The sequence below is a fragment of the Homo sapiens genome, chromosome Y, assembly GCF_000001405.40.
Source record: "Homo sapiens chromosome Y, GRCh38.p14 Primary Assembly".
Classification (NCBI taxonomy): Eukaryota; Metazoa; Chordata; class Mammalia; order Primates; family Hominidae; genus Homo; species Homo sapiens.
This window is the reverse complement of record NC_000024.10, coordinates 17,356,610-17,428,698: the sequence shown is the minus strand read 5'-3', so window position 1 is coordinate 17,428,698 and position 72,089 is coordinate 17,356,610.

The window sequence follows — 72,089 nt, the reverse complement described above, 5'->3', positions numbered from 1 at the left end:
TAAACTACAGAGCTTCTGCACAGCAAAAGAAACTACCATCAGAGTGAACAGGCAACCTACAGAATGGTAGAAAATTTTTGCTATCTACTCATCTGACAAAGGGCTAATATCCAGAATCTACAATGAACTCAAACAAATTTACAAGAAAAAAACAAACAACCCCATCAAAAAGTGGGCAAAGGATATGAACATATACTTCTCAAAAGAAGACGTTTATGCAGCCAAAAAACACATGAAAAAATGCTCATCATCACTGGCCATCACAGAAATGCAAATCAAAACCACAATGAGACACCATCTCACACCAGTTAGAATGGCGATCATTAAAAAGTCAGGAGACAACACGTGCTGGAGAGGATGTGGAGAAATAGGAACACTTTTACACTGTTGGTGGGACTGTAAACTAGTTCAACCATTGTGGAAGTCAGTGTGGTGATTCCTCAGGGATCTAGAACTGGAAATATCATTTGACCCAGCCATCCCATTACTGGGTATACACCCAAAGGATTATAAATCATGCTGCTATAAAGACACATGCACTCATATGTTTATAGCGGCACTATTCACAATAGCAAAGTCTTGGAATCAACCCAAATGTCCAACAATGATAGACTGGATTAAGAAAATGTGGCACATATACACCATGGAATACTATGCAGCCATAAGAAATGATGAGTTCATGTCCTTTGTGGGGACATGGGTGAAGCTGGAAACCATGTTTCTCAGCAAACTATCACAAGGACAAAAAACCAAACTGTATGTTCTCACTCATAGGTGGGACTTGAACAATGAGAACACATGGACACAGAAACGGGAACATGACATACCAGGGACTGTTGTGGAATGAGGGGAGGAGGAAGGGATAGCATTAGGAGATATACCTAATGCTAAATGAGGAGTTATTGGGTGCAGCACACCAACAGGGCACATGTATACATATGTAACTAAACTGCACTTTGTGCACATGTACCCTAAAACTTAAGGTATAATAATAATAAAATAAAAAAAAACTATGCAACTTCCTTTACAATGCATATTAACATGCACCGTGCTTAGATAAAGTATCATGCTCAATGAACGCATAAAAATAGTGAAAGCCCATGCAAAATGCATCATGGGAGACCATAGATCCCACATTTCTAAGAATACATAGAGTATTCGTTCTTGAATTTACCTGCACATTGGCACCACTTTGGAATATTTCAAATTTTGCATTTTCACGAGCGTATTTCTAAACACCTAAGTAAGTCTCTGATATATGGACTCTTTTTGGAGGCATTTCTTTTTCCAAACCTTCCAAGTTATTCCAAGGTGCAGCCAAGCTGAGAAGCATAATTGAGCCTTTCTCTACTGCATGGCTTAGCTGAGATGATGTCGATATATGAGCTACAGATTAAGTGGCCAGATGTTGAAGCAGGTCTGTTGTATTAAGGAGAGCTTTGGAAATCTTACTGGGTTAGAAGCCAGGCAACAGCATTTCCGGTATTGCTTCTGTGAATTATACCTGCTGATGTAGGACCAATACACATCTTCATCAGATCCTATTTCCCTTTCTTTAAGGATACATTGGGCTGTGAATCTATCTAAGGGATTTAACAGCTCAGAGTTCTGCTTATCTCTCTTTGTTCAAAAATAATTATGGCACAAATCAGAGCAGAGATGAAACATTGCAGGACTTAGTTTAAGTTAAGAAGTGTATTTCAGAGCATCTATATCACTGGCAATAGTGTAACATGAGTACATATGTAACAGGTCATTAATAATTTCTGTATTGTAAAGAGTTCCCCCACTAAATTGTAGTCATTGAACCAACTTGATTTTTGAAAAGTATAGAAAGAGTCCATTGATCATGAAAACCTCCCTTGACTTTATTGTGACTAAAAACTTTTCAGATAGAATAGAACAAAGTTTTACAGCTAAAATAATCATGAAGTCACCTGATCTATTTGCTGAACCTGTAACTGATCAAGGTGTTCAACCTTTCCTGCTGCCTAGACACAGCTGATTCATTAAGACGGGAGAATTGCAATACAGAAAGAGAACCTCATGCAGAGCCAGCTGTGCGAAAGACTGGAGTTTTATTATTACTCAAATCAATCTCCCTGAGTATACAGGGATCAGAGTTTTTAAGGACAACTTGGTGGGGTTGGAGGAAGCCATTGAACCAGGAGTTCTGATTGGTCAGAGATGAAATCACACGGAGTCAAAGCTGTCTTCCTGCCTTGTTAGTTCCTAGGTGGGGGCCACAAGATCAGATGAGCCAGTTTATTGATCTGGGTGGGGCCAGCTGTTCATCAAGTGTAAGATCTGCAAAATATCTCAAACACAGATCTTAGGAGCAGTTTAGGGAGGGTCAGAGTTTTGTAGCCTCCAGCTACATGACTCTGAAGCCATAATTTCTAATTTTGCGGCTAATGTTAGTTCTGCAAAGCTAATTTAGTCTGCAGGCAAGAAGAAATTCTGCTTTGGGAAGGGGCTGTTAGAGTGTTTGTTTAAACCATAAACTAAGTTTCTCCCAAAGTTAGTTTAGCCTATGCCCAGGAATGAAAAAGGACAACTTCGAAGTTAGAAGCAAGATGAGTTCAGTTAAGTCAGATCTCTTTCACTATCTCAGTCATAATTTTGCAAAGGCCTTTTCTTTTTTCTTTCTTCTTTCTTTCTTTTTTTTTTTTTTTTTGAGATGGTCTCTTGTTCTGTCACCAGGCTGAAGTACAGTGTCACAATCTCAGCTCACTGCCACCTCCGCCTCCTGGGTTCAAGCAATTCCCTTGCCTCAGACTTCCCAGTAGCTGAGACTACAGGTGTGCACCACCACTTCTGGCTAATTTTTTTGTATTTTAGTAGAGATGGGGTTTCACCATGTTTGCCAGGATGGTCTCAATCTCCTGACCTTGTGATTTGCCCACCTCGGCCTTCCAAAATGCTGGGATTACAGGTGTGAGCCACCACGTACAGCTTGCAAACGTGGCTTCAATCCCTCCCTTTGAGTTTTGTAACACCTTAATTTTTAGGTGTAGGCTATGGAGATGGGAAAAAGTCATCGATAGCTTTGGTTCTTCCTGCTGACAGGCGACTTAGTGGGAAGAGTAGTGAACCCCAAGTTGAGAAGAGTAGAACCACTTTGCTACTGTCTGAGTGTACTCATGCAGGCCTGACAGGGCTTCCAAGACTTGCATGGCAGAATCATTAGTACTTTTATCTATAGTTTTACTGCAGGGTTTAAGTGAACAGTCTAGTATATTATAAATAATGAGTCCTACGATGAGGACTACAATTCCCAATTTCAAAAGCAAAGAGTTGAAAGCATTAGTTTGGTGACTTCCAAACAATATATAATTTAGAATTTAGTCTTAACTTCAGAAAAAAACTTCAAGAACAGCTAACAAACGCTTACTATAGTTTTTCTTTTAAAGTGTAATTTTTCTTTTTCCAGTCCCATTTTTTATTAAAAACAAATCATGATAGAACTGTTTTCTTTATAAAATAAACTTCAATTTTATTGTACTTGGCTAATTATTTGCATAAAGTTCATCAAGGATAATTATTTTTTACTTAGGCATTTTAAATTAGCTTTGATATAATTCTATTTCATGAAGAATCTCAGATAAGACCTTTTAAAAGCTGAGCCTAGCAATGGATTTGTACCCTCAAGTACCTATGAGTTAGATAAATTTCTTTCCTCTTGAGGTCCCAAGATAACTTGGGGTTCCTGGGCCTATTAGTAAGTGACAATTTTTACTTACCACAGGTCAGGAATGCTGTACAGGGACTCTTTGTGGACAAGGTATGAAGCCAGATTCCCCAGTGACTTTTGTTGGCTTTATAAGTCAACTTTAATTAGTTAAAGAAAGCATACCATTTCATTGAAAGCCTTGGTAAAATAATTAGTTTTTCCCTGTCGTGTCCTGTTACAAAAGAAAACATTCTAATTGTACTTACACAAATAACTAAACTGCTATAAATTGTGAATATTTACTAACAGTTTCCAAATTACAGAGAAATCAGATAGGAACAAATATGCTTCAAATTTTGTTTACAAGAGTATATTTTACTCACTTGTTAAAAGTTACAAATAGCTGTAAATAAATAAGTTCTTTTGACTGAAAACAAAATGTTTAGCAATTTTTAACACATTTGATTTTCATGAGAATCCTAGAAGTTTTGTTTTCTTTTCTCTACTCCAATAGAACAATTTTTAAAGTTATTTTGAGAGGAGGTTACAGCTGGGCTTCCTGGGTCAAGTAGGGTCTGAGAAAGCTGTGAAACTCACTGATTTCCTGCATCAGGACTTACTTTGGTCCTGGATGAATAATATTGAAGATATATGCTTAAAATATTCCTAACATCAGAATTTGTGCATGTGTTTTCTTCCCCAAGAAAGCTATAAACAGTGAAACTTTTGCTGTAAGCTTCACTGTGTCCCCGGAATGTTAAAAGCCTGTTTTTCTGTGACCAGTGGACCTTCACTGTGCTCCCAATTCCAATTCTTTGTAAACACAATTTGCAAAATCCTGTGAGTTCCTGTCTTCTTCGCCATGCCTCTGCAAGGTCATAAAGCAGATACAACTTAAGTTATGCTTCTGATTTTCCTCAAGACCTCAGACGTGTTGTTTTTGTTTCCTGCTCTGGTAACATCTTCCCGCTGCATGTATTTCCCACCTTAAAGAGTTTAAAAAGTGATGAAAAAAATCTAACACTGGCTACCCACTTGGGACCCCTTCCATGCTGTGGAAGCTTTGTACTGTCACTCTGATCAATAAAGCCTACAGCTTTTTTCTCTCAGTCTGATCCGTGTCCCTCTGTCACTGTGGGCTGCCACCACACTAAATCTTTGGCATGGCTAAGGCAAGAACCTTTGGCATTACATTTTGGCAAGCCAGCCAGGAGGATCTCCAGGAAAGGCATCCAGATCATCACGTAGTGAGTATGGTTAGACCTCTTTCGCTTGCTATGCTGTCCTGTCCTTCCTTAGAATTTGGAGGCTCAACCAGGCACCTGTCAGCCACTAAAAGCTATTAGCACAGCCGCTGGACTAAAGACACAGGTGTCAGGCTGTCTGGAAAAGGGTTCTCTGACAACCCCCAACCCTCCGAGGCTGGGAACGTTAGTTAGTCTGGACCCAGTACATACTCTTTAACTTTCCGTGGTGGTCTCAAAGTACACCTGGGAGTTATCAGCAGACGTTCTAGTCTCCCAGATCTCCTGGCAGAGGCTCCCCCTGCAAGGGTTACTGAGCATGAAACCACCACGTTTTCTGACCCCAGCTTCCTAGGTACTAATGTCCACTGGCTAGACTTCTTTCCTCATTTCACAAGCAAGGTTATTCCTGCTATGCAGGATCAAGATTCCCTATTTAGAAGTCTTAAATTCTTGGGATGGTGTCCAGAAGATCCCTGTTCATGGTGCCCTCCAGGGTTAAGACAGGTGTTGCCATTCAATGGCTATTTTGAAGGGCCAGTTCCCCACCATAGTGTATGGTCCCCCACATCAGGACAATTTAAAAACAGGTCTATAATTTTCATGTGGATAATAAAAGCCTTAGGGCATTTCCTCCATTGCTCCCCAGATAGACTTTCCCCTTCCTTGGGGCCTCTGGAGTACAATCTGTGGTGCATGGGCACAGCTCTTAGAGCCATTGAATTGCTATTTGAACCATTCAATAGTTGGTATTGGAAGAAAGAAAATAAAGTCAGTTAGGACACAAGATACTTGTACCACCTTAAGAGAGGGGCTTACTCCTTTGATGGCAAGTGGGGACAGAAGGCTAGAGTACAGCAGCTGTTTTCTCAGCCCTGGCCTAGAGGACATGCATCACCCTCTTAAAGTTTACTAAGCCTCTTGTTGCTAATTCAGAGATTCCTCCTTGAAGGACAGTTTTATGGCCAGGCCCATGTAAATTGGGCCTCAGTATGCAGTCATCAGTGGTGCCCCTGACCCAGGCCTTACAACCCTGGAACAGGGAGCATGTGTTGGAAGAAAGACCACAATAAATTCAACAGTCCCTGTGCCCCATTTAGTGGTCAATGGGTGCACGGCAGGGGCAAATGAAGTTTCTATCTTGCTGGTAAGCATGGTTAAATCTGGTAGATGGAGGGCTCAGGAAAAGCCACTATGAGCTTTGAGCACAACTGGACCCGACCCTTGGGGGACACCCTAAGAGAAGATGAGTCCGAGGACTAACAAGGGGTATGGGCATCTCTGTGTTTAAAATTCCAGATGGGCACCACAACTTCAAAACCAGACTCTGCCTTAAGATATATCCTGAATAACTGGGACGAATTCAACCATGAAACCTTAAAAAAGAAGCAGCTGATTTTCTTCTGTACAACTGCCTGGCCATGGAATTTCTTAAAAAATGGAAAAATGTGGCCCCTGAGGGAAGTATTAATTATAACACTCTTCTACAGCTAGATCTTTTCTATAAACAGGAAGATAAATAGAGTAAAGTCCCTTATGTACAGGCTTTCTTTGCCCTTCATGACAATACTGCCCTGTGCCAAGCCTGCAAGCTTTGCCAAAATGACAGAGGCCCACAGTTACTACCTCCATACTCAGGGCCTCTTCCCTCAGACCCATTCTCCTCCCCTATTGACTCTCTTCCATCCATCCCCATTGAAGTGTTAAAGGCACACCAGAAAGAGAACGTAAACTCCGTAAGCCAGACATCCAACCTATGTCCCTTAAAAACAGTAGGAGGAGAATTTGGGCCCATTCACATGCATGCCCCCTTCTCACTCTCAGATTTAAAACAAGTAAAGCCAGATTTAGGGAAATTCTCGGATGATCCTGATAACGGTATAGATGTCCTGCAAGGATTCTGGCAGTCCTTTGATCTAACATAGAAAGATATCATGTTGCTTCTTGATCAGACCTTAAGTCCTACTGAAAAGAAATCAGCTTTAGCAGCAGCCCAGCAATTTGGGGATCTGTGGTACCTTAGCCAGGTAAATGATTGAATGACCCTGGAGAAGAGGGAAAAATTCTCCACAGGGCAACAGGCAGTTCCCACTGTAGAACCTCTCTGGGATACTGACTGATCATGGAGATTGGAGCCACAAGCATTTGCTAACTTGCATTTTAGAAGGGTTGAGGAAGACTGGGAAAAAGCCTATGAACTAGTCAATGCTATCCACAATTACATAGGGAAAAGAAAAACAAAAAACCTCTGCTTTTCTAGAAAGGCCAAGGTAGTCCCTCAGAAAGCACATCTCCCTAACTCCAAATTCCTTAGGAGGCCAACTTATTTTAAAGGATAAATTTATCACCAATCAGTGGCTGACATTAGGTGAAAACTCCAAAAGTCTGCTTTAGGCCCAGAACAAAATTTGGAGACATTACTACACCTGGCAACCTCAGTGTTCTATAACAGGGACCAAGAGGAACAGGCAGAAAGGGAAAAGTGAGATAAGAGAAAGGCTGCAGGCTTAGTCATGGCCCTCAGACAACAGACCTTGGTGACTCAGAGGGAACCAAGAGAGGAACAGGCCAGTTGCATAGTAGGGCTTGTTATCAGTGCAGTTTGCAAGGACACTTTTAAGAAAGATTGTCCAGGCCAGGTGAGGTGGGTCATGCCTGTAATCCCAGCACTTTGGGAGGCTGAGGCAAGTGGATCACGAGGTCAGGAGATCAAGACCATCCTGTCTAACACAGTGAAACCTCATCTCTACTAAAAATACAAAAAATTAGTATGGTGTGATCACAGGCATCTGTAGTCCCAGCTCCTTGGGAGGCTGAGGCAGGAGAATGGCATGAACCCGGGAGGCAGAGCTTGCAGTAAGCTGAGATCACACCACTGCACTACTCCAGCCTGGGTGACAAAGCGAGACTCCATCTCAAAATATCAAAAAAAAAAAGAAAAGAAAAGAAAAAGAAAGATTGTCGAAGATAAAATAAAATAAAATAAAACTGTTGCCTCACCCATGTCTAATATGCCAAGGCAGTCACTGGAAGGCACACTGCCCTAGAGGATGAAGGCCCTCTGGGCCAGAAGCACCCAAGCAGATGTTTCAGCAACAGGACTGAGGGTGCCCAGGACAAGTGCCAGCTCATGCCATCACCCTCACAGAGCCCTGGGTAAGTTTGACCATTGAGGTCCAGGAAGTGGACTTCCTCCTGGACACTGGCGTGGCCTTCTCAGTTTTAATCTCCTGCCTTGAATGACTGTCCTTAAAGTCATTTGCTATCTAAGGAATCTTAGGACAGCCTGTAACCAGGTATTTCGCTCACCTCCTCAGCTGCAGCTGGGAGATTTTGCTCTTTTCACATGCCTTTCTTGTTAAGCCCAAAAGTCCCACACTCTTATTAGGGAGGGACATATTAGCCAAAGCCAGGACCATTATCTACATTAATATGGGGAACAAATTACCTATTCATTGTTTCCTACCTGAAGAAGGAATCAACTTTGAGGTCTGGGCCTTAGAAGGACAATTTGGAAGAGCAAAGAATGCCCATCCAGTCCAAATCAGGCTAAAAGATCCCACCATTTTTCCTTATCAAAGTCAATATCCCTTAAGGCCTGAAGCTCTCAAAGGATTACAGGATATCGTTAGACAATTAAAAGCTCAAGGTTTAGTTTTCTTACTGAAGAAATCCTTTGAGAGTTTCAGGCCTTTGAGGATATTGCCTTTGATAAGGAAAAGTGGTGGGATCTTTCAAGAAAGTGTAGCATTCCTTGCAACATCACAATACTAGGAATACAAAAACCAAATGGTCAGTGGAGACTAGTACAAGACCTCAGGTTACACCTGTCTAACTTCAGGCATTTTTTTCATCTATAATAGCACAGCTATTAATGCCTAAATGGCATTCCAAAAGAACTACTCTTTCTCTCCTTTCTAGCACCTCCCATGTCCATATATACCGAACAGGAGTTACAAAGTCTCCTTATACCCCAATCTCACCACACGCAAGTCCTTATTGTCCCTTTTATTGCAGGAACTAGAATACTGGGTAGGATTGGGACTGGAATTGGAGGCATAACCTCTTCCATCCAATTCTATTATAAATTATCATGAGAATTAAATGACGATATGGAACGAGTGGCCGACTCCCTAGTGACCCTACAAAGCCAGCTTAATTCTCTAGCTGTGGTAGCTCTTCAAAACTGGAGAGCCCTAGACTTATTAACAGCTGAAAGGGGAGGAGCCTGCCTCTTCTTACGAGAAGAATGTTGCTATTTCATTAACCAGTCAGAAATCATTACTGAAAAGGTCAAAGAAATAAGAGAACGAACAGAAAGTAGAAAAAAGGAGCTTCAACACTCAGGGCCCTGGAATATGTTTAACCAATGGACACCTTGGCTGTAAGCTGTAAGCTTCCCTGTGTCCTCACCCCCTGTCTCCCGTCCCCATCCCCTGAACCTAAAAACAATGTTAAAAGCATTTAACATTTCTGTGACCAGCAGACCTTATCTATGCTCCCAATTCTAATTCCTTGTAAACACAATTTGTAAAATCCTGTGAGATCCCATCTCCTTTGCCATGCTGCTGCAAGGTCATAAGGTAGATAAAACTTAAGTTACAATTCTGGTTTCCATCAAGATCTAAGATACATTAATTGTCTTTGTTTCTTGCTCTGGTGACATCTTCCTTCTGCATGTATTTCCCGCCCTAAAGAGTTTAAAAGGTGATCAAAAATTCTAATACTGGCTACCTTCTTGGGACCCCTTCTACATGGTGGAAGCCTTGTATTGTCACTCTGCTCAATAAAGCCTACAGCTTTTTTTCTCTCAGTCCAATCCATGTCTCTCTTTGGCATGGCTAAGGCAAGAACCTTTGGCATTACAATATGAGACCTGTACTTATGGTCTTATATCTGTTTATAAACTGCCTTTTGAAAAAGGACAACCCAAGGCAAAATGTCTGTGGATGACAAAAGCTTATAGCCACTGTTAAAGCTACAAGTGATTAGGAATTTTGGTTACTTCTGTGGCAGGCATACACCAATCTTACATAACAATTTTAGTTATTAATAATGTGGCCAGATGTGGTGGCTCACACCTATAATACCAGCATTTTGGGAGGCTGAGACAGGCAGATCACCTGAGGTTAGGAGTTTGATACCAGCCTGGCCAACATGGTAAAACCCCATCTCTACTAAAAATACAAAAAATTAGCTGGCTGTGGTGGCGTGCACCTGTAGTCCCAACTACTTGGGAGGCTGAAGCATTAGAATCCCTTGAACTTAGGAGATGGAGGTTGCAGTGAGATGAGATTGCACCACTGCACTCCAGCCTGGGTGACAGAGAGACTTTGTCAAAAAAAAAAAGTATATTAAATTATATCAACATTATAGAAGCTTCCCATAATTTTGGAACATACACTACTAACATATTTATACAAACACAATCCAAAGTAAATAAAATACTATTTACTTTTTTATTTGAAACTGTTTTCTTTATTTTAATCTCACAATCTCCAGTACTATTAATTAGTATCCAGCATTTAAGAGCACCTGTGAAATTTTATAAAATATAAAAGCTGATTATAAAATCATCTTTGAAGGAGGATCAGAATGACAGTTGTCTGTGGGTGACAAAATCATTTTAGGGCAGCCACAGTTAAAGACATGATTGACAAAGAAATTTGTTACCTCTGTGGCACACAGTCTGTTAATGTAGTAATTATAATTATTACTGGTAACATATGCTAAATTATATTAGAATTATGGGAGTTGTACATAGTTTTTGAACACATACCAATAAAACATTTATATGAATTTAGACTAAAGAAACCCATACACCATTTTATATTTGACAATGCTCCTTGTATCATATTTGTACCAAACAAGTCAAAAGTTATTTTTGGACTTTAGAGGACCTAATATCTAAAATATTAGGTAATAAAGAGACATTTTATAATTTGATTTTGGAAAGTTTGTTAAATATTAAGGTTTAAAATGCTAGATATCACAAAATAGAATACCAGGTCACCATAAGTTTTTCATTTGGCCAAAATGATAAACTCGAAAAAAATTTTTAAATGAAAAATCTTTACTCTGATAGTGGAGATCTAGCTTTCCAAAAAGACCCCATGAAGATAGCATGAGGCCAACTGAATCTGTCTTTTCTCTCTCCTTCTCCTTTTTTTTTTCTTTTGCAATTTACCAAAGGGAAAAAAATATATTATTTTTTAACATTATTTAAAATCATCTTTAAAAAAGAAAAATGGCCAGGAGCAGTGGCTCTCACCTGTGATCCCAGCACTTTGGGAGGCCGAGGCAGGCGGATCACGAGGTCAGGAGATCGAGACCATCCTGGGTAACTGGGTGAAACTCCGTCTCTATTAAAAATACAAAAAATTAGCCAGGCGTGATGGTGGGAGCCTGTAGTCCCAGCTGCTCGGGAGGCTGAGGCAGGAGAGTGGCATGAACCTGGAAGGCAGAGCTTGCAGTGAGCCGAGATCACGCCACCGCACTCCAGCCTGGGTGACAGAGCGAGACTCCATCTCGAAAAAAAAAAAAAAGAAAACCAAATTTTATGTTTGCATTAGTGCATCTTTAATGTTAAAGCTAGTTTATTAAATAAAATTTTATGTCTGTATCCAGTTTTATTCAGTTTGACTATAAAGTAAGATTTTCATAAACTTATTAGAACCCTTTACAAATTTCCATTAAATAGCAGATAAAAATAAAAAAATAAATAAATAAAACCCTGTTATTCAGATACATGGCCCCAGATTCTAGCCCCAAATTAGTATGATTTTAAAGCTTTTACTTAAGGAAAAAAGCTAAATGATTTCTTTTAAATCTTAGCAGCCAAATTCTTTATACCCACAGAAATATTACAAGATTAACCCTTTATAAACCCTTTTCACTTTGCTTAAAGTTTTAATTGTGTTCCGTTACTCTTTTAGGTTAAGACAATTTTTAAAACGCTTTGAACTAGACAAAATTACATTACCTTTAACAAAAGCCATATTCCTATGCCTTCATATATATATACATTTTTTTAATGAAAAACACATTTCCTATACACCTTGTATGTAAAATGTTTTTCCAATGGTCTCAACTACATGTTACAATGTTAACTTTCAGCACTTTTTTTTTTTTTTTTTTGAAATGGAGTTTCACTGTTGTTTCCCAGGCTGGAGTGCAATGCACGATCTTGGCTCGCCACAATCTCTGCCCTCTGGGTTCAAGTGATTCTCCTGTCTCAGCCTTTGAAGTAGCTGATATTACAGGCACACAACACCACATCCAGCTAATTTTTGTATTTTTAATAGAGAAAGGGTTTTATATGTTGGTCAGCTTGGTCTTGAACTCCCAATCTTAGGTGATCTGTCTGCCTTGACCTCCCAAAATGCTGGGATTACAGGTGTGAGTCACTGCTGTGGGCCAGCAACTTTTATTTTTAGTGAAAAACCTGATAAGTAAGTGATTTTAATTATGTACTAGGGTTGGACCCTAGGATATTAGCCACAAATGAAGATGAGGTCTGACTTCTTTTAGCACATCTAGTGGGTGGGTATGGCTCTTCCTATGTCCCCTGGCCTTATTTATAATCCAATGCTATGAAGTAGGTAAATCAAACAATTTTCAAAAGTCAAAGAAACAGTTTTACCTTAAAGCATTTAGCAAACCTGATATCTGACCTTAATTTAGATGAAATGTCTACATTTTCAAGACTTTTTTTTACCAATAATCTTTAAAACTGTGTTTATTTCCAAAAGATTTCTAAAGTCATGTGAACCAAAAGGCATTACAGTTTCTATTTTTTGAGAAAATATTTCATTTAAGTGCTTATTTTTCAAAGCCAATTAATCATCAGTGTTCCTTTATATATAAACATACAACACAAATATACACACAGATAGAAGATTCAGCACTTGTAAACTTTTTGTCATTTTCTTAACTGGATTACTGGCTTCAGGATGGAGCCCTTGGAAGAACAGGGTCAGAAAAGCATGCATTTCTAGAACTAAATATGCAGCAAATAAGTAGTTGAATGTAAAGACAGATACCCAGACTTAAGGGTTCCATTTTGTACTGGATCTCTAGAAAGAGGGAAATACTACAGGAGAAGACAGTGCAGTGCTTCTATCCTTTATTTCATTGCAAGGCAACCCAAAGCCAATCAGCCCATTTTTTTTTAATGAGCTCTTCTCTCATAAGAGTCTTATCTCCCAGTGGGGAGATGGGGGTGTTTCCTTATCTTTCAGGTTGCCAAGAGCAAGATTCTCTGATCCGAGTGTGCACACAGTCAAGTATCCCTCTATAGCTACTATTAGCTATCTCTTAAAATATATTTTCTACCTAGTTATTATAATGTGAAGTAATTTCTGATACCCACAAAACTTAAAACTGTCAGATAACACAATGCAAAACAGAACAGAGCCCTTGATTTTGAGAGGGATTTATCTGCTTTTAATTCCTGGGGTTTCATGAGGAAAACAGAGGTTTTTATCTCCCAAAATTGGGTCTATGGCACCTCCCCTGTTTCTCCAAGGAGTTCCAGGCTACCAGAAGTTATCTTAGGGCCTCTTAGGTGAGCATTAAGAGTGGCAAGACAAAACAATGGAGAAAACTAATTCAGTCAACTAAGATGAAAAAACGTTTTTCCAGAAAAACAACTTCCAAGAAGAGAAAAACATAAAGGTCTTTTAAATATATCTATAGCTTGTTTATCCACTTTAATTAAGATAACTTTTAACCATAGCACTCTTTAAAAATAAGTTCTTTTAAATTTCTTAATACCTGATTTAGCTATGCCAAGTGGCCAATATTTCTAGCTTCTGAATTTCATGAAAGGTAACCTCCTAGGTGCTGCAAATACATGGTAAGCAGTTTCTTTTCTTTTCTTTTATTTTTTAAGGCAAGATTTAGAATCTCCATAAGGTAGTTCAGAGAAAGGAAAATTCAAGAGAGGAAATCAGAAACTAGGGAAAAAACCTCAATAAATGGCAAAGCTGCACAAATAACAACCAGAAAGGAATTATTCCAGAAGCCAACAATTGAACCCAAGCCACCACTGCCAAAATATAAAGCCTTAACTACTGAGCTATATAGCATTGAACAGTTTCTATTGCTTTTCCCAGAAGGAGCCTAGAGAAGCCAATTTTAAGCTTGTAAGGCTTTTAACTGCTTAAGAAAAATTTTTAGGACTAACTATGGCATGAACCCCTAAATTTTTGTCCTCTGGTGGGTGGAAACCAAAAGAAAGTATCTCCACATGGTCACAAGTTTAAGCTGTAAGGACACAAAACAAGACAGAGAAATTCATACAGTATTGGTATCAGAGACTTATGGCAAAGTTCGTTACTGACCAGCCTGCCAAGCTGGCTTGAAAAGCAGGCTTATAGGGGTTCTAAACTCACATTCTATCCTATGATACCTGTCTCTCCATTACAGAGCACAGAAAGACAAATTCTTAGCACAAAGAACACCAGATTTGGTACAGCATAAGGCTAGTCTTACAAATCCCTTTTTCTATTGATTAAACCCTAGTAGAGGAGACCAATAGTTTACTGTTTTACCCAGACAGAGAAAGAGAGACTAGAAACTTGGCTGGTAAGAATTTCTTACCCTTTTCACTGCCATACCAGGTCCCTGGGTTCCCTTTCCCTGCAGCTTCCAGAATAATAGAGTGGCTTCTGGTTGAAGCCACTTTACAAGAAAAAATCATCCTTTACTGTTTTATGGAACTATACACAAGATTTTTAATTTACAAGATGCTGCCCAACAGGCTGCATGGGGAACCAAATTAACATTTTCCATCTCAGCAAAATACATACGACAAAACAGACATTAGTCACTTCATTCAGCACTCAATATAAACCTGGCAAAGCTTAAACTTTTACTTGTTCATCCTTGTTGTCTTTGATTTACTCCAGGTGGGGATGGACCACTGAGTGGTAATTCACAATGGGGTCTCTTGGCAAGAGGAAGAGCAGATAGTCAACCCAAGAGACCCACCCATTGAGACTTCTTTAGGGTTGATCAAATGTGAGAAGACAAATAAGGAGGATTCTCTGAGTTAGGCCAGCTGGACTTTCATCCACATTGCCTCTGAGATCTCTTCCACATATACAAACACACACAGAGATGATATGGACAAAAAGCTTTCCAAACCAGATTCCTATTGAAGAACTCCAAGAGTACCCCTTCCAAACTGTTCTCCTATTCTCCATCTGAGAAACCTCCTCAAAATCTTCCTGACTGAGGAGAAATCTCCCAGACAAGTACTCTTCCTACTAGCTAGAAACAGCCAACAGAGATACACTAAGAGCCAAACAGACACCCCACAATGAGGCTATAGTCACAGATACCCTATGGTGGAGCTACAAATAGACCCTCAACAATGGGGCTACATACACCCCACCAAAGGTCTACAGAACCAGTCAGGAGAAGGAAGGAGGCATTGGCAGTGCCTAGGAAGCTCATCAATCCAGACACCCCACAATGGGGCTACAGAGAGACACCCTATAATAGGGCTACAGTTAAGGGATGTCTCCTCAGGATTATTTCTTTATTGCAATTAAATTGATGCAAATTGGGTCAGCAGCACCTGCCAGTACAGAGAGTACCATGGTCAGCCCCCAATCCAAGAGCACTAGGTGGCACTTGGGCTGGCTTCTGGATCCATTGCTGGAGGGGGGATATGGAACCACAGGCAGGTCACCACAAGGGCAAACCCAGATGAGCCACCAAATTTGTAACCACCAAGGGGTTCATCTTACCTGCTGCCTAGAGAGATGATTCATTAAGACAAGGGAATTGCAATAAAGAAGAGTAATTCACTCAGAGATAGCTGTGCAAGAGACCAGAGTTTTATTATTACTCAAATCAGTCTCCCTGGGCATTCAGGAAGCAGAGTTTTTAAGGACAACTTGATGGGTAGGGGGAAGCCAGTGACCCAGAAGGGCTCATTGGTCAGAGATAAAATCATAGTGAGTCAAGCTCTCTTCCTGCATTCAATCAGTGCCTGTATGGGGTCCACAAGATCCGATGAGCCAGTTTATTGATCTGGGTGGGGCCAACTGATCCATCAAGTGCAAAATATCACAAGCACTAATCTTAGGAGCAGTTTAGGGAGGGTCAGAATTTTGTAGCCTCCAGTTGCATGACTCCTAAGCCATAATTTCTAATCTTGTGGCTAATATTAGTCCTACAAAGGCAATCTAGTCTATAGGCAAGAAGGAGGTCTGCTTTGTGAAAGCGATGTTACCGTCTTTGTTTAAACTATAAACTAAGTTTCTCCCAAAGTTAGTTTAGCAAGGTGTGAACAAGGACAGCTTAGGGGTTAGAAGCAAGATGGAGTCCGTTGTTAGATCTCTTTGATTGTCTCAGTCATAATTTTGCAAAGGCAGTTTCAATCTTACAGATAGGAAAACAAGTGGAGGAAAACAAATTAAATGACATATCCAACAGCTGCTTACCAGTACAGGAGTTTACAAAAATCAACTTTTAGGCTGTCTTCTGAGGTTGTAAAATAGACAATGGTGAAAGCATCAATAAACCTGGAGGGTTTATATGCAGTGAAATCAGCTAGGCACAGAAAGACAGATACTGCATGATCTCAGTTCCATGTGGCATCTATGAAAGAAAAGCTCATAGAAGTGTAGCTGCATGAGGGGTTCCTCCTGCCCACCGAATCAAGAAAGACCAAGGCACTGTAGTAGAGAAAAAGTTTAACAGACAGGAAGATGGCCATGCCACGTGTGAGATGGAATTCATATTCAAATCGTCTTTTTCAAAGCTTGTAGGTTTTTCAAGGATAGTTTGGAGGAAGAGGTAGAAGTGGCCAGGTAACCGGTGCTTGCTGCTGATTGGTTATGGCAGAGATGAATTCGTAGGGGGTTGAAGCTGTCCTCCTGTGGGCTGGATTGCTTCTGGGTATGGCCACAGGGGCTGGGTTGTAGGTCCATGTGAAGTCATGGGTGTTAGACATGCAAAAAGACTGGCAAGATATCTCAGAAGGCTAATCTTCAAGGGTGGTGCAGGAGTAATTGGGGAAGTTGCACATTTTATAATCTCTGGAATAATAGCTGGCAATCCTTCATGTCTGCGCATTAGCAGGAATCAGGCTCCTCTTCTCCCTGCAGTCTGAATGCTTCCCATTAGCTTTTCAAATGTGGCTGCATTTAGGGGCAAGCCCTATTATTATTTAACTTGTAGCCTAAATGTCTTTCCAAGTTAGCTTGCCCCAGTAGCCCAAAAATAATTAAGGGAAAGGCAAGATAGGCTAGCGTAGCTTACTGTTAGAATTTTCTCACTGATATAACCTACAAAGATGGTTTCAGAAGCAGAGAGTAGCATGATGGGTGCCAGGGACAGAGGAGTGAAGAAAGACAATGAAGAGATGTTGATTGAAGAGGAAAGTTCCAGTTAGATAGGAAGAATGATTTATTGAAATCTATTGCACAGCATGGTGACTGTACTTATTAATAATGTAATGTATATTTCAAAATTACTGGGGAAGCCCATTTTAAATATTTGACCAACACACACAAAAACACAAATAAAAAAGTGAAGTGATAAGCTAATTAGTTTGATTTAATCATTTCATCATGTGTGCATCTATGAAAACATCACATTGTACTCTAGAAATAGATGCAATTATTGTGTCATTTTAACATAAATAAGATAAAATAATAATTTCATTTAAAAATAAATAATAACAATAATTTCACAGAAGATGTAAGATTTGAAGTTTTTCAGCCTCATTGTGTTACCAGAAAAAGGTCCTGATTCAGACTCCAAGAGAGAGTTCTTGGACCTTGAAATGAATTGAAAATGAAATGAAAGAATTCAAGATGAATCCATAGAGCAAAATGAAAGCAAGTTTATTAGGAAAGTCAAAGAATAAAACAATGGCTACTCCACATGGAGAGCAGCCCCGAGGACTGCTGGTTGCCCATTTTTATGGTTATTTCTTGATGCTATGTTAAAAAAGGAGTGGATTATTCATGCCTCCTCTTTTTAGACCATACAGGATAACTTCCTGACATTGACATGTCATTTGTAAACTGTCATGGTGCTGGTGGGGGTGTAGCAGTGAGGATAACCAAAGTTCACTCTCATTGCCATCTTGGTTTTGGTGGGATTTGGCCAGCTTCTTTACTGCAACCTGTTTTATCAGCAAGGCCATTATGACCCTGTATCTTGTGCCAACCTCCTATCTCATCCTGTGACTTAGAATGCCTTAACTGTCTGGGAATGCAGCCCAGTAGTTCTCAGCCTTATTTTAGTCAGCCCCTATTCAAGATGGAGTTGCTCTGGTTCAAATACTTCTGACAATTCTATCTCCTGTGGATTTTGAGATTGTGGAGAATTTGCTTATCCTTCTTGATGCTGTATGTTTTTTATATATAAAGTTATATCATTTTAAATACATTTGCAGGCAGATTAAAAAAATAAGGTATATGCAATCCCAGCACTTTGGGAGGCTGAGGCAGATGGATCATGAGGTCAGGAGATTGAGACCATCCTGGCTAACACAGTGAATGCCCGTCTCTACTAAAAATACAAAAAAATTGTCAAAGAGTGATGGCAGGCACCCATAGTCTCAACTACTTGGGAGGGTGAGGCAGGAAAATGGTGTGAACCCAGGAGGCAGAGCTTGCAGTAAGCCGAGATTTTGCCACTGCACTCCAGCCTGGGTGACAGTGCGAGACTCCCTCTCAAAAAAATAAATAAAATAAAATAAAATAAAGTATAATTAAAAGGTTGTTTTTATAAAAAATCTGTACATTGACATGTGAAGTTCTATGCCCACTGAAGTATTTTATCAAGTAAATCAGAGAATCTGAAGATCTATGTATACACAACCCAAAGTACTTACTCAGAATATATGTTTGCAACATACTATAATGGCCATATATAAACACAAAGTGGTTAAGTCCCCTAAAAAGTATATTACCTAGATTAAATCTATAAATGTATTATAAGAATAACAGACTTAAAACCAGTTTATCCAGTCCTATTGATTTGTACTGGCACAAACAGAAAAACATTCTTTTCAGATTAACATTAGACTTAAAAAAAGTTTTAAAAGTTAAAAAAAGTTAAAATTTGAATCTCTCTCTAAGATTTTGCATACTTGCAATGAGGTTTTAATTTTGTTTTTTTCCTATGTGATTAGTCTTCATGGCAAAATCCTAAAATTATCTTATAGGTCCCCAAATATGTTCAACCTCCTTCAAATAACCTACTGTTTCAGCTTTTTACCAATGATCAGGTTTTCTCAAGCCTCTCACAATATTTTTGCACGCTATAATATTGTTGTGTAAATCACAGCAAAGTAGACCCCACAGACAGTGGGGGCCCCAGAAGATTATAATAACAGTATTTTTAATGTACTGTGTTTTTATTTAAATATATTCAAGTATGGAAATATCTACTGTTGTATTAAGTTGCCTACAGTGTTCCATACAGTTATTTGCTGTACTGGTGTGTAGCCCAAGTGTGCAATAACCTAGACCATCTAGGTGTGTGTAAGTGTACCATTTAATGTTCACACAATGATGAAATTGCCTCGTGATAAATTTCTTAGAATTTAACCATGCAGTTAAATGATGCATAACTGTATTTTAGATGTTTCTACTTATAAGCCAATATTGGAGGAGAAAATATTGAAGGATATTCTGATTTTTGAGGATGCTTGCAGGTGAAAGGATACTGGTTCTCATTTGCCTCCAAGTTGCATAACTCTATGAATAAGACCCATAAGTTGACATTGCTAGTCTTCTTGCAAGGTTTTCTTTTTTCTTTCATTCTTTTTTTTTTTTTTTTTTTTTAATTGAGACTGAGTCTTGCTCTGTTTCCCAGGCTGGAGTACAGTGGTTCTATCTCGGCTCACTGCAACTTCTGCCTCCCAAGTTCAAGCAATTCTCCTGCGTCAACCTCCTGAAAAGCTGAGATTATAGACACCTTCCACCACTCTCAGCTAATGTTATATTTTTAGTAGATATAGAATTTCCCCATGTTGGCCAGGCTAATCTTGAACTCCTGACCTCAGGTGATCCACCAATCTTGGCCTCTCAAAGTGCTGGGATTACAGGCATGACCCACCATGCCTGGCCTCTTACAAGGTTATCAAAAACTCACCATCCTAGTTTCAAACTAACTGAGGTGCAAGCCTTTTCAAAGCTGTGTCTTCTTCAACATTGACTATGATGAAAACTGCCACCCTATTCATTAATTTATTATTATCATGTCTCCTTTTTAGTTTTTTTGCCTCTTTTAGGAGTCTGTCTCTTCTTTGTGATCAGCTCTTTGAGGGTAGGAATCTACCTCACATATTTTGATTTCCCCATGGCCTTTCACTTAATAGAAGTTCAATAAATTGCTTCATAAATAAATTAGCAGAGGACGGAAAGAATAAGGGGAGAGGAAAATACCTGGGGGAAAAAGTGAAACAAATTTATTGAAAGTTCTTTTGCTTTCTGTGCAACTATTTGACAATTATTCATACACTTAATCTCTACTGATTTCATAGATACTCTCATTAATGAAAAATGCAATTTGATCAATGCTTACCTAGGGAAACTAAAAAGGACTGCACTTTTCTTACCTAACTCTGGCTATAAATAGATTATTACTATTTTGCCATAGGAATTGGGCTATTTCTACTATTGGGGGAAAAATTCAATGCAATTCCTTTCACATGCAGAGTCATGATAAATTATCCCTTTAAGGCAATCATTTATTTTCTCTTGAACACCCTAAAATGTGTGAGTATTAAAAATGAGACTTTGGAAAAATCTAAAATGCAAGTTCCACATTTCCAGCTATTCACAGTTGAATTAATAAGCTTGGTCCAGTGAACTACAGTGGAGTGGATTGAAATCATTTACATTAATTTTTATCTGTGGTAGAGAGTAAAGCACCTCAATGCACATCACTGAAAAGCAGCCACATCAGAATCACTGTTCACATAAAAAAATAAAAACCAAGACAAAAGTCATAATGGTAGTGTGCGTATTCTGAGTAAGCAAATCAGGAATTGATCTCACAATGCTGTGAGCATCTTAATTTTTTTTTTTTTTGGCATAGTTGTAGGTATACAGGGCAATGAACAATAAAAGGTTATTTCCTGATCAGTCGACCTCTGAGATTTACTCAGAGGGCAGTCTCTGTTTTTATTTTCAAACTTAATGTTTCAATGTCCTCTAGCCAAAGACCACCAAGAAGACACATGTAGTTGAAAAAGTTGGGTTTATTAGTTGGTTCAGCAAGAGAGAGCCTTCAACCTGGGTGTAGTTAGGCTAAATAAAGTCATCTTCAAAGATGTCATCCAATCCAAATCCCCAGAAGCTAGGGATATGTGACTGCATGGGGAAAGACACTTTGCAGATAAGATGTAGAAAGGATATTGAGATGGGAGATGACTCTGGATTATCCAGCTGTGCCCAAAGTAATCACAAGAATCCTTAAGGAAGGGAGATAAAGAGAGGTTTGGACATACATGGACAAGAGAATGCAATGTCAAAATGGAGGAGAGAGAGTTGAAGATGTTGGCCTTGAAGACTGGAATGATGAAGCCACAAACCAAGAGGTGCCTGCAGACCACAAAATTTTAAAGAGGCAGTAATGATCCTCCCCAGAGCCTTCAGAGGGAGCAGTGTCCTGCAAACTCTAATTTTAGACTTCTATCCTCCAGCAGTGTGAAAATACATTTTGGTTAACTCTGTAGCATTGCAGTAGTTTACTGTAGACTGTAGCAGCCACAAAGAGTTCAAACATGCTGGGAAGTTTTTGTGGCCACACTTGTGGTAGGCTGGAAATGCTGTTATAATTAATTTACATTTATATTTATGTTAATGTTTATATTTATATGTACACACAAATATGTATAGCACATGTACATTTATAAATATATAAACATTTTATATAAATTTTATGTAATGTAAATATGTTATTTTAAATATATTCAATATGTTTATATAAATATCTATATAAATATTGATTTATTATATAAGTATGTATTTTTATATATCTTTTATTGCAATGAAAGATAAAGTTTATCTTTCATTGCAGTAAAACACATATAACATAAAATTTACCATTTTAATCATTTTAAAGTATATAGTTCAGTGGCATTAAGGGTAATCACAAAATTGTGCAAACACCACTTCTATCTAGTCCCAGAACACTTTTATCACCCAAAAAGAAGACCTTGTATTCATTAGCAGCCAACTCACAGTCCTTCTTTCTAGTCTCTGGCAACCTCCAATTTGCTTTCTGTTCAAATAAAAAAGTAAAAACCAAGACGCAAACCAAATCCCAACTGTGAGTTCTGAGTTAGCTAATCAGGAATTTATCTTACCGGGCTTGAGCTTCTTAAGTAGTTTTTTTTTTTTTTTTACATAGTTGTAGGCATACAGGGCAATAAAAAATAAGAAAATCAGTCATAGAGCTGAGCATGGTGTCTCATGCCTGTGATCCCTGCAATTTGGGATGCTGAGGTGGACAGAGCTCTTGAGGTCAGGATTTCAAGACCAGCCCAACCAACGTGGTAAAACCTCATCTTTACTAGAAATAAAATACAAAAAAATTAGGGGGGCCTGGTGATGTACTCCTGTAATCCCAGTTATTTGGGAGGCTGAGGCAGGAGAATCACTTGAAACCCAGGATGGGGAGGTTAGAGTGAGCTGAGATTGTACCACTGAACTCCAGCCTGGGCAACAGAACCAGGCTTCATCTCAAAAAACAAACAAACAAACAAACAAACAAAAAATCAAGGTTTAGTGTGGTCTGGGACCCTAGCTTTTTTGTAATGCTTTGTTTGGCATGAGGCCCAGTCATTAGGGCCCTTTGTGACTGGGCTGAAGAAACACAAAATGGTTAACTTGTTTTGGTGATTGTGGTAGGGTCCAGCCCCACAGGGTCGGGGGGTTTTCTCCTAGTGTGTGGAGACAAGAGATTGTAGAAATAAAGACACAAGACAAAGAGATAAAAGAAAAGACAGCTGGGCCTGGGGGACCGCTACAACCAAGACGCAGAGACCAGTAGTGGCCCCGAATGCCAGGCTGCGCTGATATTTATTGGATACAAGAGAAAGGGGCAGGATAAGGAGTGTGAGCCATCTCCAATGATAGGTAAGGCCACATGGATCACTTGTCCACTAGACAGGGGGCCCTTCCCTGCCTGGCAGCCAAGGCAGAGAGACAAAGGAGAAAGAGAGAAACAGCTTAAGTTATTATTTCTGCTTATCAGAGACTTTTAGTACTTTCATTAATTTGCTACGGCTAACTAAATGGCAGAGCCAGGTGTACAAGATGGAACATGAAGGTGGACTAGGAGCTTGACCATTGAAGCACAGCATCACAGAGAGATGGTTAGGCCTCCAAATAACTGCGGGTGGTCCTGACTAATGTCAGACCTTCCACAAGAGGTAGAGGAGTAGAGTCTTCTCTAAACTCCCCAGGGTGAAAGGGAGACTCCTTTTCCCGGTATGCTAAGTAGCAGGTATTTTTCCTTGACACTAAGGCTACCGCTAGACCATGGTCCACTTGGCAATGGCGTCTTCCCAGAGGCTGGCATTACCGCTAGACCAAGGAGCCCTCTGGTGGCCCTGTCTGGGCATAACAGAAGGCTTGCATTCTTGTCCTCTGGTCACTTCTCACTATATCTCCTCAGCTTCTATCTCTATATGGCCTGATTTTTCCTAGGTTATGATTATAGAGCAAGGATTATTGTAATATTGGAATAAAGAGTAATTGCTACAAGCTAATGATTAATGATATTCATATATAATCATATCTAAGATCTATATCTGATATAACTATTCTTATTTTGTATTTTATTATACTGGAGCAGCTCATGTCCTCAGTCTCTTGCCTTGGCACCTGGATGGCTTGGCACCCACAGATTGTCTGGTTTTTTTTCAATGACTAATGTATAAGAACAGATTGAAATAGAGAATTCTCCTCAACAATCTTGGATGAATGCCTCAAGAGGCTCATGCAACCTGTTCTGGGACTTGGTGACCATTGTTTATGTCCATGTTCAATTGAGTTCAAATTTAATATTTAACTCTTCCTCCACATTTGGCCTCAATTTGACACATAGTTTTAAGACAAAATGTGTATAGATACATGGGGAAGGCATAGTTGATATAGATTACAGATACAGGGTAAGCACAGGAGAATTAAAAGCACAATTAATAAAAATCACACCCACCATGGCCAACACCAATGCCAATTGGACAGACAATTTATAATGCAGTCCTGATGGTTAGATGCTAACTGTTTTACCTGTTTCTGCATGTCTTAGGCAAGGAGAGTAATTTTGGGAGAATTGTCAGAGATATGCACACAACACTCAGTATGCAGTAAGGCATAGACCCCTCCTTGGGCTTTCGTAAGCATGTTTAATGTTGATTTTGCAACACAACAACATGCAGCTGAGCAAATTCATCTGATAGAAACATAAGTCCAGTGCTACTATTGTTAAGAGAGTTTTCTACATGCAAGCAACTCAACACATAGCGAGAATTGAGTGCAGTTGGCCTCTTTTGTGGCAGTGGCCACCTATTTATTGAATTCATTTTTGGCCTCAGACATGACAATCTAGGTACTGATTACTAGCAGACAGGTTATTCTCTGTAATAACAAAAACAGAGGAGAACTTTTTTTTTCTTTAGAAAATTGTACCACCCCTTCATTTTCTTCCCCATAGCTATATGATTGCCCACCCTAGGGGCAGGATCTGATAGATGTTTTACCCATAGTTTGGCTCCAAGTCTTAAGTTGCCCACTCCAGTGGAACGGAATTCTCCAGTTCTATATACTGTTTTTAATCAGGGCAGAAATTTCCTTGGGGCTTAATTGTTGACAGGGTACTATCAGTAGCTGGGCAATCTGCATCTGTGGCTTTATGGCAAAAGAATCTGGGTTGGTATTTTATGAAATGATTTTTAACTCTCCCCAGTAATCACTATCAATATACTACCATAGACTATAATGCCTCTCATTGCACGGCTTGAACATGTTTTAATCCATTCATCTGCATTTGTTTTCAGTTATGTGGAAATTTTGGCCATTGATCTGCTTGCTGATTAATAGACTATCAACAAAAAGCAGAGATGCATGAGCATCAACATGGAAAACAGTGATAATGATAGTGTGCACAAGGATCCAGATATCTTCCCAGTATTGTTTATTCCCAAACCTCTTTATTCCCAGTAAACCATTTCTTTCTTTGCCACTGGGGCATCCAGGTAGTAAGACTATTTACTACTGACCAAGAGTTGATACACAAGTGACAGATTCCTCTGACCTCCTCCTGAATAGCCCAGAAGTTGGCTACTAGTTCAGCTATCTGGCTGCTCCCACCCTTTCCTTCATCAGAAATGCTTATGTTTTTTAACAGGATTATAAGCCCTGGCCTTCTAGCATCGGGTCCCACCAATGTATTTGGCAGATCCATCAGTGAACCAAGAATATTTCTGATCCTCTGGGCTTAGTTCTTCAAAGGATTTGCCCCATTGCATGCAGAAAATTTCCTTCCCCATCTGCAGAACTTGCTCAGTGTTCCTGAGTTGGCAAGTTTTGCACATCCTCATGTAAAAAATGATACCCTCTTTGGTCTTGGCTTAGCCCTATTTTGTATATACCATTTCCATTTTATGATGCTACTTCCTTGAGTGTGCCCTATCTGATGAGTTTTGGGGAGCTTATGATCTGCATTGTAATAGGAATGTCGGGTCTCATAAAAACATCATGAATAAAACAAAGGTGTTTTCTTTCCTGTAAAGCCCAGTAGTAGGCCAACAGCTGCTTTTCCAAGGGAATATAATCTTTCCCAGCCTCTGGCAATTTCTGGGTCCAAAACCCCAAAGGCACTCTTTCTCTATCTTGTTTTTTGCCAAGGGCTCCAATTTGTATGCTGCTCCAGGATGGTTACCTGCAATTCTATTGCCTCATCCCATATAGGCCAAATGCCTAGGGCTAATTACATTGCTTGTTCAGCTTGCTCAAAGGCTTTGGTCTCTTTCTTTCTCCAGGGAAAGTTATAGTGTTTTCTAACAACTGCGTGCAGAGGCTGTAAAATATCACCCAAATGGAAAATATGATGTCTCCAGAAGCTAAACCAGCCAACAAATTTCTGGGCCTCCTTTTTGTTGGTAGCAGTTTCAAATTATAGTATTTTAGCAGGTCCTTGAATTTTATTATGGCTGATTCCAATCCTTGAAATAGGAGCTAGGTTTTTACCTGCTTCAAGCCCTGGATAACTAGGCCTTCAGTTTTACCCTGACCAGTCCACTTGGACAGCTGCATTTTTCAGCAATAGGCTGATAGCTTTGAGCCTGATCAGTTAATATATAGGCCTGGCATTGGGCCAGGGCCAGACTGGAAATCATATTGGCATTTTCCTTTTCCAGTTTACATTTCTGTTGTAGCAACAGGTCCTGTCTTGACACATTAACTTATAAGCAGTCAGCAAACACCATCCGGGCAGGAAATTCCCTCAGTGTCCATTTTACCAACTGGGATTCCCTGCAGCACTTCACTCACAGCCAATAGTTAAAAGTGCACTAATTTATATTCCCAATTTTCACAAAGGCCAGCTGCCCTGGACCATTCAATTGCCAAGGGGCAGAACTGGGGGAGTTCCCATCCTGGGATATGGGAAGTCCCCGAGCTTCCAGCCCTGTTTTTGAAGCTGAAAAGTGGCATACATTTGTTTTCAAATTCTGTTTGTGATGCTATATATATATCCATATTACATATATCACATATATGTTTTTATGATAAATTAATTTATTACATAATATGTAGTTGTCATGGTCAGTCAACAAGGTCAACAGAAACTTGTAAAAGTTCTGCTAAGTAATCTTGCACTCAGTTTTCAGTGCAGTAACATTAAAATAATCCTTGTATCTTTTATATAAAATTATTCAAAACGGAATAAATACAGATATGAACACAGAATAACTTATTTTCTTAAAGACGGTAAGGCTAACAGAGACTAAAATTTATTGATAAGCCAAAGATTGACCCAGATCCAAACAGCATAAATCTCAAAGCAGCTCTTGGTCAAAAAAAAAAAAAAAAAAAATGCAGTGGAGTGTATGGCAAAGTGACACTCTATGTTCTCCTCCATGGTCTTTCTCTGTCTCTGAGAAAGTCCTTATTTTGGAAATTTCATATAGTAGAGTAATGTGATACGGGGCCTTTGTGTCTTTCTTCTTTCACTAAGCATGATGTTTTCAAGGTTATTCCACGTCAGTGAAACCTTGTTCATCACTGATGAGAATGGAAAGTAACATGGGTACAGGTTTTGTGGAGGACAATTTGAAGATCCCACAACAGGATAAACACAGATTTACCATATGACCTCAGAAATGTTCCTATTTTACTGTGTGTTTTTCCCAGGAACACTCTCTAACAAATTTCCTATGAACCTCTGTTCTGAACGTGCTTCTAGGGAATCCAAAGCAAACACCAATGCAAATGCACCTACTGAATTATGCAAAAAAAAAAAAAAAAAAAAGAAAGAAAGAAAGATCACATTGCTAACTGTCCGAAATTCTCCACAAAGGGTGTAGCTAAAGCTTACTAACTGTGCTTATCCTAGGGTTGCAAAAGTTACTTAAAAAGACAGGCATTTTGTTGATCAGTGAGCATAGAGACCTAAAAACAAGATATAACGTGCCATATTCTAATAGGGCAATTCTCACCCCATACATCAACTTCCAAAATGTTGCTTACATTTCTTATCTCATTGTTGAATCTAAGGCCTCCTTCACCTCACACTTTTGATAAAAATCACTGCCTAGTTTTATTTCTCTTTTTCCTGAGTTGAATGAGAATTGCTATTGAAATGCTTGTTGCAGGTTTTTAAAAACCTATACTTATATACACTTTTGATACTTCATGGCATAAAACATATATTTAAAAATAAATTCATATGTATATAATTTTAAAATAATTATATATTTAAAAGATAAGTATATATACATAAAAGATAAGTATAAATACATATATTTTACAAATAAATATATTAGATAAATATATAATATATTTTACAAATCAATAAATGTAAGTATATAAATATATATTTTAGGAATAAATAAATATATTAAAAATATATAAATATATATTTTAGGAATAAATACATATATTAAATATATAAATATATATTTTAGAAATAAGTATATATAAATATGTACATTTTATATATTTATATATTTATATATTATATATAAATACATACATTTTATATATTTATATATAATATATAAATACATTTTTACATATTTATATATAAATATGTAGATATTTATATATAAATATATCAATATATATGAATATATGTTTAAATACATATTTACAAAATAAATACATATTTACAAAATAAATACATATTTACAAAATAAATACATATGTTTTGAAAATGTTCTGGGATTAGATAGGGGTGTTGGTTGGTTGCACAATATTGTGAATGTACTGTGTGCCACTGAATTGTATAATTTAAAATGGTTACAATGATAAATTGCATGTTATCTATATTATACTTATAACAAATATTACATATTCATATATTTATACAATATAAATATAGGAGTAATATATAATATATGTTATATATTACATATATACACACACACACAAAGGGAAAGAGAGTGATATATAATGTTAAATCAACAGAAGACAAATAAGGTAGCATATAAGTTAGCAAATAAGGTAGCAAATAAGGTAGCATATAATATATGATACCGAATATGTAAGTCATTTATCTCTGCTCAAAGAAAAAAAAATTAGACATGAAAGCAATGCCTCCAGACATTAAAAGTTATTATTTTAATGTGGTAAGTTCATAAATTCTTTGCTTTTCTAAAAAAATTTTCTTGACTTGGTAGATATTCGGGTTATTAATACAAAATTTTGAATTGAACTGGAGCTTCTTGTGGATGAGAAATATCGGCTGCTGGAAAAACAAATCCAATAAGACGGCATTCATTTGACACCTATCACAGAAAGTAGAGATAAATCCCAAGTCTTGTAAACCTACAGGCTTTTATTTGGAGCTTGTAACCACATGCTAAAATACACAATTGTTATTTTTGGAGAAACATGTAGAGTCATAAATGATCAGGAAGTATCATCTCAGGGAATTTTTAGTAATAACTTAGAGATTCTTAACTCAGAACAATAATGAAAAATATATAATGAAAACTACCCAAAAATATACATGGGCATTTAATGTGGACATACCTATATATATTGCAAATGATTGCTCTTAAAATGTCAGTATAATATGAGGGTTGAGGGTTGAGGTTTGATCTCAAATCCTTGGGAGTAATCTTTTTGAAAACCTAATTTTAAAGTCAGGGAATACACACAAAATAGGTTTTGCAACATATTGGCTTGACTTAATGTCCTTGAGATGAATATATATTTCTTTGGACTAATTATGGACTAACTGTAACATTTTAAAATTTTGCTTAACAACGTATCTCTTAAAATTCAAGTGCCAGTTTATGAATAATGCAAAAAATAGATATGATACAAGAGAGATGAAATTGTAACTGCAAAAGAATGACGAGCTTAGAAAAGATTAGCCTTATAGTAGGAATCCTAGCGCTCCCCTATAAAAGCACTAACTGAACCATTAATTAAATCTAGGATGATTAAACTCATATTTCCATGAATTAGCCTTTAAAATAGCAGGTCTTCCAAGTAGGTTAAGCAGAAATGAATTTACTTGTGGTTGTTAGTTAATCAAATTTGTAAGAACTTTAAAAATTAATATGGATGTTTCAAAACCAGAAGTGACCCATGCAGGAGAAATACCAAGCTAAATGCAGAACTGTTCCCATAAAAACCCCTACTAAGAAACTCAAGTCACAGAACCCCTGCCCAGTGACAGCTGTCATCACTCAGATCTCACTCTGATGTAGCTTTCTGACATACTTAACCACAACCAAGATCCTAACTCAAGTAAAAATGGGGGAAAACAAAGTCTTCAGCAATCATCCTGTAGTATACACACAGACTTCACAGGGCTGAAGTGACATAGCATTTTATAAAAAGATTCCCATAAGGAAATTCAACAATACATTCATAGACAAGAAAAAAAAAGTGAAGTTCAGTAATAACTTGTTAAATATTAAACACAATGGGTGTGTATTTCAACTGTGTTCTGTGGGAAATATATGTAAATCCTAATAATATATGTCTTAGTCAGTTCTGGCTGCTGCAGTAGTATACCACAGGCTTGACAGCTTAGGCTGGGCTTGGTGACTCATGCCTATAATCCCAGCACTGTGGGAGACCAAAGTGGGTAGATCACTTGAGGCCAGCAGGGCAAACATAGTAAAACTTCATCTCTACTAAAAATACAAAAAAAAAAAAAAAAAAAAAAAAAAAGAGATCAGTTAGTTGTAGATGTGTAGTGCCATTTCTGAAGCCAGCGCTAGGGGAGGGATAGCATTAGGAGAGATACCTAATGTAGATGACAGGTTAATGGGTGCAGCAAACCACCATGGCAGGTGTATAAATACCTATGTAACAAACCTGCACATTCTGCACATGTATTCCAGAACTTAAAGTATAACTGAAAAAAAAAAAAGAAACGTGGGAAAAAGATACAGAAACAAAATTAGCTAGATGTGGTAGCAGATGCCTGTAATCCCAGCTACTTGTGAGGCTGAGGCAGGAGAACTGCTTGAACCCAGGAGGCAGAGGTTGCGGTGGGCTGAGATCACACCACTGCACGCTAGCTTGGCAACGGAGTGAGACTCTGTCTCAAAATAATAAATAAATAAAATAAGTAAATAAATAGACTTGGCAGCTTAAACAATAGACATGTATTTCTCACAGTTCCAGAGGCTGTAAGTTCAAGATTAAGGTACTAGCAGATTCAGTGTTTGGTGAGGTGTCACTTCCTTATCTGCAGATGGCTGCCTTCTCACTGTGCCCTCACATAGCAGTGAAAAGAAGTTCTGGTTTCTCTTCCTCTTCTTCTAATAACATTAATCCCAATATGGTGTCCCATTTTCCTGACCTAATCTAAACGTAATTTCCTCCCAAAGACCCCCACTCCTAGTACCAGCTCATTAGAGATTAGGGCTTCAACATATGTTTTGAAGAAACAGAAACCTTCAGTCAATAACAAAATTTATGAAATATTTCTGAATATGTGTAAAAATTTTTGTGGAAACATTGTCAGATAAAACTGAAGGATGTTATAGCCTTGTGGCTTTTAGGAAATATATAGAATTGATGAAACAAGGCATTTTAAAAATAGGATTGGTCCTACAAAATTGTACTGCTATTTAATTTACAATGAGAAGATTAATTCCATCAAGAGGAAAAAAAATCAATAGAGGAATCTTAGGCAATTTAAAAAGATTAAGTTTTTACCAAAAATACAAACGTGACTACATTTACATGAAAATGTACTTTTGATTCCAGCAAGTAGGTTTAACTGGCAAAAATTAGCAACTTGAGGAAGAAACAATCTTTGTTTTGCACAAAAATTAGATTACAGCAGAAATATAGAATAAGAAATGATAACAATATAAAAGAGATTGAGAATAGGCATATTACAAATTAGACCCAAAATACTCATTCACTCACTCAAAGCAATATATATTTATTGATCAGTATTTATTTATAATTGTCACATAAAGACAGTAAAAAGGGATATATCAATATACATACCATGCACTCTTAAGAAAAGAATAGCAAACTGGGAATATATTCTGTGACATTGGAGAGAACTTAAAGCCCGTTGGAGTTTAACTTGTTTTGTTAGTGGAGCTGTTACAGAGAAATAGAACATTTATCAAATAGCCAATTAATCAAATAAAATTACCTGATTATCCATGATATTTCCTAAAACTTCAAAATGATTTGGAAGAGGGATTATAGTTAATCACAAAAGATTTCCTAGAGGTACTAAGTAAATGCCGATGTTATTTGTTATACAGGGCTGTTCAAACAGTTCCTACTTCCAAATATGGGAGAGAAGAGACAATGAACAAAGGTCAGGTGAGTGGATTTTATATTCCAGTGTAGATTACATTGAAGTTGTGCAAGAATTGGAATACTAGAAAATACTAGCTGAATGACAGAATTTGATTGTCTGAGACTGTCACGTAGGAACAGAGAAGAAGGCAATACAACTTTTGTAATGAAGATTCATGGTTTAGGCTGAGCAGAGTGGCTCACATCTGTAATGTCAGCACTTTGGGAGGCCAAGGCGGACAGATAACCTGAGGTCAGGAATTTGAGAGCAGCCTGGCCAACATGGTAAAACCCTGTCCCTACTAAAAATACAAAAAATAGCCAGGTTGGTTGGTGTACACCTGTAGTCCCAGCTACTCAGGAGGCTGAGGCAGGAGAATCGCTTGAACCCGAGAGGTTGATGTTGCAGTGAGCTGAAATAGCACCACTTCACTCCAGCCTAGGTAACAGAGTGAGACATTGTCTTAAAAAAAAAAAAAAAAAAAGATTCATTGTTTGGAGATACCAGGGAGGGATGGAGGAAAAATGAAAGCAAGTTTCAAGTTACTTAAGGAGAAGGAGTGTAGGAACTTGGTTATTGCCAAAAATAAAGACAAGGGTTGTGCTAGTGGTCATGACAACAAGCAAAGGGTTGAATCATCCAAATATTTGGTACAAAAAGCTGGGTGTAGATAGACAATTATAGCAAGGGTGTTTTTACTACAGAATGAAGGATAGGTGCTTTCATGTACAGAGAGGAAGATGGACACGTAAATGCTCAAATAAACAAGAACACTCATTCAGGCTATGTAGAATGAGGGATGAAACAGAAACATGGTAAGTCTTTTCCTAAGTTACCCCAAAGCTGACACGCAGTTGCCGAAGGATGTCCTTATTCCTCTGCGTGAATCCCAGAGGGTAGAGAAAACAGTGTTCTCCCAAGGAACAGGGCTTCTGCGGACTTTTGTTGGCCTCTGTAGTTCGGGAAATGTCATACATATGTTTGTGTACTAAATTATTAAGTATCACTCATTGATCATATATACCACAGAGAAAATTAGGCTGTTTCTCCTTGACATTTTACATGCCCCAAAGAAATGAAAGCTGTCAAACACAAGCACTCCACATCAGTCTCTGCACTGAGAAACATTTGGAGATTTTATTTAACAGTTTGAATACTGTAAGAGGTGAGCAGGAAGTAATCTTATTTTTCATCAATACAGGAACCAATAGCCTGTGTGACCAAGAAATCCTAACTCTACAAGTTAGCCAAGACCAAGTGCAGTGGCTCACACCTGTAATCCTACAAGCACTTTGGGAGCCTGAGGAGGGCAGATTACCTGAGCTCAGTAGTTTGATACCACCCTGGACAACATGGTGAAACCCTGTCTCTACTAAAATACACACACAAAAAAGAATTAGCTGAACATGGTGGCCGATGCCTGTAGTCCCAGTTACTTGGGAGTCGGAGGTATGAGAATCATTTGAATGCAGGAGGCAGAGGTTGCAGTGAGCCGATATTGTCCACTGAACTCAGGCTGGACAGAGAGACACTCTGTCTCCAAAACAAAAAAACTGTTAGCCAGATGTTGTGATGTGGTATGTACTTGCAGTCCCAGCTACTTGGGAGGTTGAGACTGGAGGATCACCTTATCCCAAGAAGTTGAGGCTGTAGTGAGCTATGACAATGCCACTGCACTCCAGTCTGGCAACTGAGTGAAACCCTGTCTCAGAAAAAAAAAAAGAGGAATAAATAAAATACTTATTGTTTATTAATATAGAGCCATATCAAGCAAAGACTGTTTTATGTATATGTGTGTGTATATATGTGTATGTATATGCATATATGTGGAAATGTGTATCTCATATATATCATATACATATTTATATATATAGTCCTAAAAGTTAAAGGTTATAATGAAGCATACACAGAAACCTAATATATCACACTTGATACTGGCATTGCAGATCAAGTAGGGAAAATGACTGATATTAAGCAATAGTGCTGAGAAATTTAGCTTTTCACATAAAAACATAAATAAATGAAAATATGTGTGTCACCTATGTTTGTGTAAGTACTCTCCATGACGTCTGTACGATGGTAAAACCACCTAATGTTGCATTTCTCAGAGTGTATCCCCCTTATTAAGCAATGTATGACTTTATGTAAGTACATAGGCTTTTTGATGGGCTATGATGGGGTTGCATTCTGATAAACCTATTGTAAGTTGAAAATATTGTAAATTGAAAATGCACTGAATATACTTAGCTTACTGAACATGATGACTTTGACCAGCGTACCTTAAAATGTGCTAAGAACAGTCACATTAGCCTGCAGTTGAACAAAACCATTTGGCAACACATTTCACTGTGGAGTCAAATTGCTTACCCTCATGATCTCAGGGCTGACTGGGAGCTTTGGCTCCCTACTCTTGTCCAGCATCTGGAGAGAATGCCCTACTACATATTGCTAGCCCAGGAAAAGATCAGCACTGAAAAATCTAAGTACGGTTTCCCCTGAATGCATATCAGTTTTACACCATCATAAAATCAAAACACTGTATTTGGGGAAACTCTGTGTAGGTATAAGCACACACACACACATACACACAATCTCACATCTCAACACAAATATACCTGCAAAATCTAATGTTAAGTTAAAAGAGAAAGTTATGTAAAGATATATATGGGTTGATATAATTTATGGAAGATATAAAAACAAAATATACTCTGTGTGTGTATAAACACACACAAACACACACACACACACATCTCAACATGAATATACCTGAAAAAACTAATGTTAAGCTAAAAGAGCAAGTTATATGAAGATATACATGGGTTAGTACTATTTATGGAAGATTTAAAAACCAAACATACTTGAGGCCAGGAATTTGAGATCTGCCTAGGCAACGTGGAAAAACCTCATCTCTACTAAAAACACAAAAAATTTACCCAGATGTGGTGACACAGGCCTGTAATTCCAGCCACTGAGGAGGCCGAGTCGTGAAACTCCTTTGAGCCTGGGAGGCAGAGGTGCGGTGAGCTGAGATTGCGCCACAGCACTCCAGCCTGTTTGTCAAAAATTAACAAACAAAAACAAACAACAAAAGAAAAACTATATATATATATATATTTAGATATCTATATTTTAGATATCTATATATATTTAGATATCTATATTTTAGATATCTATATATATTTAGATATCTATATTTTAGATATCTATATATATTTAGATATATATTTATATATTTGTCATATATATCTGTCAAATGTATATCTATATATATTTAGATATATATTTATATATCTGTCATTTACCCATTTCTATCTATGACTTTTCTAAGCATTTGGATATATACTTTCAATTGTAGATTATTCTACAGTTATATATACAGAGAGATATCTATTTAAACATATGTATATTTAAACATATATATCTATATTAAATGTATATTAAATATATATATTTAAACATATATATCTAAATATATCTAATATATTTTTATAAATATATTATTTATGTGTATAATAAAATATATATTTATATATAATTATATATATATATTTATATATATATTAGATGTATATATTTAGATATATATGTATAAAACTGTAGAATAATTTTCAATTGTAAGTATATATCCAAATGCTTAGAAAAGTTATAGATAGAAATGGGTAAATGACAGATATATAAATAGTTAATAGATATGTATATCCTACACACATGTATACATACACATACATATAAGAGAGAGACAGAGAGAGAGAGAGACCAATCTCAAATTTAAAACATAACTATATTCTAAAACAAAGCAACATTTTTTTGTGAAGTATTCGACCAGATCATTGAGTTTTCCTCATAGCCATACGGCCTAAAAGTATCCATACATCAATATTACTCTCAAAATGTGGAGTACATTTGCAACATGTGCCATGCCATGATAGATTAGTCATGATAAATAAGTTACTTATCAATCTCAGGAGAATAAAACAAGATTAGAAAAAAAATAACCTGGGATTTTTTTCCTGAAGCCATAAGTAGTAGGTTTTAAAAGCAAATATAATGTAATAAATATAGATCAGCTTTTAGAATCTACACAATATATATCTGTGAATTTATCCAATAAGTTTACGTTTTCTTTAGTAGCATGTTATTTTCTGATGATAGAACAACTTCTGGATTAAACGGCAAATCCTGTAACATCTTAATAAACATCGAAAAGATAAAAATTCATTTAAAATGGAAAGCGCTCATGTATTCTTATGCTCAGGGGATTTTTAAAAATGAAAAAAGAGTTATTAATTTAAGGATATTTTTAAAGTTAATTATTTTCTAAACCCTTATTTCTCTCCTGCCCTAGTTTAATGAAGAAATAAAGCCAGGTGCAGTGGCTCACGCCTGTTAATCCCAGCACTTTGGGAGGCCGAGGTGGGCGGATCAGGAGGTCAGGAGATGGAGACTATCCTGGCTAACACAGTGAAACCCCGTCTCTACTAAAAATACAAAAAATTAGCCGGGCGCGGTGGGAGGCGCCTGTAGTCCCAGCTACTTGGGAGGCTGAGGCAGGGGAATAGCGTGAACCCTGGAGGCGGAGCTTGCAGTGAGCCCAGATCGTGCCACTGCACTCCAGCCTGGGTGACAGAGAGAGACTCCGTCTCAAAGAAAAAAAAAAAAAGAAAAAAGAAATAAGTTATATCCTTGAAGCTTGATGTTCTCAAGAATATTCTTCAACCATTAGCCGTTGGGGACCCCACAAATTGAGAATTCTGTAAACAGTGCTTGAAATTACATATTTAAACAGTACAACAACTAATTCTTTTAATACTTTATATTGGCCTGCCTTTTCCAAGAAAATCATCGTCGGATAGAGGGTACAACATAATCTTTCCCTGACTAAAGAAGATTCAGTTAGATTTAACTTGTTCAATCAAGGATGATAATCAGATTATAACTTGCCTTGCAAAAGGAAAGGTACCATTATGGTGACTTTCATTGGTGGTGTAAAACATTGTATTGAATTACATTTGAGGGAAAAGATAAATGTGCAAGTATGGCATAATTGTTTTACTTAAAAATGTAATTTTTCACATGGGTACTTTTGGCCACTTCTGAACTCAAGAAATGACATGGTAATCTATTCACAATCAGTAAATATATACAACATAGAAAAGTTGAACTGAATACTTTTTCATGGTTTCTAATCAGACAGTCATATACCAACAATCACACCCACAATAAAATCAGCATTTTGGGAATACACAATGTGAGGAAGCAAATAATGTGCCTAATAAGTGAGTCACATTGAAGAATGATGAACTCTGACAATTTCAAAGCCATATTTATATTTTTAAATGTTCTTCATCCTATTGGCTTGCAGAAGGAATCCACATCTTTAAAAAATAGATCTTCACTTTTGGAGGCCAAAATGGGAGGATTGCTTGAGTCCAGGACTTTGAGACAGGCCTGGGCAACATGGAAAAACCTCATCTCTCCAAAAAGCACACACACAAAAAAGGCTGGTTTTGAGATGTAGGCCTGTAGTCCTAGCTCTTCTGGAGGCTGAGGTTGGAGGATCTTTTGAGCCTGGGAAATAGATGCAGCAGTGAGCTGTGATTATGCCACTGCACTCCAGCATGGGTGATAGAGCGATACCTTGTCTCAAAATAAATAAATAAATAAATAAAACATAATAACCTAATAAACAAACAACAACCTATGTCTCTGTTTATTGGTTTAAAATAAGTATTCAAAGTGTTAGTCATTATTTTGCTGAATAAAAAGAATCAGTGTCACACAGGAAAAATTGGAGAAAAAGAAACTGGTGAATGAAAAATAGTCACCCAGTCTCCAAAATTATTCACTATGTACTCTAAAGGGATAGAACAAACACTTCAAAGATGCTTATAATAAGCTTGCATTTTTTTACATACACTCTGTGGTCTAGAATGAAATAGGGTATTTTAAAGGAACTACCTTTCTTGAAAATACACACATTTAACATATGTTGAAATTTTACATATGTCCACCTATTGGTGGACATTTAGGTCATACCATTGACTGGAGATGTATGTTTGCAATACTATCCTGTTGATGCCAATGTAAACAATCTAGAAACTTCTGTGGTGATTGAAGAAATTAAATGCTGGTGTACTCTTATTCTCAGATAAATATTTGACTGACCATATGGAGTTAATATAAAGTACATTTAACACATCAAGTAATATAATTCTAATTTTAGAACATCTTCTTAGGCTATCAAATCCTTAATAGTAACATCACTGTTTGCTAACATTTTAGAGGAGATATAAGAAATATAATCTGCAAGAAATCAACTGTTCATAAATGTTTTATCTATTTGAAAGACTGAGGTTGTATCATGCACTAATCACAAAATACTAAAATCCCACTTCTAAGTGTCTATCAAAGAAACATGAAAACATACACCTACAAAAACTTGTACATGAATTCAAAGCAGCTTTATTCACAAAATTAAAAGAAAAACAACCATAGATCCATCAACTAGTCAATGAATAAACATATTTAATTTATACATTTCCTGCAATGAAAATTCTTCAACAAATCAAAAGCAAAACAATTAGTGAGACAACGTAGATAAATCTTAAAAAAACACTATGTTGAATGAAATAAATCATGCACAAAAGTCTGCCTACATGCAAGATGCTATTTATATGAAATTCTAGAAAAGGCAAAACCAGAGGAATGGGGAATGCATCTGTGCTTCTCTGGGGCAGGGAGTCATGTAAAAGGATTGACTGCAAGAAGAATAAAGAAATGTGTTAGGGTGTTCCAGCTGGTTTGTCTTGATTGGCAGGGGTTACACAGAATAGTAAAATTAATAGAACTCATAAAATTTACACTTTAGGCTGGGCGCAGTGGCTCAAGCCTGTAATCCCAGCACTTTGAGAGGCCAAGGCCAGTGGATCGCCTGAGGTCAGGAGTTTGAGACCAGCATGGTCAACATGGTGAAACACTTGTCTCCACTAAAAATATAAAAAATTAGCCAGGCATGGTGGTGGGCACACTGTAATCCCAGCTACTCAGAAGGCTGAAGCAGGAGAATCGCTTGAACCTAGGAGGCGGAGGTTGCAGTGAGGTGAGATCATACCATTTGCACTCCAGCCTGGGCAACAGAGCAAGACTCTGTCTCAAAAAAATAAAAATAAAATAAAAACTTATACTTTAAAAGGTGTTTTATGTAAATTATGCCTCAGTGAAGCTGGAAACTGTACAATAAAGCTGAAAAGTGTAGCTTTCAAGTGAAACTTTCATGGTTAACTTTGTGCATCTTAATTATCTATCTGTTTATCCATCTACCACTCATTCTATAATCTATCTACCTATCATTCTATTTAATCTATCATTAGTCTATCTATGTACCTATGAATCTATCATCTATCTAATCTACCTGTCCACTCTATCATACACCCATGATTCACTATGTATCTATCTATTCATCACCCATCTATTTATTATATACGTGTTTATATACCTATGTGTCTATCTCTCTATTCATCCATTATCTATTTATCTAATATCTAGCTAGCTAGCTATCAATCCATCCATCATCTATTTATCTACCTACATCCATCCATCTATTTATGTATCTATCCATCATTCACCCATTTAATATCTACCTAACATCTATCTATCCATCCATCTATCTATCTTGCATACATTATGTATGTATGTATTTATGTAACTATGGGTCTATCTCTCTATTCATCCTTTATCTATCTACCATACATTCAGATATATATCTAAGTATCTATCCATTCTTCATTTATTCATTATTTGTCTATCTATCTTCTCTTCATCCATCCACCCATATAGCTATCCATCTGTCTAATCTATCATCTATCTATCTATCTATCATCTATCTATCTATCTATCTACCATCTGTCATCTATCTGTCAATCAATGAAACAATCACCTATCCATTATATCTATCTATCCATCGGTCTATCTGTTCATGTAGTTATTAATCTATCGAATCTAGCTGTCTTTCTTTCTTTCTTTCTTTCTTTCTTTCTTTCTTTCTTTCTTTCTTTCTTTCTTTCTTTCTCTTTTTCAGACAGAATCTCCCTCTGTCACCCAGGCTAGCGTTCAGTGGCACAATCTCAACTCACTGCAGCCTCTGCCTCCTAGGTTCAAGCAATTCTCCTGCCTCAGCCTCCCAAGTAACTGGGACTACAGGCATGTGGCACCACACTCAGGTAATTCTTTTGATTTTTACTAAAGACGGGTTTCACCATGTTATTCAGGCTGGTCTCGAACTCCTGACCTCAAATGATTCACCCACCTTGGGCTCCCAAAGTGCTGGAGTTACAGGCATAAGCCACTGTACCCGGCCCCTGTCTGTCTTCTTTCTATCTATCCATCCATCTACCTGCCCATCTCTCTTATCCATCCATCCATCTACCTGTTGATCTAATTTATCTTCTATCTATCATCTATCTATCTATCTATCTATCTATCTATCTATCTATCTATCTATCTATCTATCTACCTATGTATCTGTCTGCCTATCTTTCACTGCTGACCTAAGTGTCATCCATGATAAGTAAAATGATTCTGCTTTACCCCCATTAAAAAAAACTCAGGTTTGCAGCCAAGAACTGGGGCAATCTTGTCTCCAACTTCTATTTAACTTCCTTCTCCCCTACTAAAGGAGACTCAGTCACCTCTTTGGTATGTCCAATTCGTTTTGTAAGTGTTTTCTACAACCTGTCTTCACATGATAGACTTCAAGTAAAAATTGATTCTCCTCAGGACCCGGAAAGTTGGATTATTCACAAGGAACAGTTTTCCATGCAGGGCATATCTTTTCCATCTCACATTTCTCCCTCTTTGACCACGTATGAGCCTTGTAACTAAGCTCTACAATGTATGTCTATCAAATTTAGCTTACTTCTATTTTGCATATGTGAACTAAGATTCAAGCAGATTAAGGAACATATTTAAATAATGAGTGAAAGTCAGATTCAACTGAATTGAAACACTGGGCCTTGCCCAACACAGTAAACTAAGAAGAACATCATGTCTTACATAGCTCATGGCTGTAGTAAAATGCATTGTGTCCATTTTAATACCCATTTCTGGATATTGCCAGCAAACATTTTTTTGTGTGAAAGCCTATCATTTATATTTCCTTATAGCATCTTCTCTTTAAAAAGCATAATATTTTCACTTAAAATATGAAAAAGTGCTATTAGGAATTGATGTTATTACAGAGTAAAATTTTATTTTATCTTCAAGCTCTATCAGCTTTACCATAACTGTCTAGGTGCTTTTGTTACATAATGCATAGCGTTTTCCTGTTAAAATTTGAAGCTTTTGGGTTGGAAACCTCATTTCAATAAGAAACCAGGGGTAGTAATCCCATTTTATAAATTTTCACCACAACCCATGTTCTGTTCAGGTAATTTGAATGAAATTATACAGATATGACATAAATCTTACATACTAATACATATATATATTTAAAAAGTTTAATTTTTCTATATTGATCATTTCATTCCAAAAATAAGATTTAAAAGAACATTCAGATTTAACTAAACATGGATGAAAACTTGAATTGATAATCTTAAGTAACACTAATTCTTCTTGCATATTCTCATGTACCTTGAGGGGCAAATTTCTCAAAATCTTTTTTATTGTAAAGAAGTCTTTTTTAAAAATATTATTTTCTTATAAATTGGCAAATTATAATGACATATATTTATATATTTATGGATTTGAGTGATTTTGTGATATATGTATAAAATGCTTAAAATCAAACTAAATAACATATTTATTACATTGAATTTTTTTTTTGGTCATGACAACATTCAAAATGCACTCTCTTACAGTTTTGAAACACACCATTTACTTTTGTTGGGCATGTAAACTTTACAGGCATTATAAAGCCTCATGGAGTTTTCTCAAAAACCTAAAAATAGAATTACTATATGATCCCCACATCTAGGTATGTATCCAAAGGATTTGAAAACAATAGGTCACATAGTTATGTACACTCAAAGTCTTTGTCCTCATAGAGCTGAATTTAACTATTGGAATTTAATATTGGCTTAGTCCATTTGGACTGTGTGATGATTAATATTAATTGCCAACTTGATTAGATTGAAGGATGCAAAGTATTGTTTCTGACTGTATCTGGATGTCTCTGAGTGTTGCCAGAAGAGATTAACATTTGAGTCAGGGAGAGGAAAAACCACCTTCAGAAAGACCTACCTTCAAGGTGGTGGGCACCATCCAATTGGCTGCCAGCTGATTACAAAAAGCAGTTAGAAGAAGGTGGAAGAGGCGGATTTTCTGAGTCTTCTGGTCTTTGTCTTTCTCCCATGCTGGATGTTTTCTGCCTTTGAACATCAGAATCAAAGTTCTTTGGATTCTGGACTCTTGTACTTACACCAGTGGTGGCCAGGGGCTTGTAGGCCTTCAGTCACAGACTGAAGGCTGCACTCTTAGCTTCCCTGCTTTTGGGACTTGGACTGAGACACTACTGGCTTCCTTGCTCCTTAACTTGCAGAAGGCCTATATGAGACTTCACCTTGTGATCATTTGAGTCGATACTCCCTAATAAACTCCCTTTAATATATACATCTATCCTATTAGTTCTGTCCCTCTAGAGAACCCTGACTAATACAAGGTGCTATTACAAAATATCATAAACTGGGTAATTCATGAACAATAGACATTTATTTCTGACAGTTCTGTTGCCTGAGAAGTTTAAGACCAGGGTGTCAGCATGGTCAGTTTCTGATAAGTGTCACCTTCTGGGTTGCAGACTGCTGAACTCTCTCTGAATCCTCAAATGGTAGAAGGGGCAGGGAAGCTTTCTGGGGTAACTTTTAGAAGGTCTCCAATCGGTCATGACTTCTTCACCTCCAAAAGGCCCCACCTCATAAACCAATCACATAGATTATTAGGTTTTCAACATATGAATTTTGAGGGAACAGAAACATTTATACCATAGTAAGAAATTATGTCATGTTAATAAATTCCTGAATAACCAAAAAAGTCTTGAATGAGTAGTCCCTTGTATTAATATTATTGATACTTTAGAGTGAATTACTTAAACACTGTATTCAACTTGCAGATTTTCAAACAGTGATGTTGGGCAGGGTGTAAAAGCAGTGAGTTCTGAGACTTTGAGAGTACCCAAAAGAAGAAGATGCAAATTTAAAACAGAAGACACAGTAATACATGCTATGAATAGTCACAGAGTTTGAGGGATTTCTTAGATGAGTTGTGTATTAGACTGTTCTTATGTTGCTAATAGAGACATACTGAAGACTGGGTAATTTATAAAGGATAGAGGTTTAATGAACTCACAGTTCCACATGGCTGGGAAGTCCTCACAATTATGGTGGAAGGCAAATGAGGAACAAAATAGTCACATCTTATATGGCGGCAGGTAAGAGAGTGTGTACAGCGAAACTCTGCTTTATAAAAGCATCAGCTCTCCTAAGACTTATTAACTATCATAAGAGCAGCACAGGAAAGACTAGCTCTCCTGATTCAATTACCTCCCATTTTGTCCCTCCAGTGACACATGGGGATTATGGTAGTTGCAATTCAAGATGAGGTTTTCATGGGGACATGGTCAAACTATATCAAGTTCCAAGGTGCCATTGTACAACTTCAGAACAGTGATATATCTATCAGATACACAAGGTGATGCTTCAGTAACAAGCAATCCTCCATCTCTAAAATGTAACTCAACCAATGTTTGTCTCTTACTCACTTTTTCTTCATAGCAGTTGCTAGGTGACAAAGAAACAATGTCACCCAGGGAATTCAGGGATACAGTCACATGGCTGTGAATTCTCATAAAAAGGTACTGCAAAAGTTTTAAGCTACTTAGCAACAAACATTAAAAGTACTTTCAGTAGTTGTGCTGATAGAAGGCAGGAGAGGAAATGCTATTTAAGAAAATGAACACCAAATAATGACACGTCTTTACAGAACTGTAGAAGAGAAGAGGGATTCATTAAGCACTATGATGGGTGTGTGGGATTGAGGTTTGGGAGAACTGAAGAAAGTTGAATATATTGAGAGTCCAATTTACCATTGTAATAGAAATTGCAGTTCTTGTAACTGTATTGCATAATAATATTTTCCTTACTCCTTTTGCCTTGTCACTATATTGCTGACTTAAAATACAATAGTATTGGCTGGGCACAGTGGCTCATGCCTGTAATCATAACACTTTGGGAGGCCAAGGTGGGCGGATTGCCTGAGCTCACAAGTTCAAGACTAGCCTGGGCAGCATGGTGAAACCCCGTTTCTACTAAAATATAAAAAATTAGCCAGGTATGGTGGTGGGTCCCTGTATTCCTAGCTACTCTGGAGACTGAGGCAGGAGAATCACTTGAACTCGGGTTGCAGTGAGCCGAAATTGTGCCACTGCACTCCAGCCTGGGTGACAGAGCTAGATGATGTCTTAAAAAAAAATACAGTACTGTTGAGAATATTTGCACAGAGAAACCCTCTTTTTAAAAACATTAATTATCTGTTCTTAAATATTTTTGGTGTATAATCGTAAGGGAAGATTTTTGGGAAAATAGCATCAGCTTCACTAATTTTTGTACTTTATTCATTTCTCTGTTGATTGAGTCAGAATCATCAATTTTGTTAGAACTGAGTCAATGAGAGGACTGAAATTTTGTTTCTTACATTAAAATTTTCATTCATCAGCTAGAGGAAGCAAAGCAGGTAGGTACCTACTTACCTACTTGTTCATTATATTGCACTAATACATTGGCTGTCTTTCTGGAGACAGAGATGTGGGATGAGTAGGATCATGATTGTGTGTGTGTGCGTGTGTGTGTGTGTCCACCCAAAAATAGTGGAGCCACAGTTAACACTTGGGAACTGCTCCTCCTGAATTTACAAGACTATAATGCACAACAGATCGGTCAACCTTTTATTCTCAATATTTCTTAAAGGTCCATTTTTGTTTTCATTCCTAAGAAGTAACTGTCCAAATAGAATTGATTTCTAAGTATGATTAGAGATAAAAATATTCAAATGCACAGAACAAATTTTCAAATATAAGGAAAAGAACACACTTATTTAATTAAGATCATATAGAATACATTAGGTTGATGCAAAAGTAATTGTGGTTTTTCCATGAAGAGTAATGGTAAAAGTAGTAACTGTCTATACATCTATAATTATGACTACATCTATATCTATAATTACATTTATAACTGTAACTATGTCTATATCTATAACTGCATCTATATCTGTATTACATCTATATCTATTACCATATCTATAACTACACCTATAACTACATCTACTTCTAAAACTATGACTACATCTATATCTATACATCTATAACTGCAAGCATATCTACACTATACTTTATCTATAAGTACATCTATAACTATATCCATAACTATGAATATATCTATAACTACATCTATATCAATATATCTATAACTACATCTATATAACTGCATCTATAACTATAAATATATCTATAACTACATCTATGTCTATAACTAAATATAAACTCTAACTATGTAACTACATCAGTATCTATATCTGTAACTACATCTATATCTATTACTACATCTATAAATATTAATATATCTATAACTACATCTATAAGTATAAATCTATCTAAACTACATCTATATAACTACATCTATAACTATAAATCTATCTATAACTACATCTATATCTATAACTACATATAAACTATATATAACTACATCTGTATCTATTTCTATAATACATCTATATTTATTACTACAACTATAAATATATCTAATCTATAACCACATCTATATCTATAAACATATCTCTAATTACAGCTATATCTATGACTACATCTCTATCTATAAATATAGCTATATTTTAATTACATCTATGTCTATATATCTACATATCTATGCTGATACCTATATGTATATATCTATATATCTACATCTATATTACCATATCTACCCAAATACCTATGTATCTATACATCTGTATCTCTATCTCCACATATATATCTATCTATGATGACATCTGTATCTATAAACATATCCATATCTATAGTCATAAACATACCCATACATATATCTATATATGTATTCATTTATTTATATATTTGTAACAGTATCTATATCTAATCTCTATTATCTATGTCTATACCTTTATCTATGTAGTTATATTTATATCTATCTATATCTAAATAACTACAGTCATCTATCACTTAACAATAGGAATATGTTCTGAAAAATGAGTTGTTAGGCTGACTCTGTCATCAAGGGAATATCCTAGTATGCACTTACACAAACCAAGATGGGACAGCCTACTACATACCTAGGCTGTATGGTATAGCTTATTGCTCCTAGGCTACAAGACTGTACAGCATGTTCTTATACTAAATACTATAGGCAGTTGTAACACTATGGTAATTATTTCTGTGCTGAAACATATTGCAAGGTGGTTGTAGAGAAAAGTATTGTAAAACAGAGAAAAGGTATTGTAAAAATATGGTCTCATAATCTTACAGAACCACTCTCATATCTATGCTTCTCTGTTGACATAAATGTCATTATGCACCCCATGAGTCTAAATCTATTTATAAGAATATATCTAAGTCTATATAACCACATGATATAGATTAGATATGTGTCCCTGCCAAATCTCATGTTGAATTTTAAACCTCAGTGTTGGAGTGGGGCCTGGTAGGAGGTCTTCAGGTCATGAAGACAGATTTCTCATGGCTTGGTGCTGTCCTTGAAATAGTGTGTGAGTTCTTATGAGATCTGCTTGTTTAAGTCTGTGACACTTCCTCCCTACCCCACTCTCTATTTCTTTCTGCTGCTTTTGTCATGAGACATGCCGGCTCCTGCTTTGCCTTCTGCCATGAGTAAAAGTTCTCTGAGGCCGCCCAGAAGCTGAGCATGTGCCAGTACCACACTTCCTGTACAGCCTGCAGAGCCATAAGAAAATTTAGCTTCTTTTCTTATAAATCACCTTTCCACAGGAATTTCTTTATACCAATGCAAGAATGGACTAATGCATATATCTATTTATAACTATCTTTATTTCTATATCCATCATCTATGCCTTTGCCATAACCATCTATGAATGAACAGTGGGCATGCTATGTTGTCTGATAAAGCTTTATACTGCAGTGCTATTTGGAGCTCCCTAGTGCAGGATTCCTTTGAAATGAGTCTTTCTATGCTCTGCCTTATTCAGTTTCTTTCTTATTCATTAATGCAGACTAGAAAGACTGGCTCCTTACTTCACTGAGTCACTGAGATTCCCTAGAATACTCTGGGGCCCCCTTCCATCCACTGGCATACTTTTAGGGCTTTTCTGGTTGGCTACTGCCAACATCTGTTTGAAACTGTACCCATTTTCCTCCAGATAAAAAAACTGTAGGGACATAGCAGAAGAAAATAACACCAGTTGTGATATTTGCCTGTATCGATGAAGACAGCAGATGCATGGAAGTTCTGAAAGCCAGACCCTACCTTGAGGTCAAATCTTATTGAAAATACATTGAAGAAAACAAGGAGATTCTTCCACTTCAAATATTTTCAGTAGTTTTTCCTTGTAGAGTTGATATTATTTTTTCTTTGTCTATTTTGAGATTTTATAACAATAATTAACATGGTGTCAGCAATGAAGTCATTTCCTATGTTAAGAAATTAACTACTACCTTTGTGTTAGACCAGTACATTTCCTTTTTCCTTTTTTCTTATTTATTTATTTATCTATTTATTTATTGAGACTCTGGCTGGAGTGCAGTGGCAGTGACCTTGGCTCACTATAACCTCCACCTCCCTGGTCCAAGCAGTTCTCCTGCATCAGCCTCCTGAGTAGCTGGGATTACAGACGCCCACCACCACACCTGGGCAATTTTTTTGTACTTTCAGTAGAGACAAGGTTTCACCATATTGGCCAGGCTGATCTCGAATTCCTGACATCAAGTGATCCTCCTACCTCGGTCTTCCAAAGTGCTGGGATTACAGGACTGAGCCACTGCACCCAACCACAGCAATACTTTTCAAACATTACTGAGCGCGTGCATATGCATGTGAATGAATGTGTGTATGTTTCTGTGTGTGCATGTCTATTCACTCATGCAGGAAAAATTAGGGCTACGGTGAATAATCCGCCTTACTTTCCTTGAATTATACAGGGCAATATTGCATATAACAGAATGGATAGCAATGCATTTTAATAGGTTAGACTTAAGTGTCTTCACCACAGTTCCTATTACTATAGCTCTTGGTGGGGTTAAGCTTTTAATTATCTCCCAAGTGACCCTGATGTTGAAGAAAAGAAAGTCAAAAACAGGGGCCAGGAAGTTTTTTTTTTTTTTTTTTTTTTTTTTTTTTTTTTTTTGAGATGGAGTCTCGCTCTGTTGCTCAGGCTTTCTATGATCATCGACTGTTGTTATAAAGACCCAGTACTCTTATTTATATATTTGAATATGTTAAATATACTTAATTAAATATCTTTTTCTGTTTCCTTGATCACCTCTTCACTTAGATGGAGTCTTTGGATTACCAAATGTATAATTTATATAATAAAGTAGGCATTATTTTCAAATGTTCATTGATTTTGAAGACACACTCATCCATTTGATTTATGGCTCTTGAATTCATCAGTAATGCTTAGTTGTTGATGTTATGTATGTGTTCATCACTTAGTTGAGATTCTCTTATCTGTGTGATAGAATTCTTATTTAGACTTTCTGGTGTGGTATTGCATTTAGCTGTTGGAAGATTTTATACTATTTTCCATTTTATACCATTTTCCATCTACTGGGTATAGATGTTAGCCTTCAGACTCTTCATTTTTTTTTAAACCCTTTTGTTAGGTTTGTTACAAAGGTAAATTGCATGTCATGGGGTTTGGTGTATGAGTTATTTCACCACCTAAATAAGCACAACCCAATAAGCTTTTTGTTCCTCATTCTCCTCCCTCTACCCTAAACTGATCCCAGTGCTTGTTTGTTCTCTTCTTTGGGTCCACAGGTGTCCAGTTTTGAAGAAAAATTTGCATATTCTCTGTTCTCACCTGTAGTCAACAAAACCCAACATTGTTAATCTAATTCACTCATAGAAGTGAATGAGTTTGATCCAGTATCCATAAGTCCATATTCTTTTCTTGTAATAGCCCAGGCTTTCATACCTACTAATCTGCCCTCTCTTTTTTTCCCTTTTTCTGTTTGCAGTGCCTTGCTTCTTCACACTTAACAGAACTTCCTATAGTGCCCTGCATTCTGGTGACTCCTCCGAGGTCTGGGTTCTTTCTACCTGTTTCCTATTTCCTATATGTGTGGTCTTCCTGAGAAATCCTCATACTAAATACAGTCATTGTTATACCTGTAAGTAGGTGTACATTTTATATCAGTCATTGCTATACACATAAGTATATATAAGTATGTGGACATTTACATATTAGAGTACGCATAAGCATATATACATTATATTGAAAGTAATGGCAAAAACCGCAATGACTTTTGTGACATCAACAAAATAACTTAAATAAATCTTTCAACTCATGGGAATTAAGCTGTCACCCTGGAACAGGAATTAAAAGAAATTTAAAACTGTGTAAGCAAAAACTCAGTTGTATGTAAGAAAAACCAATTCCCCCTGAGGAAGAGGAAGAGCTGAAGTCCTTTAAAAATTAACTGCTTGTTTTTCTGTGGCTAGTGAGCCTTATCTGTCCCTTTCCCAGGCATTGTGAAGACTGTTTCTCTAGCTGTGCAGCTGCAAGGTTACTAAACAGATAATCTCAAGTCATAAAACATGCTGTTCCTTGAAAAGTAAGAAATAATGTAATAAATGTCTTAACTGAATAACTGCCTTTGTTTCTCACTTCTGTAATATGCTTCTCCCTGCACAGCTCTCCCCCTGCCCCAAGAAATGCTTAAAAGGTATCTTGACTCTTTGTTTGGGTCTCAGTCCTTTGAATGTGAATCTGACTGGGTCAGTGCACCTAAATAATTAAATAATTCCTCCTCGACCCCTCAGTCTCTCTGATTCCTTAATTTTCCTGCTGCAACCTAATTTGCTATTTCTTGTGTTTCCTGAAATCTCTGGGTGCCCTCAAGAAGATTACATCTTTTGAGCATTATGTGCTTCTCAGAGCATCTAAATTCATGAGGCATGGTGAGGATTTTTTTTCCTAATGCATTTATTAGACAATGACTGCCACAGTTGAATTGGTGTGAAGGAATAGGTCTTTACCCAAACAGAATGGCAGATCATACACATAAACACACACCCTGTCAGGTTTTATGACAGGGAAAACAACCCATGACAGGAAGATACTATCATGGGTTTACATCAAGTGTTACTGCCTAGAAAGACTGTAATGCAATATCCTCTCCCACATATTTCTAACAGAACACACTGCCAGATCGACCCAACTCTCTGTGGCTGTATCATCCCACACATTCATTTTTCATAATGCTTTGATGCCATATAGATTATTTCTATGACTTTCCTCATTCATGTTTCTTTGCCTCCTTAATAGAATTTTAGATAAAGATAGTTTATTTCACAAATATCAATGTTGTTTAACATGTTAGACTTGGTTTTCTGGTACATTTTGTCATCTGTCAAAAAGCCACAGCACTGAGTTGTGCTGTTCATCTCTATTCAGTTAACAAAGTATCTCTTTTCCATGGAGGACCCTGATATTGATGACTCTTTTCAATATATGCAGAACTGTATAATCATCTTTTTTGAAATAAAACCATTTTGGGAAACTATGTGGATGCTTGTTGGGCAGACACCTCAGATGTGGTACAAGGTAGCATAGACAGCCTTAGATATATGTGGCATCAGACTTTTCTGAGCTTCAGATCTAATGGAGCATATTCCTTTTATGGCTACTTATCAGGGCTGTAGTAAGGGATCTGAGAGGATTTGTCCCACAATTCTGGGTAAATCAGAAACAATCTCAAAGACTTCTGTGTAAAAACTACTCTGTAACTGAATGAAAATGAATAATTCAGGTCAATGCTGACAGCTTCTTGACAGATGGTAAAATTTTTCAGGAAATCAAGTTTATCCAAGCTGTGTCCAAAGTAGTTCATAGATTTCATTTTTTATGACTGAAGGACCACTTTAAATCCAAATCATATTTGCTGAAAATATTAATGTTGTTTAGAAAGCAGAAAACTTGGTCCCAGAAATCTCTTGGCATAGATCCTTTTTTTTTTTGTCTTCCCTGAGTAAATTCTGATTCCTATTCATAGAGCTGAGTCTCTCAAATTTGTGCGATGAATTTATTCTCCAAATGAAAGTAACTCAGTAATGCCTAGGTTTTCTTCTAGGGTTTTTATGGTTTTAGGTCTAACGTTTAAATCTTTAATCCATCTTGAATTGATTTTTGTATAAGGTGTAAGGAAGGGATCCAGTTTCAGCTTTCTACATATGGCTAGCCAGTTTTCCCAGCACCATTTATTAAATAGGGAATCCTTTCCCCATTGCTTGTTTTTCTCAGGTTTGTCAAACATCAGATAGTTGTAGATATGCGGCATTATTTCTGAGGGCTCTGTTCTGTTCCATTGATCTATATCTCTGTTTTGGTACCAGTACCATGCTGTTTTGGTTACTGTAGCCTTGTAGTATAGTTTGAAGTCAGGTAGTGTGATGCCTCCAGCTTTGTTCTTTTGGCTTAGGATTGACTTGGCGATGCGGGCTCTTTTTTGGTTCCATATGAACTTTAAAGTAGTTTTTTCCAATTCTGTGAAGAAAGTCATTGGTAGCTTGATGGGGATGGCATTGAATCTGTAAATTACCTTGGGCAGTATGGCCATTTTCACGATATTGATTCTTCCTACCCATGAGCATGGAATGTTCTTCCATTTGTTTGTGTCCTCTTTTATTTCCTTGAGCAGTGGTTTGTAGTTCTCCTTGAAGAGGTCCTTCACATCCCTTGTAAGTTGGATTCCTAGGTATTTTATTCTCTTTGAAGCAATTGTGAATGGGAGTTCACCCATGATTTGGCTCTCTGTTTGTCTGTTGTTGGTGTATAAGAATGCTTGTGATTTTTGTACATTGATTTTGTATCCTGAGACTTTGCTGAAGTTGCTTATCAGCTTAAGGAGATTTTGGGCTGAGACGATGGGGTTTTCTAGATAAACAATCATGTCGTCTGCAAACAGGGACAATTTGACTTCCTCTTTTCCTAATTGAATACCCTTTATTTCCTTCTCCTGCCTGATTGCCCTGGCCAGAACTTCCAACACTATGTTGAATAGGAGCGGTGAGAGAGGGCATCCCTGTCTTGTGCCAATTTTCAAAGGGAATGCTTCCAGTTTTTGCCCATTCAGTATGATATTGGCTGTGGGTTTGTCATAGATAGCTCTTATTATTTTGAAATACGTCCCATCAATACCTAATTTATTGAGAGTTTTTAGCATGAAGGGTTGTTGAATTTTGTCAAAGGCTTTTTCTGCATCTATTGAGATAATCATGTGGTTTTTGTCTTTGGCTCTGTTTATATGCTGGATTACATTTATTGATTTGCGTATATTGAACCAGCCTTGCATCCCAGGGATGAAGCCCACTTGATCATGGTGGATAAGCTTTTTGATGTGCTGCTGGAAACCCTAGAAGAAAACCTAGGCATTACCATTCAGGACATAGGCGTGGGCAAGGACTTCATGTCCAAAACACCAAAAGCAATGGCAACAAAAGCCAAAATTGACAAATCGGATCTAATTAAACTAAAGAGCTTCTGCACAGCAAAAGAAACTACCATCAGAGTGAACAGGCAACCTACAACATGGGAGAAAATTTTCGCAACCTACTCATCTGACAAAGGGCTAATATCCAGAATCTACAATGAACACAAACAAATTTACAAGAAAAAAAAACAAACAACCCCATCAAAAAGTGGGCGAAGGATATGAACAGACACTTCTCAAAAGAAGACATTTATGCAGCCAAAAAACACATGAAGAAATGCTCATCATCACTGGCCATCAGAGAAATGCAAATCAAAACGACTATGAGATATCATCTCACACCAGTTAGAATGGCAATCATTAAAAAGTCAGGAAACAACAGGTGCTGGAGAGGATGTGGAGAAATAGGAACACTTTTACACTGTTGGTGGACTGTAAACTAGTTCAACCATTGTGGAAGTCAGTGTGGCAATTCCTCAGGGATCTAGAACTAGAAATACCATTTGACCCAGCCATCCCATTACTGGGTATATACCCAAAGGACTATAAATCATGCTGCTATAAAGACACATGCACACGTATGTTTATTGCGGCACTATTCACAATAGCAAAGACTTGGAACCAACCCAAATGTCCAACAATGATAGACTGGATTAAGAAAATGTGGCACATATACACCATGGAATACTATGCAGCCATAAAAAATGATGAGTTCATATCCTTTGTAGGGACATGGATGAAATTGGAAACCATCATTCTCAGTAAACTATCGCAAGAACAAAAAACCAAACACCGCATATTCTCACTCATAGGTGGGAATTGAACAATGAGATCACATGGACACAGGAAGGGGAATATCATACTCTGGGGACTGTGGTGGGGTCAGGGGATGGGGGAGGGATAGCATTGGGAGATATACCTAATGCTAGATGACACATTAGTGGGTGCAGCGCACTAGCATGGCACATGTATACATATGTAACTAACCTGCACAATGTGCACATGTACCCTAAAACTTAGAGTATAATAAAAAAATAAAAATAAAAAAAAATAAAATAAAAGGCTCTTCTTGAGCTACTGTGGCACCAAAGATGCCCTGAAACCTCAAAAAAAAAAAAAAAAGAAAAAAGAAAATAACTCACTAATTTATTTTAGAGGGTCTTGGAGGAATAGGTGAAAACAAAACCCACAGGCATATACATGCACACACTGCTAATCATATATAAATAGAGAAAAACTAGGTATCAAGAATGGGTTAAGGAAGATGAAAGGCAGAAGAAACCATGGCTAGTCTTTTATTTTCAAAATGATTTCCAAGGTGGACAATGGGTTCAAAATCTTGTCCTCAGCCTCCCAAAGTCCTGGGATTACAGGAATGAGCCACTGTGAGCTGGAAACCATTATCCTAAGCAGCAAATTAAGACAGAAAACCAATTATAACATGTTCTCACTTATAAGTGGCAGCTAAACATTGTATACTCTTGGACATAAAGATGGGAAAAGTAGACACTGGGTCTACTAGAGGCTACTAACTGTTGGGTACTATGCTCAGTACCTGTGTCATGGGATCAACTGTATGCCAAACCTCAGCATTACGTGATATACCTAGGTTACAAAATTACACATATGTTCTCTGAATCTAACATAAAAGTATAAAATAAAAAAAAATGAAGAAAATGAAATCCATTCTCTCTATTTTCTGGAAATTGAATTCTGCTGGACCAGGGACAATGGAGCTTTACTGAATAAGAAGCCCTCATGACACAAGTCTTTTGAAACTTTTTCCCACCATGTTGATTTCCTCCTAGGCACCTATTTTCCTTGATAGGACCAATGCATTCTCTCTTCAGGACATATTGAGGCATGGACTTGCAATGGCAGCCTGCATTTTCAAACTCAAATCAAGGTGACAGCAGAACCACTGCAGATAATGACTCTTCATTTGAGAGGGTCAACAGTTTCATTCTGAAAGACATGGAAGCCTAAGACCCAGAAATATTAGTTAATGTTCAGAAGTACTTGTGCCTGGAAGAGTGTCCAGTAAATCCTTGCTCTGTCTCCAATACATTTTCAAGATTATTTCTTGGTATCTAATCAAGTCTTATTTTTGTATCTGGCAACATTGATCTGCAACAATTTAAGTCTCCTTAATAATTTAAAGCAAAAATGCCACAAAGGAGGCACTACAGTATCTGCTTTCACCATAAATCCAATAGAATTCTGTTAAATATGTATTGTTAATTCTACAAACACCTTCAAAAATTGTTATTGTCTACATCAGCAAATGAACTGGGTACTTATTAACAAATGTAGTTTGTCCTGGGTACATTTTAAATAATTTCATTCCAGGATAATTGGTTGTAATGTGTTTCAAATTACAGTCTTTAAGAAAGGCAGATCAATTTCAATTTAAATAAACATTAAGAGTTGCAGGCTGTGCCAAGAATTGATGTTCATGTTGTAAATCAAACCTCATTTTCTGCTTAGAATTACTAATTGATTTTCTTCCTATCCAAAGTCCTATTCAATCACAAATAGAAATAGGTATATGATAAGATGTGCCTGTAGACATTTAATGTGCAATTCAGACATTTAACATTTTTTAAATGTTACATTGCCAATCTCCCTTTCTTGCTATTATCCACACAATTTTGATATGTAGCTGACTTAAGAGGCATGAGGAAATTTACATTAATAGTCTATGTTTTAAGGGGGCAGAGAGAGAGAGACAGACAGAGTGTGTGTGTGTGTGAGTGCGTGTGTGTTTGTGTGTGTGTGCAGAGGTGGGGGGTCTCCCTCTGTTGACCAGGCTGGTCTTCAACTCCTGGGTTCAAATGATCCTTCCAGTCGGTCTCCCAAAGTGTTGGGATTACAGATGTGAACTAGGCCCTTGAGGTTCTTAATATTGATTATTTTGACAATTTTAAAGCAGGCAGCATCTGTACCCTTCTATCTTCTGAACATGTTCAAAATTCTACCACTTCAAGGGAGTTTTCTATAAATTATCAATGAAAATTGTTCATTTATGAAAAAAGTAGTGCCTAGCATTTAGTAATTCTGTATATTCCAGAGACTCTTGTTTGATAGGGTTTACATTATTTTAACCTAAGCAATTGTTAAGTTGTGAAAACCAAGAAGCCCGCTGCTAAGATTGAGAATTAATTGAGACATGAATGGTGCTTTTAATTTGCCTAATTGGGTCAAAATTTTGCCTTAAGAGTGGAAGCATCATTTTCTCCTATAGCAAATTTTATTTTCATAATTCTACCCCTTAATACATTATCACTGCATCAGAGTAAACTGCTACATTTTTTATTTGGTGTTTGACACAAAAAGTATTCTTGGGCAGATATCTCCATTGTTAGATGATTCTGAAGGGGGTGATGCTGTTTTCTAGCTTAAAAAAACAAAATGAAGATGAAGAGCACAGTTTGGGGAGCTTTTGATATGCAGCCGGGAGACTTCTGCAGATAGAATATAAGACAAATATAATTTGTGTTTGGAAGCAGTAGGAATTCAACTGAAAAATAAATCCCCATAAACAAAAGTGCTGTAAAGTCCTTAAGAGTATAATCACACTGTAATTACATGGCCCTACAAATATGACACTGCAATGGTGGATCCATGTCACTATACATTGGTCCAAACCCACATTTTGTACAACACCAAAGATGAACCCTCAAGTAAACTATGGACATTGAGTGAAAATGATGTGTCAACATAGTTTCATCAACTGCACCAAATGTGCCACTCTGGTGGGAGATGTTGATAATGGGAGAGGCAGTGCATGTGTGAAGGAAGGAACATGAGATCTCTCTGGACCATCCATTCAATTATGCTCTGAACCTAATGGATACCTAAGAAAATAAATTCCATATAAATTATATATAAGATACTATGCTCTCATTTTAAAAAGACAGTAAGAACTTAGTAACAACTTAAAATAAGCTAATTCATTCATCAAGTAATTTCAATGATATTGTATTTGTTGTTTAAGAATCAAAGACAAAACACCAAGTTGTGTAGGGGATGGGAGTGTTTATGTGATATTATATTTATTGAGTCCATTACATTAATTTCCCTCATGACTGGCAATGGAGGATCAGTTGCTATCTTTATATTTTCTAGAGATATCTCAGAATCTCACATTTTTTTTTCAGATGAATGCTTAGTCTTTCACATTGTTTCTTAATTTCTATTTTTGTCTGTCAAAGAGAGTGTGTGTGTGGGTGTGTGTGTTTCCTGGGAGTTACACCGTAAAAGGCATAGCTGTCATTCATTTTTATACAAAAGTGGAACTTAGAAACAATAAAACCTGGCAGCTCCAAACCAAGAGAATTCTGTACTAGCTAATTATTGCCTATGCAAATGATCACATGCACATCGGACCATAAACAGCATTTAAAAATCTGTTCTCTCTCAGTGTCTGCCAAAGAGAATGGCATACACCACAAAGTAAAAATTAAAATGCTTGCATAGGCATTAATAGGCATTAGTTAATTGCAAAATAATGACCTCAGACCTTATGAAATGTCACTTCATAGAAAAGAAATGCACAATCCCTGATGATACCTCTGTTCAAAACCTTAGATCACATATATGCATCAGTTGGAATGGTGGTGACCTAAATTAGGTCACCTAATTTAGGCATACTTTAGCCTAATAAGGCATGCCAAAACTTGCATCCCTAAGGAACCTCCCCTGAGGGGGAAGTGTGCTCATGAGAGAAGACTTTCTAATTACTGGAAAATTTATCTCTGTCTTGGATAATGCACAGGTTTTTACAGATCACTGAGTACTAGTTCCATACCATGCACTTTCCAATATTAGTCCTAATCATAGGGGAAAATAAGGTAAGACTTTTCTTGGATCAAGAACCACCCAACCTGTGAATCCATTTACATTACCCCTTTATTTTATTAGTTGTCCCCATCAATCTCGACATTTCCATTCTTCCTACCCACTCTGGAAGGTTGATTGCTGTAGTTTGGATGTTTATCTTCCCAAACCTCATGTTGAAATTGGATCCCCAATGTTGGAGGTGGAGCCTAACTGGAGGTGTTTGGATCCTGGGAGTGAATTCCTCTTGAATGTCTTCATGCCATCCTTGCAGTAATGGGTGAGTTCTATTAGTTCCTGCAAGAGCTGGTTCTTTAGAAGAGCTGGGCAGCTCACTTGCTGTCTCTCTTGCTTACTTTCTCACCATGTGATTTCTGCACAAACCATCTCCCATTCTGCTATGAACAGAAGAAGTCTTAGGCCATTACAAGGTGCCCAATCTTCCAGCAACTAGTATCATGAGCTAAATAAATTTTTTTATCATCAATTACCCAGACTGAGATATCATTTTACAGAAACGCAAAACTCTCTAAGACATTAGTCAAGGTCAATGGATAATGAGATACACTTGTTGAAATCACTTGGTGTATAAGCATTTGAAAGCTCTGAAGCCTCTGTTGTGAGCATGGGGTGTCTTCATGTATTTTATCTGAATGAGGTTCACCTGGAGTGCTTTTAAGTACTAGATTGTTTTAGGAGCATTTCTCACCCACCATCAAAGAATTAATTCTCTTGTTGTAGTATGCAAGGATCTTTATTTTAGCAAACTCCCCAAATGGTGTAGTGAACACTACATTGGGAAAAACTTTTCCAGAAGGCAAATGATAAATTTTCTACCTTCAGCCAGATGACATTGTGTGCTTGGGTCTGCTGGGTAGGAATTAGAGAAGGAGGAGAAGGCATGGCCTTGGTCTTCTGTATTAGGAGTCAACAATAGCCTCTTCAATATTCAGTGTCCTAATCTGAATTTTCTATTTAAAATGATTTTTTTATCTCTTGAAGCCAATGTATTTGAGAGTGCGCAGATTAACTAACTCTCAGTTCAAGCTGAGGCATGAAGAAAAAGTGTGTTCCTTGAGGTAAGATTTGGTACAAAGACACTTACGTAGATTATTAAAAAAACAAAAACAAACTATGTATGACCAGCTTTTATTGACCATATATGTGATTCATATTTTCATTTATCTCAAACTGCCACATATTAAGATATCCATGTTTACTCAATATATGAGTTGTTTGGAAATAGTACTAGTTCTTTTCATTAGAAAAATAGGTAGAAGAGCTCTGACTTGAGAAGCTCTTGGCCTCTTGTGCACACAAACTCACACACAAACACACAAACATGCCATAATCCCAATAACTTTCAGTGACCTATATTGACTAAAGGGATTTCTAATTTCTTCATATACTTTAACTTAAATTAAATCATCTCAGCATTTGGGATTAACTTAATTTATACAAAAATAAACATGTGGAAACACAGAATTCACATTGTTGTTGCTTAGTTTGTAAGCCTAAGGCAACTATTATTTTAAGCCAAGAACAGAAAAACAAATGGCATATGGTCTTATTCATAGGTAGAGTCTAAAAATGTTTATTTCATGGAAGTAGAGGTAGAATGGTGGTTAATGAGGGCAGTGGGTGTTGGAGAGATGTTGGCCAAAGGATACAAAATTTCAGTTAAACAGGAGGAATGAGTTCAAGAGATCCATCGCACCACGTGGTGGCTACATGTAATAGTATGTTGTATTCTTGAAAAATGCTAAAAGGGTGGATGTGAAATTTTCTCCACAAAAATCATAACTATGTGAAGTAGTACATTTGTTAATGAGCTAAATTCAGTTATTCCGCATTGTATATCTACTTCAAACCACCATGCTGTCCATTGTAAATATATGAAATTTTCTTTGTCTATGTAAAAAAGAAACATGTAGAAATACATATCTTCCAGAAAATATTCACCAATCCTCTAGTTATAATGTTAGCCAAATGTGGTTTCAGATGAACTGGAAAAGGATTTAGAAAAAAAAGTCTATATATTTTTTATTTGGGGGAAGACTAATATAGACATGCAAATATATACATAATTGAGTAGACTTTACCTAATTTTGTGAAAACAGCTTTCTCATGAATGTGCATAGAAGTAAAAACAAGAGACTTACTATTCAGCCCAAATGAATTGTATTTATCTTCTATGTGCTGCTGTATGTGTGTTAGAGAGCTAAAAGGGAAGAGCCCCTTATAAAACCCTCAGATCTCATAAAAGCTCACTCACTATCAGGAAAACAGCATGGGGAAAACCAGCCTTATGATCCAATCACCTCCCACCAGGTCCCTCCCTTGATATGTAGGGATTACAATTCAAGATAAGATTTGGGTGGGACAGAGAGCCAAACAATATCAGCACCCAAGTCCACAATATTTTATTATAGCAACTCAAATGAATTAAGACAATCATGATGATTAACTTAGAATGAAAATATGGGTTAGTTGAGGAAATCATTGAATAAAGTAATGTATTGTCATGATACTGACTTTTGTCTGTGTGGTGGTTTGCAGATGCTTACTCCATTGTATGCAATACCAAATTAAGTAACTAAACAAAGCTCAACTAAATGCACCATCAAAAGGCCAGTAATGAGTGTGCATGACTCAGATATTATGATGCATCAAATTCTGTTCATCCATGTGACAACATAAACCAGACATAGCAGGTTGCTAGGAAAGCTTTGTGAAGAAGTTTATTCTGGGAGAATGAACAATGGAGACAATGTGGATAGGTACCAAAAGCATTGGCACCCTATACAGGGTTTGAGAAGCATTATGTGTGTTAGAACTAAGAATTGAAAATTCTCCTTTATGTTTCTTTAGTTGACAAAAAGCATTAGACTTCCCCCAGAAAACTTTCCTTATTCCTGAAATACAAACATATGTCATTGCTGTTCGCAGCACATAAATGAATTGCTACATTAACAATTTTTTTACATGGGTCAGGTGTGGTAGCTCATGCCTATAATCCTAGCACTTTGAGAGGCTGAGGTGGAAGAATCACTTGAGCCCAGGAGTTCAAGACCAGCCTGGACAACAAAGCAAGACATCATTTCTACAGAAATAAATAAATAAATAAATAAATAAGTTAATAAGCAAGCCAGGTGTGGTAGTCACTTGAGCCAAGGAGTTGGAGACTACAGTGAGCTGTGATTGTGCCACTGCACTCCAACGTGGATGACAGAGTGGGGGCTTGTCTCAAGAAGTTAAAAAAAAAAAAAAAGATAAAAAGGTATTTATGATATAGTTCCCAGAAAATAGTTTTTAGGAAAGTAATACCCTATTCTCTATTTCTGCCTTTAATTTCCCTTCCCTTTGTTTATTCTGTCTGGCCAGAGAAGTTTTTGACCTCTTGTGCGCGCGCGCACACACACACACACACACACACACACACACACACACACACTTTCTAATATAGATGCTCCATGAATAACAGTGAGGTTACAGCCAAATAAACCCATCATAAGTTGAAAATATTATAAATAAAAAGTGCAATTATAGGCCTCTAAGAACTTGCTTTATGAATCTGGGTGCTACTGTATTGGCTGAATATATATTTAGTATAGTTAGCTTTTCTTGTTGCCTTGATCTCTTTACCATTATATAATGCCCTTGTTTGTCTCTTTTGATCTTTTTGGTTTAAAGTCTGTTTTATTAGAGACTAGGATTGCAACCCTTGCTTTTCTTTCCTTTCCATTTGCTTGATAAGTCTTCCTCCATCCCTTTATTTTGAGCCTATGTGTGTCTTTGCACATGAGATGGGTCTCCTGAATACAGAACACTGATGGGTCTTGACTCTATCCAATTTGCCAGTCTGTGCCTTTGAATTGGGGCATTTAGCCTGTTTAAATTTAAGGCTAATATTGTTATGTGTGAATTTGATCCTGTCATTATGATGCAAGCTGGTTATTTTGCCCATAGTTGATGCAGTTCCTTCATAGTGTTGATGGTCTTTGCATTTTGGTTTGTTTTTGCAGTTTGTGGTACCAGTTTTTCCTTTCCGTATTTAGTGCTGCTTTCAGGAGCTCTTGAAAGGCACATCTGGTGGTGACCTCCTGACCTCAAGTGATCCACCCATCTCAGCCTCCCAAAGTGCTTGATTAGAGGTGTGAGCCACTACTCCTGGCCATGTTTCACTTTCACATAATCATAAGTCAAATCATCCTAAATTCCAATTATCTGTACCATCACCTTGGGGATTAGGACTTCAACATATGGGTTTTGGGAGTGACACAAATTTTCAGTCCATAACTAACATGGATCTTATGTTTGGGATATTCTTACTTCCTTTATGTTGTCTAAAATGAGGCCTTGTTTCACTGGCCTGTATTTTTAAACATGCATATGTTTATTTTTATTGGCTTTAATTTTCAAAAGAAAAAAAGGGTAAGTGTCAGTTTGGCATCTTGTTGACCTCATGATTTTCACTGAGTGAAACCACTGCTGTTTCCCACAGTGCTGTGCTGTGTGATAATGAGTGGCACATGAAAATTTGTTATGTGAGGACACATGTGCTATTATCAGAGGAGACCTGCATGGTCTCTAGAGTTTGTATTGAAAGCCATGCTGCTATGTACATTATTCTACATTTTTTTCCATTGTCTACTGTATATGTTTCAGTTTCTATTTGGTATACACCTAAGAGTGTTGTGGTTAGCCACAGGCTCTGGGGATGTTCAGCCTTACAGATCATATTAAACTGTTTTCCAAAGTATTTGCACTGATTCACTCTTCTCACTCAGAATTCATCAGGGATACTATGGATTCATATTAGAACATAGGCTTGACTGTTACCTGATTTGTTTCTATTTGCCAAACTTGCAAAATATCATCATATGAATAAAATATCATCTGGCATGTGTGTATCCTCATCTCATTTTTAAAGATAATGTAGCTAGGTGTGATGAGGCTCATACCTCTAATCTCAGCACTTTGGGAAGCCAAGTTGGGAGGATTGCTTGAGCCTAGGAGTTAAAGACCAGCCATAATGAGACTCCCTCTCTATAAAAAAATTAGGCAGGTGTGGTGGTGCATTCCTATAGTCCCAGCTACCGGGGAAGCTAAAGTCGAAGGATTGCTTGAGACCACAGGTTGGAGGCTGTGGTGGTGAGCTAAGTTCTTGCCACTGCCCTCCAGCCTGGGCAGCAAAGTAAGACACTGTCTCTGAAAATAAATGTAAATAATAATAATAATAATGTGCTTCCTTTTAAGGCAATGTTTGCTCTTTCTTTCTTATGTTCTTTTACTCCATTAAGTAAGTTCCATTTGATTTCCAATTTACAGTGTATTTTGAGATATAACAATTAAATATTATCAATGACTTTTCTTTTTCCAATTAGAGGATCGTATTTTCTCTCCTAATCCAAAACTGAGATAAATTTCATTTCTAGACTTTTTAATAAGCAATCTCTGCTGCACAGTGACAAACCCAAATGGGTCATGGTATATTATTATTTTTATATACCATTACATAAAACTTGTTAAAAATGTCTTTAGATATTTGAAAGTAAATTTATTTTTTATTTTTATTTTTTTTTCTTCCCAGGTTCTTTTTTTAATTCTTATTTCATTTCATTATTATTATACTTTAAGTTTTAGGGTACATGTGCACAATGTGCAGGTTTGTTACATATGTATACATGTGCCATGTTGGTGTGCTGCACCCATTAACTCGTCATTTAGCATTAGGTATATCTCCTAATGCTATCCCTCCCCCCTCCTGCCACCCCACAACAGTCCCCAGAGTGTGATGTTCCCCTTCCTGTGTCCATGTGTTCTCATTGTTCAACTCCCATCTATGAGTGAGAACATGTGGTGTACATTTATAAGTGAAATGGATTCATTTTTTATTTTCTTTTTCTTTTTCAAAATCTTGGTCAAGTTTCAGTGTTCAGAATGACATGACAGCCTTAAAATATGAGTTGATACTCTTCCATTTCCTTTTTTTGTGTGTGGTTGCATAAACCTAGGATGATCTGTTTCTTGAACACCTATAAAAGTTATCTGGGCTTGATGCTGTAAACCGTTGAAAGACTTCTAGCCATTCCTTTTTTACTTCTTAGTAAGCCAGCCTTAACAAAATTCTTAAACCTTCCCTTAACATTTGCCCCTATGTCAAAGTGTTTTCTTAGTTGTTTTTCAAAGAACAACTGTTGGTTATGTTAAGTTTCTCAATTGTACTATTAGAAACTTTCATAATTTATATGTTTTATTTCTTCTCTTATTTATCCCTTTCCTTTCATATTCTTGTAATGTATGCTATTGTTCTTTTTCCTGTGTGTTTTTGTGTGTGTGTGTGTGTGTGTGTGGTTGTTGTCGCTGTTTGTTTCTTGATACAGAGTGTAGTTCTGTCACCCAGCCTGGAGTGCAGAGGTGTGACCAGGGCTTACTGCAACCTCTGACTCCCAGGTTCAAGCAATCCTCTCACTTCAACTTCCTGAGTAGCTGGGACTACAGGTGGATGCCAGAATGACAAAATAAAAAAAAAAAAAGAAAAAAAAAGTATGTTTTATGGAGATCAAATTTCACCAGGTTGTCTAGTCTGGTCACCAACTCCTGAACTCTGGTGATCCACTGGTTTCAATCTCCCAAAGTGCGAGGATTACAGGTGTGAGCCACCACACCCGGCCCCTTTTATTGTTTTTATGTGAGCACTTGGATGATCACTTTTGAATTGCTTTGTTTTTTGCTTAAAATTTCTAAGGATATAATCCCTCCAGTGAACCAATTTTACTTAACATAGTATTTCTCTATGTAGTATATCCATTATTATTTAGTTCTATTAATACTTTCAAATTCTACATGATTTCATCTGCAATCCATGAGTTGTTTACCTAAGCACATTCATATTTATATTTAGTATGTGGGAATTCATTTCCTACTTTCTTTTTATTATTTATAAGTTACAGTAAACTAATGTCAAAATAGTATGAATTAAAAGTTAGACAGAACATATGATCTCCATGATACCTTTTCTTTGATATTTGCGGAGGGTTTTTTTATGGCCTAATACGGGATCAATTATTGTAATACTCTAAATGCTTAAGAAATAAAATGTCAATTAACATGGTCCATCTGACACCCACACACTTTATTATTGGATACTTTTTTGTGCATTACTTCAGACTAATTTAGTTCTACCTCCAATGCATACTACTTTGGTGCTCAGTTCCATGCAGGTCTTATTTAGTTTAGGCAAATGCACTAGCATCTTTCTGAAGTTGTAGAATTCTGCAACTTCTCAGGGACAAACAAAAAATATTGATGGAGTTTATACATTTAAGGGGACAGGTTTAGCAAATGAATGATATGGTTGCTTAAAATCAATGCTTCTACATTTTACCTTTTCATCCCCAAATGTGCACTTGTGAGAAACAATTTGTAAACATCCAGGTCTCAATGGGATGAAGAATCAATCACCAAACTTGCTAAAGATTATTTTCATTAGCTGTTCTGCCTTTCCTGTCCTGTTACAGATGGTTAGAGAGGCATGAGCAGAGCAGGAGAGGTTGCTTCCACCACCACCAGGAATGTCAGGTGAGAATAGGATTATAGTTTGAAAATTATCACATTGCCACTCTAAAAGGGATAAATTGGCAGCTGGCACCAGGGGGAGGCCATTTCCTAATTGTCCACATATCTTGCACTAAAATGTTAATTGAATACAAACACCAAGGAGAAGCAACTTCCCAGCCATGTGCAATAAGAGACAGAATGGCAGTATACGACTTTCCAGGGGCACTCCACCAGAAAAGAGAAGAAAGCTTCAGACTGGCATGCATACAACTTACTGAACACACTGCATGTGCTCATTTCCCAAGACTAACAAGGGCACTGTGCATATAGGCAGCCCACCCTAAGGGAAGAATTATGGGAAAGGGGTGCACATGGAAGTGGGACAGCCTATAAAGTCCTATATTCAAGGTCAAATGTCACACTTGTCCTTCAAGTTGCCCGCTTGGGTCTCTTCCAAGTGCACTTTCCTTTCTTCCCTGTTTTAAAGTCTTTTTAAATAAACTTCCACTCCTGCTCTGAAACTTGCTTCAGTCTCTTTTTCTCCTTATGGCCCTCAGTTGAATTCTATCATCTGAGGAGGCAAGAATTGAGATGGCTACACATGCCGCTGGTTACTCAGATACCTTCCAGCAGTAACAATCCCACTGTAGCTCTTCACTTGTTTGCTCATATTTTCAATTAACTACTTGGGTGCAGGCCTTTCCACAAGTTACACTGTAGGAGAATCCCAGCAGAAGAGAGAGAGAGGGAGAATGAATTTTCAGATGTGCATCAATTCATGTCAATTTTTCCCAGCTTCTCTCAAGTTCCAAACTTCTATCCCACCTGGATTTTGCTAAGAAGATTTTGCATCTCCCAATATGAGTAAAGACAGGTAAGGAGGAGTCACTGTGTCATACCACAGCCATGATGTGAGAGAAATAAAACCAACTGTTATCTTGCCCTCTCTTAACCTCTAGAGCCATTCAAGACTGCCCCAGTCTGAAGGCATCCTCAACTACTTCAACCCATGCACACCCATTCATTGTGCCCTGCACCACTCTATTTGCTCTATTTGATTTTACTTTTTGTTCTCTCCACTGTTGAAGAATTGATCTTTGGAGAGATGGCCAGTAGCTTAAGCAGTCCAAGACCTCATTCAGAACACCTATGTTTGGTGGATGATTGTGCTCGGTGCCTTTCCACATCACTTAAGTGATTCATCTCCCTGGAGTGCTCACAGGCTAAAGTTTCCCTAGCAGGTTAAACAGAAAGCCCTTTTCACCAAGTCATTAATCAGTCCCTTGTCCTTGCACTATCTGGGTCCATTCTGTTGCTACAGGCATTGAATATTGTATCTTTTTATATATAACCTTTTCTTCTGGAATAAGAGGTTGGCCAGGAGTGATAGCTTATATTTGTAATTCAGACACTTTAGGAGGCTGAAGTGGGAGGATGGCTTGAGGCCAGGAGTTGAAGACCAGCCTGAGCAATACAGAGAGACCGTATCAGTACAAAACAAAACAAAACAAAACAAACAAGAAATAGCCAGGAATAATAGCATGCACCTGTAGTTCCAACTGCTTAGGAGGCCAAGGCAGGAGGATCTCTTGAGCCCAGGAGGTCCAGGCTACATTGACTTATGATCACATCACAGCACTCCAGCCTGGGCAACAGAGTGAGACTCTGTATCTAAAAAAACAAATGATCAAAAAACAGAATGAAAGGCACATTAAAGACCACCATCAGAAAATATATTCAAGGGATTTAGGATCTATATTGAAATGACAATGTGAGGAGCCCCAGAAAGATGAAACAAAACAAAACAAGGCAAAAGAAACAAAAGATATGCCTAAGTGCTCCAAATTGCTCAACCTGATCAGTGATTTTGGGGAAAAAATGCATACACTGCAAGCATTTTAGTTCATTTGTTATGGATAGATATGGCCGGGAAACTCTGAAAATTAAAGTGACCATTTTACAGACTTGCGCAGGAGAATGAACGTTCTCTGGCTGACTTCTCTTTTCATTTTCCAGGGACTGCATGTATAATTTGGAGCCTTTAAAAAAGCTTATATTATTTTAGCCTTTTATTTTATGTTATTTTACTCATTCTCTGACTTCTTAATCTAAAGCCAGAAAAATGAAGTTCTTCAGAGAAAAGGAGACCATCTGAACAATATTAAAACAAGTAATGTGAAAGAAATTGATTACAATGGAAGAAAAAAAGAGTAAATTTACTTTTAATATTTTTATGATTAAATAGAAGGCAAATATTAGTGACCATTAGATCAATTCCAAATAATTATTTGCTAGTGTATAATATGAACCTGTATGTGAATTATAATAATATTTTCCAACCTATACTGGATCATTATTATTTGACCAATTACAAAAACATATAAGGTGTGGAAGTGGCTCAGACACAAGATTTTGTACCGGGAGCAGTTTCTCTTAAATTCCAGTTGAATTTTGGTCCTTGCTAGTCCCAGCATGCAGTATGTACCTCTGAGCTTGACTTGTGATTTTAGAGTCGAAAATCTCCAGATATAAGGTCTCTGTTTAAAATACTGGGTGGTGAGGCAGGAAGAAGGTGACTTGAACCCAGGAATTTGAGGTCACAATGAGCTATGATTGTATCATGGCACTCCAGCTTGGATGACAGAGCAAGATCCTGACGCTAAAAGAACAATAAAAATAAAAATAAATAACAGAGGATTGCTTGAGCCTAAGAGCTCAAGACCAGCCCAGACAACATAGGGAAACCACGTGTCAACACACCCAAAAAAATTAAAAACAAATAGAGAAATACTTGGTGGCCTCAGTGAAATGATTTCTTTCGCTGGATAAATCATTCATTGTATTTTATTTTTATAGTACTTAAAATATTGCTTAAAAAATACAAAAAAATTAGCCTGGTGTTGTGGCGGGTGCCTGTAGTCCCGGCTACTCAGGAGGCTAAGGCGGGAGAATGGCGTGAATCCAGGAGGCGGAGGTTGCAGTGAGCAGAGAGAGTGCCACTGCAGTCCGGCCTGGGCGAAAGAGCAAGACTCCATCTAAAAAAAAAAAAACCAAAACAAAACAAAAAAACATAAATATGTTGGATTGGATTTTTAAAAGTAGTTTTAGCTAAATCTACTCTTGCAAATGAATGTTCTCCACCAAATCAGTTCCTTATGGAATTTGAAATCCACTTACATTGATCTTGCCAAATTTCAAGGAGCTATGAAAGCCTCCTCTAGATACTATGATGTGTTTGTTCACATGTGCTCTATCCACAGTCCTAGTACATCATCTCAATTTGGAAACAGTCACATTACAGAAGGAAAAAGATACATCTTCAATTTTCTCCATCAGCCTCATGCAAACTCTATCTTGAGCCCAACCCAATGTTTTCCCACTGGAAAATTTCAGAACAAAGATAAGATTCTCATAGGTCTAATCGATGATTTTCCCCAATATGATGCCCAACGTGACTGTGAAACTTTGGAGATGGAATCTAGAAGGAGGTACCACCAACACAAGCTAAAGGGAAGCTTAGTTTTGTTGCTGTTTTGGTTAAATTTGATGTTACTCACCCTCCCACCACCTTTCTGAGGTAGACATACATTATTCATCATTTTCATGTGCAAGACCCTCTCAATCCTAATTCTGCTCTCTGCCTACTTGTTTTGCCTCCACACATGTGCACCTGCTTTTCTAAAACCGATTTCTCTAAAACATACGGATTAAGCATTTATTGTGATTGTATCAAGTGACAAAGAGGATTCAACAAAGAGTAAGACTGGGTTTTTCTCCTAGGGCTGCTCATAGTAATTGAGGCATAGGGTCATGCTTCAGGGTATTGCAGTAGAGGCAGTAGACCAGTCATGCACAGAAAATATTCAGGGACGGTGACCGTGACGATGGATGGACCACAGGGCAGGTCTCCCTGAGGTTCATAATTCAGATGGAATCCTAGATGAGTGCAAGTTTGCTCTTAGATAGGAGCTCTTTTTGATCCTCTAGAAAGCAGCAAGCCTGGCTTATTCCTCTTTCCTCCCTTACTCTGCTGATACATTTCTGCAGTGACCAGGCTGTCTAAATGGGTCTTTGATGTTCAGTGGGTCCCTGATTCTGGCTGCTTTATTGTACTGCCCGCTCAGGATAGCCTGTCCCTATGCAGTCTAGCAGAGCTAAGACCCCTGGGCAAAGCCTGCCCCATCACAGCAGAAAAGCCCTTCTCTGACCCTGCTGTCATTTATGAGTCATGAACACAAAACATGGTGGCCTTTGTCCACAGACTATAAATGTAAATGTTCCACTCAGCCAATAGCCAAAAGCGTCACATTTTCTACATCATAACCCTGCTTATTTATTAAAACAAAACACAACATTTTATGTGGTTGTTCATGGAGGCATGCAATCCATCACATAAAAGAAAAACAGAATTACACACTATTGATGGGTTCCATTTTATTAACAGGTAAAGACATATTATCAATTTTATGATTGAGAACACTATGAATGAAGAGAAATTGAGAACTATATAATTAGTAAAAGACAATCTGCTTAATAACACATATTCTTGATTATTGGAGGAAGTAAGTCTCAAAAAAGGGGCCATTCTGGCCATAGAATTTGAATATAACAAGAATGATGTGATATCTGGAGACATTTAAGAATACTTACATATAGAAGGACAAATAGAAAGTACAATTCCACTAACTAGTCATTCAGGACATGTTTATGGGTAACTAATTTACATTTCATTGACTTTATAAATATATCCCCTGCAACTAAAATTAAAGGCAAAAAACATTTCTTACTATTCTGCCCTCAAACTCTCCATTTTCTGGGTCCTTGGTCTTTGCTTTCCTGACCATCATTAAATACAGCACTAAATACAGAAACACCAAATACAAATATCAAACACGCATGTGCTAAATGATAAAGTAGCCTAACTATGTAGCTGGACATTTCCTAAAATATTTTATGGATATGACATTTTTCAAGATGGCTTAATGCTGCAGATTTGATTTCAGTGATTTAAGCATTATCATTAATGGCAGGAATTCTGCTTTCTCTCTGCAGTGTGTCCTTTAAGAAAGTACCAGGTTTAAACCCTGGAGAAAGACATCCAAAAATCGGACAAGATTGGAGAAACCAAGGAAGCCCTTTTATAATGTGCTGTGGATGGGGAAACTTGCAGTCTTCAGAAATGATCTTATAGGAGAAGGTTATTGCTGTGTGACTGTCTTATTTATCTCTTATCACATGAGATTTAGTAGCCAAGGCAACATCCACGTTTTGAGCTTTGCCAAGGTCAAGCTCAAAATGAAAAAGCTGAAGACAATAGTAGGAATTAATTGTGTGAGAGACTGGATAGTAGAGGAAAATAGACATGATTCATCTTAACTGCTAGTTTCTGGGTTAAAGATGCAAACAAATTTGAACTCAGAAGACATGTGGTTTTTTAAAAACTCTCAATATGAAACAATAATATTAACTAGATTACTCCCATTTTATGCCACATGGGAAAGCTACAATTTTTCTACCTCAGACCAACCTAACATTTTCTCTAAAATATAATCATACCCTTTTTTTTGCCAGCTGGTCCAACTGTTAGTGCCTCCTTAATATAGACATTAGGAAACAAATGAGCATTTTGTTTACATGCATATACTTACTGCTGCTCTATATAGGGTTTTATAGACAACTCCAGATTGGGCGGGGGGGGGGGGTGGGGAGAGAGAGAGAGAGAGAGAGAGAGAGAATAGATATGTAAATTTAAAATAGAGATAATATTATAATATATTTTGCTTTCTCTCTGCAGTGCCTCCTTTAAGATGGTACCAGGTTTAAACCCTGGAGAAAGACATCCAAAAAACAGATAAGATTAGGGAAAACAAGGAATGGTTAGGGAAAACAAGGAATGATTAGGGAAAACAAGCCATGCTACTACTCTTGGCTTCAAGCCAAATCAAATGACCTCTAGTTGCTCCTTGGTCACAGAACAGGTAATGACCCAGAAGGTCAAGGTGTTGTCCAATTGCTTCATGGCACTTGGACAGACTCCCTGTACATAGAAAGGTACCCAGTCCCATCTACTTCTGGCAACTGGTGTCTATGAGCACACTCTCAAAAATGTTCTGACCCACCCTTCAGGGTCATTCTGCTTTTCCATAAATTCTGGATAACTTTTAAGAAGAACAATGGAATTTAAGAGTTTGTAAAACCTATCTTCAATTCAGCTTATTTACTTACTCTAAGAGAGCCTCCTAAAATGATTTTTCTTGATTGTGCAATTTCTAATGTAGAAGAAAAATCAATAAACCCATAGGCATTTGGTCTTCATATGAGAACTCATATATGTTTGTAGCATTTTAAATGCAAAGTCAGGTTTTAATTTCACCCTCAAGGAAAATTACAAGGGAAACCATGGACTCTCCATAAAAGATGTTAGCTTACTTTGCTTTTAAAAGGAAATATAGTTTTTTCTATTTTGGGTTCATTCCTATTTTCATCTTCCCTTTGGGAAAAGAGAAGGCAGGAAGAAAATTTTGAGGTGTGTAACCATCAAATTATGACTCAATACTAAAACATCCAGATAGAAATTACTCAATTGTTTTAAACTTGAGGGAAAATATGTGACATACTTATTTAATATAGGATATTTTCTGAGGAATCAATAGATAAATTACAGCTTCTAAGACACGCTTCAATTGATTGACTTTTTAGTAAAAATGTTTTCAACATTTTGATTAATTGCCTGACTTCTATAAATTGTCTGGCCACATCATTTATATCAGTCGCAACAAACTGCAAATAACCTGACAGGCAAAGTTATTGCAGTTATGGCAAAGCTTAACAGAAACTGTCAACTTGAAATTTAATAAAAAATGAAATTGCTTAGCTACTCATCTAAGGGCAAAATACTCTTTAATTGCTTCTTTGTTCATTTTGACACATATAGTCTTAAAGTTGAGGTATTTTTATCAACCTATACAACGAAAACCTAAAGGATATTGGAAGAAAAAATATATACATAAATATGTGTATATATACACAAATATTTATATTTTAATATTTAAATATATAAGTATATATAAACTATAAACATATATAATAT